The sequence below is a fragment of the Pongo pygmaeus genome, chromosome 5 (genome assembly GCF_028885625.2).
Source record: "Pongo pygmaeus isolate AG05252 chromosome 5, NHGRI_mPonPyg2-v2.0_pri, whole genome shotgun sequence".
NCBI classification, from domain to species: Eukaryota; Metazoa; Chordata; class Mammalia; order Primates; family Hominidae; genus Pongo; species Pongo pygmaeus.
This window is the reverse complement of record NC_072378.2, coordinates 122,968,857-123,040,945: the sequence shown is the minus strand read 5'-3', so window position 1 is coordinate 123,040,945 and position 72,089 is coordinate 122,968,857. Positions and strand designations below refer to the sequence as shown.

At 38.6% G+C, this 72,089-nt stretch overlaps 2 protein-coding genes across 9 annotated transcripts; both read right to left on the bottom strand.

Annotated features, from left to right (window-relative positions):
- Positions 1–24,912: 24,912 nt before the first annotated feature.
- Positions 24,913–63,340, bottom strand: SMPDL3A (sphingomyelin phosphodiesterase acid like 3A). 7 transcript variants are annotated; one of them, XR_010126769.1, is made up of 10 exons: positions 61,092–63,340; positions 54,694–54,907; positions 53,616–53,760; positions 49,132–49,228; positions 46,716–46,885; positions 45,458–45,638; positions 44,185–44,309; positions 41,224–41,377; positions 37,659–37,820; positions 24,913–25,163 (listed from the first exon to the last, which is right to left on the bottom strand). XR_010126769.1 is itself a non-coding variant. In XM_054492395.2 (9 exons), the coding sequence occupies exons 1-9, from the start codon at positions 61,201–61,203 to the stop codon at positions 25,147–25,149; spliced, it is 1,215 nt and encodes a 404-aa protein (XP_054348370.1). In that variant the 5' UTR covers positions 61,204–63,340; the 3' UTR covers positions 24,913–25,146. The 7 variants fall into 7 exon arrangements, 6 of the variants coding, with proteins under 6 accessions (XP_054348370.1, XP_063522617.1, XP_054348369.1 ...); XM_054492395.2 differs by lacking the exon at positions 37,659–37,820; XM_063666547.1 differs by lacking the exons at positions 37,659–37,820; positions 61,092–63,340 and adding an exon at positions 60,540–61,057.
- A 3,085-nt stretch (positions 63,341–66,425) lies between these two features.
- On the bottom strand, positions 66,426–70,900 carry FABP7 (fatty acid binding protein 7). Of its 2 annotated transcripts, XM_054491601.2 has the most exons (4): positions 70,619–70,893; positions 70,024–70,196; positions 69,289–69,390; positions 66,426–66,780 (listed from the first exon to the last, which is right to left on the bottom strand). In XM_054491601.2, the coding sequence occupies exons 1-4, from the start codon at positions 70,689–70,691 to the stop codon at positions 66,730–66,732; spliced, it is 399 nt and encodes a 132-aa protein (XP_054347576.1). In that variant the 5' UTR covers positions 70,692–70,893; the 3' UTR covers positions 66,426–66,729. The 2 variants fall into 2 exon arrangements, with proteins under 2 accessions (XP_054347576.1, XP_054347574.1); XM_054491599.2 differs by lacking the exon at positions 66,426–66,780 and having other exon boundaries at positions 69,135–69,390; positions 70,619–70,900.
- Positions 70,901–72,089: the final 1,189 nt, after the last annotated feature.

Genomic DNA, 72,089 nt, shown 5'->3' with positions numbered 1-72,089 from the left:
TTTTCTTGGTATGTTCTCAGATATTCTCCAGGATGTTTGGTTTCTCAGGGACACCTGGGTTGGGCGCCATGGCCTTGGCTTACTGCCCAGCCTTCAGGGTTCAGGTGGCAGACATACGCCCTTAGGTAGCCTAGTGAGGGACCTGTCACACCACAACCACCTATTATTTGAATAAGGAGATGTTCTATTTTCCAACTACATTGTGCTAGAAAAAAATCCAACATGAATTTGTGTTATTAACTAATTTGGGGCTGGGAATATATGCTTATGAGTTATTCTACAGAAATAACTAGCTAATATCTTTCTCAATAAAAGCAAAATAGTTGATAGTCTATATTGTGTTGTTTGTATATCACTTGCCCCAAATATATCCATTTATTGTTTTATGCCAAAACAGGCAGCATAACACATGGTACAGTTATCTCTATTCTCCTTCCTGCTTCCACAACAGAAGTAAGTAATCAGCCATGGCATTCTTTGCCTGGACATGGCCTCAGATTTCTTCTGTACATAGCACTTCAGAGAGCCACTATTAATGGAAAAGAACTGGCAATTCAGGTAAAATTTATTTATGTTTGGTTGGCAAGAATATTGACTTGAGTAGGCCCTGTTAACAAATAAATATGTACCTGGAAAGAGTGACTCAATGACACTATTACCTTATTTTATTTAGTCTATCTCCTTAGTGACACCTGATAAGACAGAATGTGTAACAGTTTAGTTCTGATAAGAGGGATGGGGCCATTGGAAAGAAATTTTCCAAGGCAATATGTGATTAAATGTATATGACAAATGTGTATCTCTAATCTGGAACTCTTTCCTGATCTCCAAACACATATCTAAATGCCTGCATGACAACAGTACTTGCATGTTCAACAGACATATCCCCAAATTAAAATGCCCTAAGAGTTTCTGCTTTCTACCAATTTGGAATAACAGAAATTGGATTTAACCACCACCAGCAGCATCCTAGGCTTTTACATGTACTGAATCAGACAACATATATGAAACAATAATTTTCAGCCATTGGACATTGGTAGTGTGCACAGTGATTCCCCAAGAGAAGAAAAAAAAATGAGTAAGATGAGCTCTATCCTTACTATCAGCTTACTGCTTGGACAGTTTCCAGGCTGTAGAGGAGACAGAAGAAACCCAGAGCCAAGGTATCTCACAGAGTAGAGAAGAAGAGATCTGAGTTGAGAAAGGCCAAAACAGCTAGAATCTGTGAGGCAGAGAGGAGGGAGCTACACAGAGAGGATTCAAGAACTGCAGAGGAGCACCTCAGTCATTGAGTACTGATGTGAGCACACATGACAGAAAACTATCTGAGACTGGAGAAAACGCCTTTAAAAAACAGCAGGCAGAAAAATTCTAAACATTCACACAGGGTGGAAAATACTCAATGTTTCCACCAGCCAAAGAAGAAAGACCTTGAAATACATAGAGCATTGGGTAAAATCCTCAGAAGAGTGTACACTTAGTATTGGGGATAAGTTAAATTTGAACCAAAAGGTACCCTGGATTCACCCTAACAAAGCTTAAGGCAGGCCTCAGAAGGATCAAACTGAATCTAAGCAACTTAACTAACTGCGTGCCAGAACAATGTTCAGCATTATTTAAAAGAATGCAACAAAATACAGCCCCTGACAACACAAAATGTATAATGTCTGTCTTCAAATAAAAAATAACAGACATCAAGCCAGACACAGTGGCTCGTGCCTGTAATCCCAGCACTTTGGGAGGCCAAGGCGGTCGTATCACTTGAGGTCAGGAGTTCAAGACCAGCCTGGCCAGCATGGTGAAACCCCATTTCTACTAAAAATACAAAAATTAGCCGGGTGTGGTGGTACATGCCTGTAGTCCCAGCTGCTTGGGAGGCTGAGACAGAATAATGGATTGAACCCAGGAGGCAGAGGTTGCAGTGAGCCAAGATCATGCCATTGCACTCCAGCCTGGGTGATAGCCTGGGTGAGACTCTGTCTCAAAAAAAAAATAATAATTTTAAAAACAATAATAATAACAGACATCAAAGAAGAAGGATATATGACCCATAACCAAAAGGAAAGTCACTCAATAGCAACAGAATCAGATTTATAGAGATGATGAAATTAGCAGACCCTTAACCCTACAAAATTGAAGATCAGTGAACTTAAAAATATTAAAGTAAACTTAAAGCAATAGAAAATGTCCAAGATAAAGCACAGAGAAAAAAAGACTTTTTAAAAAATGAACAAAGCATCATGACCTTATCAATGATATTGTTTGACACTATCAAGCAATCTAACAGCATGTAGTTGAAGACTCAGTAAAGGGAATTGACAGAAAAAAATACCCTTAAAAAAAATGATAAAAGATGTTCTTAATTTGATGAAAACATAAACCCGCATATCCCAGAACCTCTAAGAACCCCAAACAGAAGAAACACAAAGAAAACCACACCAGGGGCACATGTTCTCAGGACCTCCTGAAGCTTTGTCACAGACTACATATATATATATATACACACATATATGTATGTGCATAATTTATGTATATGTATGTATATAATTTTAAAAGAAAGAAAATACTGGGTTCCAGTGATAAGCCCTATAAAATGGAAAGGAGAGAAAAAAGATTTCCTTTGCCTATTGGCAATACCCTCCAGCATATCAAGGAAACTACTGTTATGAGAAAAACTTAGGACTATAACATTCTCTCCCCCCAAACAAGGAAGGTGCCAAGAGACCAGAGAATGACTCAGACAAGTCCAGCTTGACAACTAGATGAGTTTATTAGGACTTACATACAGGGCAACACACCAAGGCACACCATAATCAAATTGCTGAAAACACATGACGAAGCGAACAGTTTAAGCTCGACCAGGAAATAAAAGTATATTAAATTCAAAGGACAAAGCTCAGTATGACAACAGAATTCTTGTCAGAAACTATAAAAGTCAGAAGACATTGAAGCAACCGAAGTTATTGATTGGGGTAGGGGTAGGAGGTGGGGGGAGGCAGGAACTGCTGACCCAGAATTCCATATCCAGTGAAAATGTCTTTCAAAATTGAAAGTAAAATGAAGATGTTTTCAGAAAATGCTGAGGGGATTAGTCACCAGCAGATGTGGACTAAAAGAAATGTTAAAGGAAGTTCTTCTGATAGAAGGAAAATTATACCAGATGCTAATTTGGATCTACATGAGGGAAGGAAGAGCACTGTAAGTAATCAATATGTAAATAAATAGAAACATTAACACGTTCTAAACTGAGCTCCTCATCTTCTTCTGAGAATCTGCTTCTCACTCAGCCTTTTCTTAGCACATTTAATGGCCACTCCATTCTTTCATGTTCAGGTAGAACATTTGAGGGTCAACATTGATGTGTCTCTTTCCCACACCTCCTACATCACATCATCAGCAAAGGCTAATGGCTCTAACTTCAGGACATGCACAGGGTCTCGCCTCACAGCCGTCTCCCCACTACTCACTGCCATCGTTTTGTCTCGGTTATTGCAATGGCCTCATGCTAGGCCTCTGTACTTCCACAGTGTATTCGCAATGCAGCAGTCGGAGGACTGACTCTAAAGGCTTCCGAAGGTTCATGCCATACCTCTACTCACGAAAGGCCAGTGGTCCCCATATCCAGAGAAAAACCAAACTCTTGCTCCAGCCCACAGGCCCCACTGGTCCTTCCCTTCTCTGCCTTTTCACGGCTCTGTGCTTGTCTCTATTCTCTGCGTCTCACTCAGCTCAGAGCACAATGGCCTCTTTACCGTTCCTCAGAACCAGCAGATGCCCTCTTGATCCTTGGCATCTTCACATTTCCGCGGCCCGGGCCGTGCTTCCCCTGGCCCCAACACGGCTTATGCCCTCACCTCCTTCAAGTCTTTTCTCAAACGTCTTATTTCCAGAGAGGCCAACCTAGGAACACATGATTTAAAGTTGCAATTCTCCAGCCACATATGCCTGTCCCTTCTCTGATTTATCATCTCCATAGCCTTATGCGTTATTTGATGTGTTTGACAGAGATATTGCGTTGCTTTTTTACTACTGAAACTCCAGTGTCTAGAAGGTGGCTGGCATAATGTCGATCTCAATAAATATTTGTCAACTGAGTGAATACAGAGGGAGGAGCATGCTTGGGCCAAATTCTGTAGCTGTAGTGGATAATCTTTGTCACCAGGGGGCAGCACAACAGCATTAAGGGTTTGATAAAAGCTGGGGAAGCTGTTACAACCCAGGTGCGCACAGAGGAGATGAATTTTCCAAACTCAGACCATGAAGAAGAGCCTACATGGAAGAGGAAATCAGAGGTAGCAGAATCAACCTCTGTTTTGATGTGACCTTGAACATCACTTCACTCTCTGGACCTTGGTTTCAGCATATTAATTCAAGGGCATATTAGTCAAGTTTCTCTAGAGGGACAGAACTAATGGAATAGATAGATAAATATATATAAAGGGGAGTTTATTAAGTATTAACTCACACGATCACAAGGTCCCACAATAGGCTGTCTGCAAACTGAGGAGAAAGGAGAGCCAGTCGGAGTTCCAAAACTGAAGAATTTGGAGTCCAACGTTCGAGGGCAGGAAGCGTCCAGCAGGGGAGAAAGATATACGCTGGGAGGCTAAGCCAGTCTCTCTTTTCACATTTTTCTGCCTGCTTAAATTCTAGCCATGCTGGCAGCTGATTAGATTGTGCCCACCCAGATTAAGGGTGGGTCTGCCTTTCCCAGCCCACTGACTCAAATGTTAATCTCCTTTGGCAACACCCTCACAGACACACCTGGAATCAATATTTTGTATTCTCCAATCCAATCAAGTTGACACTCAGTATTAACTATCACAAAGGGCTAGCACTTGATTTGTTGACTCTCATTTACTTCTGGTTCTAACATTCCATGATTCTAAAACAAACAGAAATCACACTGAAGTACAAAGCCCCCAGACCCCAGAAAGCAAAAACACGGCAGAAACTGCAAACAGCTAACGATATCGTGATAGGATCGAAACCTCATGTATCAATATTAAACTTGAATGTAAATGGTCTAACCCCCCTGCTTAAACAGGACACCCTCTCAACTTCTCCTGCCTATTTTAATTTCACATTCAGACTGGAATAAAGGGGCAACAAATTTCCCATAAATTTGTATTTGAGCTACTGGAATTCAGTTAAATACCCACAGGTTCAATAGAAAGGCCCTTTTGTGTGAGGTAAAGCTATATCAGGGAGTGAGCTTGACTCAATTTAGTTATTCCCACATCTATTTTTTTAATGAGAATGAGTAATATTTCCGGAAAGAGAAGAAAAGTTAGCACCACTCAGGAGATCCCGGGGCTCTAAGATAGCATCAACTAAATGCTACAGTTTCTTATTACTTTTAGGGAGAAGCTAATGTACAGCAATTTGAAACATAGGCAATATTGCATCCTAGAAAAGAAGCCATTTAACTTTATCCATGGGATGAAAAGACTAAATTTTCTTTTCTTAGTACTATCATAGAATAATTTAGTTTTCTCCAATAGAAGCAGTATTTCCACAACAGATCAGGGGAGGGCAGTAAAGAGTTGCTGTCTGGTCAATAAAGTATTTGTATGACAGAGAAAAATTATAGTCTAAACTAATTTATTTTTATATTGTATTGCCCATAATAAAATTCACTCACCATTTTGTTGGCTTGAATTAAAGTGTCATCAAAGGGCTTGTGGAGATGAGTTTGGACATTGACTTAACATGACATCTCAAAATAAATACTCCCCAAATTGCATTTTACCATTGCATATGAAGACTGCAACCATAGAAAATCATAATGATTTTATCAGGATCAGGTATTTAAATGACTTTAAATCCATATCTTGTATGGGGTTATTGATTTCTATTTTAGGGCAATTCTTTTTCTTAATCCAAATATTTGAATTATTTCAGAATATCTAATTCACATCCCTGTTTCACAGAATTTTACTTAAAGTAAAAACCAACCTAGGAGCCTTGTGTCTTTGTCCTAACTCTATAGATATGTGTGGTTGTCTCTCATTGGAAATGTACAGGGCTGCTAGAGAAATGGAGAAAGAAAGCATCCACACCGTGCATCTGAAGGGCACTAAGTGAACTCCTCTGTCTTTCTGTCTAATGTTCTGAGCAATATTAGATAGGGTACCTGGAATGAATCAAACTGTTAGCAGTGGTGAGTATCTGAGTTACAAGCAGCAAATCCATATAGGTCTGCAGCCACCTCAATTATTGTCTTCAAAGAAGAAAAAATTCGACTGAGGGGCATAATGCAGAAGAATAGATTGAGGCAAGTTTTAGAGCATGAGTGAAAGTTGATTTAAAAATTTTAGAGCAGGTGCACGGCTCAGTGGCTTATGCCTGTAATCTCAGCACTTTGGGAGGCTGCGGTGGATGGATCATCTGAGCTCAGCCTGGGCAACATAGTGAAACCTCATCTCTACAAAAAATTTTTTTTAAAAACTACTCAGGAGGCTGAGGTGGGAGGATTGCTTGAGCCTGGAAGGTGGATGGTGCAGTGAGCCAAGATCACGCTATTACACTCCAGCCTGGGTGACAAAGTGAGACCCTGTCTTAAAAAAAAAAAAAGAAAAAGAAAAAGAAAAGAAAAGAAATGAAGAAAGAAAAGGAAAGGGAAAAAAAAGCTTTAGAGCAGGAACAAAAGGAAAAAAAAATACATTTGGAAGAGGCCCAAGCAAGCGACTTGAAGGACAAGTGCAGGGTTTGACCTTTTGACTTGGGTTTTGTTTTTTTGTTTTTGTTTTGTTTGTTTGTTTTTTGTTTTTGTTTTGGTGACAGAGTCTCGCTCTGTTGCCCAGGCTTGAGTGCAGTGGCGCAATCTGGGCTCACTGCAACCTTCGCCTCCCAGGTTCAAGCAATTATCTGCCTCAGCCTCCTGAGTAACTGGAATTACAGATGCCTGCCACCACGCCTGGCTAATTTTTGTATTTTTAGTAGAGACGAAGTTTCATCATGTTGGCCAGGCTGGTCTTGAACTTCTAACCTCGTGATCCATCCGCCTCAGCCTCCCAAAGTGCTGGGATTACAGCGTGAGCCACTGCACCCGGCCTGACTTGGGGTGCAGGCCCCAATATGTTGGCATGATTCTGAGTCTTGCGTTCCTTCTCCCCTGATTCTTCTCTTGGTGTGAGTTGTCCACATACACAATGGCCTGCTAGTGCTTGGGAGGGGAGCATGCACGGTGTGTTTACTGGAGTTGTACGCATGCTCACCTGAGGCATTCTTCCCTTTTGCCGTGGAATGGGCGCGGAAGGTCATATACCAGTTAAATTCCACCGTTTTGCCTCTTAGTGCACATGTGTGATCCCACTTGCCCAGCTCCTAAGATCTCATCAGGAAGCTGCTGATCACCGGTTTCAGTTTTTTTCTATCTATAGGGAAACTGCCTTTCCCTGGCACTGGCTGCAACCAATTATTATTTTAGAGAGGCAGTGTGACAACTGTCTGACCATCACCTGATGTTCACCCGACTTTCCTGATGGGGTGTTGGGGGAGCCCTCTCTTGCCCCATTCATGCCTGACTGGCCACCTACTGTAACAAAATCATCCAAGCTAGATCCCAGCTATATTCTAGTACCTGGGACTTCCTTTGTAGCACTTATCAAAACTGTAATTATTTAATGATTTGTATTTTTCTAATTATCTGCACCACCTAGAGTGCCCCACCTCACCTTACTTCCTTCAAGGTTGTATCCCTGGCAACACTCACAATGCCTGTTCATAGCAGAGGCTCAGGGATAGTCTCATAGTCATCTTAAAATTCCTAGTACTTAGCACATATCATGTAAATGTAAGGTTTCTTGGATAAAACTTTGGCTACTTTAGTCTGTCTATAGGATACTGCAGTAAACAAAAAACATTTCATGTTCTCATGAAAACATTCTAGTGCAAGATGGGGAAACAGAGGTAATAGATACAAATGCCATATGTATGAATAGTTAAGCAATTATGATATCATATCAGACAGTGATAAGTGTGTGTACACAGACACCTCTACAATGTCAGGGGTCTGCTCTGGGTAACTGATAGCCAAGCACAGAGTTGAAAGAACTGTCCCCTGAAGAGCACAGAAGAGACTTCTAGGCACGGGAACAGCTCATGCAAAGGTCCTGCACAAGAGTTTGGCAGGTTCAAAAGGCCAGTGAGGCCAGAAGGAATTGTTGAAGGAAGGCATGGCCACACATCCATGCCATTCCTTTCAATGAAAACCAAAGAAAAGTAGCTTGAAAAGAACAACCCAAGAAGTCCAGTAATAGAACAATCATTTAATAACAAACACAAAGGAACCTGCCCTAACCACCCAAACCCATAGTGTTCAACAGTCTTAGCTTCTGATTTTGCAACATTATGTAAAGCTTAGGGAAAGATTCTTTCTATGATGCTAATTTAAGTATCAAGAGAAAAAATTGCTTAAGACAGGATAGGTTCAACTGCACAAGGACTCTTGAAAGGTAACACATGCTTGTTCATTAATGCACTATTTAACAAATACTGAATGGCTTCTAGTGTCAGACATTGTTCTTAATAGTATTGGGGACATGACAGTGAACAAAACAGAAAACAACACCTGTCCTCATGGAGCTTATATATTTATTGGGGAGAGATAGCCAAAAATAAAAATAAAAATTTCACAAAGGACTAGATCAAGCTTGTCCAACCCATGGCCCATGGGCTGCATGCAGCCCAGGATGGCTTTGAATGTGGCTGAACACAAATTCATAAACTTTGTTAAAACATTATGAGATCTCTTTTGCAATTTTTTAAAGCTTATCAGCTGTTATTAGTGTTACTGTATTTTATGTGTGACCCAAGACAATTCTTCTTTTTCCAAGGTGGCCCAGAGAAGCCAAAAGATTGAACACCCCTGGATTAGATCATTTCAGCTGTAACAAGTACTAAAAAAGAAAAGTGCCAAAACCAACTTGGATAGTTGGATGCTTTCTTTTTAGCAAACAACCTGTCAGCCAATCAATCACTTAATAATAAGAGAGGTTCCCTTTATGTAATAGAATAATGGAATGATTTTTCTCCTTCATGTTTTCTGCATTTTCTAATTTTTTTACAGTGACAATGCTACTTTACTTATCAAATAAAAAATTTATTAAATAATACATAAAGATATTCTTGTTAACATTTCAGACATTAAAGACAAAGCTAAGGCTTCCTTTACCACAGGAAAGGTGACAGGCATAAACTCACATAATCAATCAGCTTTGTTGAAAGTGACAGAAAGATTTGAAGTGTGTGATTCAGTGCCTCTGATTCAAAACTGGAATAAATTTTCTCAGAAAGTTTTCTCTCTTCCCAGAAGAATAAGAAAACATACTTTATTTTTTTAACACAAATTCCTCCTTCCTTTATTTTTAACACAAATTCCTCTTTCCTTTAATTTGTGAAAAAAAGTAGTATCAGGAGGGGTACCATTGTTAGCCCCATGTGATCAAACAAATAATTTGCAATTCTATTGTAGATAAGCAACAAGAAATGCTTTTAGGGTTTGGTTCACGTGTTACGGAGAAGTTAGTGGACCTCAGTAGAATGAGGCTCTTATTTTAAAAACCTTCTTGATCACATGTTCAAACTGAGGGTCAAAACACTGTTGATTGCCATGAAACCTATTGTGAAAATGGGTTATCAACACCAACTAAAATTGCTTCCACAGGCATATGGAATCTCCACGGTACAGTCCTCAGATAACAACACTGGTAAAACCAATGTGCCACATTACTTTCAAATAAGCCCCCCCTGAACAATATGTGATATTGATGAGACATATGGGGACTACCCTACTATATTTTTAAAGCATACAGTCTGTTTTAAGCAATGAAGTCTGAGGGAGAATAACCAGAACATTAAGATCATAGAAGAAACATTCTAATTATGTTGGTTAACCTTCCTCCCAACTGAAAGAAGTATTATTTTCTGCCTCTGCTCTGTTAATGTACATACATATTTCTAGATAAAAATTAATACAACCACTGCAAAAACCTAGGAGCAAGTTGGGGGCAGGGGGAAATCAATAAAGTACCAAAACAGATAAAACTGATATATACCACACCAGAGTTTCAATATACTATAAATTATTTCTTCCTCAAGACTCTATCTTTCTTTACTCCCCTCCTCCCTTACAGAATCTCAATTTAAAAGAAAAATGTATTTTATAATAAATAGCATTTAGAAATTCTCAAGGAAAGGCAGGCGTATCTTGCATCTCTTCTTGCTCTTTTCCAAGGCTTTCTTATCTTTCTTTGAAAGACCAAAAAAAGAAAAAAGAAAAAAGAAAGAAAGAAAGGGCACCAAGAAGAGACTGTTTGGCACTGCCCGGTTCACCATCATGCGATACTGACGTAATGGTCTGGGGCACACTGACTGGCTGCCTCAGAACTGGTCACTCTCTTTGTTTTCACATATGGAGCAGCAATGAGCTTACAACTAAATCACATCTGAGCACAAGCTGTCTCCACAAAGCCAACCAAAGAGGCAACATTCACAGGCTGACAAAGCATCCCTAAAGCAGGAAAGAAAAGAAGCCCCTGAGGCTTCTGTGGGGAGAAGGCTTTCAACATTCATACCAGTCTGTTGGGGCATTGTGCAGACCACAGAGGGAGAGTAACTGATGGAATACTCTCTGAAGTTCACACTTGGGCGAAGCTGCATGTTTAACATCAGGAGTGGGAGGAAAGTGTCAAGATACAAAATAAACAAATAAAAAGACAGAGATATAAAAATAAGAAGGAAATGCAGTGTCAGTGTGGTAACACCAGGGACTGGTGATGTCTGTTGAATTTTAGGCTTCTGGTGAACTCAATTAATTATTTCCAAGCAGAATTTTTGTGAATTTATAGTTTACATATAGTTTGCATGTCATTTATTTTTTAATGTAAGCAGTGGGAAGAGTCATTTCTTGAAAGTACAGATGACTTTTGTTTGGAAACACTTTAAAAACGGTAACAGTGACTAAAGATCATCAAATGATATCTAAAATCTGGATTAACTATAATACATCTGTTCTCCCTGGGCAGATGGTTAGTTAATCCTTTATAAATTAATTACAATGACATCATTGGTGATCTCACAAATGGATTGTACAAGAAGAAATATACCAGCTCTGACTTAATGTGGCCCTGAGATCTGAGCCTTTTCTCTTTACTTATCTATTAACCTTGTCTCTACACTTGCTCCCCATCCCTACGTATGCATCCTTCTACCCATTCAGCACTCACCAAGGAGCTCACTAATTTCTTCACTGTATTTACCTCTTTGTCATCACCTCCCTCTTCTTAAAAGATTTCAACAATACCAAGTCACATCCTTTTGTGATACTTTTTCAAAAGGACAGTTTTGGTAGATCCATATATGGAAGCTGCTGAACTCCAAGTTGATAGCATGCAAATGTCAATTTACTTCTAACTGAGTTAACAAAATAATGAAAACATTGAGCCTACTATAATTTGAATGTGAGATATACAGGGTTTTAGAATGACACTTAGAATTTAAAAGGTAAGAGATTAGTTCACGCTTGCGCAGAGTTCACCTCATTTATTTACAGTTAGGTAGTCCTCACTTTTTGTCAGGTAACAATTTTATGAGTAAGGAAACTGAAGCCCAGAAAACTGCCAAATTCCTATGGCTAACTAGTAGTAAAGATGAGATTTAAACTGTAGCTGTCTAAATCTAGAAGTTGAGTTCTTAATCTCTATGTCAGACAATGTATTATGCCATTTTGTATTCAAGTATATTTAAGATTTTCTATCAGTCCCTTTCAAGATGTTTTAACTCCTGAGTGTTTTTTTTTATTATTATTAAAAGGCTCCTATAACAAAAACAGATTACATATACATTTATTTAATACTTTTCTATGATCTGGGGCCTTCTGAAGTGAAGGCTCAATAAAACAGGTAAAACTTTGTGTTTCTTATGCTAGCTATGATGAAGTGGAGGGTTGAGAAGTATGATCAGACAAAGTAGGTATAATCTGATGGTTAACAACTGGGGAAAACCTAGTGAGACTTGTTTGCTCAGATTCTTCTCCGTGTCCCTGTGCCTTCAGAGATAAGGAAGTTCTTTCTTCTGGGCATGGGCAGGGCCCTTCTGGAACGAAGGTCCTATGACCTGCTTCAGGGTAGAAAGGTGGAAAAAGGTCAGAGATTGACCTTTCTAGGTTTTACGACTTGCTTCAGAGAAGGGCAAGAGGAAGGTAAGTGTGACCTTCTAGCTTCCACCATTTTCTCAAATGCCAAGGTGCCATATTTTGGGGGTAACATGTTGTGAACCCCATCACCATTTTAAAATAAATCTGTGAGAAACTCTTTAAAAGTATTATCACTCTAATGTGTCCATGAGATTAGGCCAAACTATTTTTTCTAGAATTCTCCTTACCGTATGCTTCTGGTAAGGGTGGCCACACAAGAGAACCTTGTGGGAAATTGCAGGATAGAAGTGGTGGCCACTTTGTAGCTCATATATTTTGTTGCTTCTCTGCCTGCTCACCTTGTTGGCATGGATCAGCTGCCTGATCTGCAACTGCTCTACCTGTCCCTGGATCTTCCTTCAAGTTCTCTAATTCCTGGAACGAATGTGTGTATAGCTCTTTGATGAAGAGCACCAGCCTCTCCAGCAGCATCTCCACATCATTATGGTTGGGGGCAGTAAGAACTAATGTGGATCTCAGTCTGTTCTTGATTAAGCTCATGCTTAAGGGATCCAGCTTGTTCTCACTCTCTCTGACTTTACATTCAGTTCCCCTTCCAGACTGTCTGCCTTGTGGAATTGAAGCTTCAGCATTAGATGCAGAAGCTGCCACCTTACAGAGACTTTAACCAGATCCCAAAAGGGCATAAAATCAAATCTTTGTAACAAATCCTTTCTTTTACAAAAATAGATACATTGGTTAACCAATTAATCAATTAGATAGACAGATAGATGGATAGAGAGACCTCCCTAATGGTTTTGCATCTCTGATTGAAACCTAAGCACCATAGCGAATTGATACCCACCATTACTGATCTTAAAAATACACCATCTAGGCCGGGCATGTTGGCCTATGCTTGTAATCCCAGCACTTTGGGAGGCTGAGGCGGGCAGATCTCTTGAGGTCAGGAGTTCAAGACCAGCCTGGCCAACATGGCAAAACCCCGTCTCTATTAAAAATAAAGAAATTAGCTGGGCATGGTGGTGAGCGCCTGTAATCCAAGCTACTCAGGAGGCTGAACCAGGGGAATCACTTAAAAAAACACAGGAGACAGAAATTGCAGTGAGCCGAGATTGCACCATTGCACTCCAGCCTGGGTGACAAAGCAAGACTCTGTCTCAAAAAAAAAAAAAAAAAATCATCTATTTTTTTCATTCTTTTTCATTTCTTGTATTCACATGCTTATTGCATTTTCATTCAAATGAATTACATTTTTGTTTTACCCAAATGTGACCACCCATTAATACTTCTCTTCAACAAAAATAGGTACCTAAAATAATTTTTTAATTGTCTGTGGCCATAATGCTCTAAGACATGTATTAAAATATGTCTTACCGATTTCCTTCTTATTTTTGTTATTAATAGTAAGCAAGTGATCCAAATTACAAGAATAATACATTGTTAACTATTAAATATCTATGTGGGTTAGCAATTGCTGCTACCCAAAACTCAGTAGATTCAGTTTACTAGTTATTCTAATTTATGTGTCTGTGGGGCAGAGGGGAGTCAGCGCTCTTCTGGCTGGCTTCGGCTGGGGCAGATCATCTGGGACAACTCTACTTCACATGTCTCTCATCCTCTCTTTCCACAAGCTGCCTAGCCTGGTCACTTCTTTGCCACAGCTCTGGCAGATGCATGAGAAAGAAAGCAGAAACATGTAAGGTCTATTGAGGACTATACCCAGAACTGGCACACTGTCTCTTCCAGCCAATTCTATTAGCTAAAGCAAGTCTCAAAGTCAAACCCAGAAGTGAGGGATTGGGAAATTGTGATATGTTGATTTATAATAAGAGGCATATACTTAGTCTACATCCCAGTTCCTGGCACAGGCTTCTAAAACCCTTGGAATTTTCCAAGTGATAAAGGTGAAAGGACCATTTTTTGTTATTCATAGCAAGCTCCTTCAACCACACCTGAGTTTATGTTAATGAAGTGACTTTTGGAAAGTCCCTAAGGGTGGGGACTCGTTGCTAGGGAACCATCCAGGTGATTAGAGGGCTAGAAATCTCAGCCTCACCCTCCTACGCCTTCTTCCAGAGAGGGAAAAAGGACTAGAGATTCACTTAATCATCAATGGCTGATGGCTTAATCAATTATACCTATGTAATGAAGCCTCCATAAAAACCTAAAAGATTGTAGTTTAGAGAGCTTTCAGGCTGGTGAGCACATTGAGGTGCAACAGGGTGGCAAGCCTGGAGAGGCTGTGGAAGCTGTGCCCCTTCCCATTGACTTTGCCCTATCCATCTCTTCCATCTGGCTATTCTAGAGTTTCATCCTTTTACAATAAATTCTAATCTACCAAGTAAACTGTTTTCTTGAGTTCTGTGAGATCTTCTAGCAAATGACCTGACCCGAGGAAGGGACAATGGGAATCACTACAGTGTGTCACTCAGAAGTGACAACCTGGACTTAACGATTGACGTCAGACTAGGGGCCTTTCTTGTGGGACCTAACCTGTGGATCTAATGCTGTCTCCAGGTAGACAGTGTCAACATTTAACTAAATTAAAGAACACTCTGCTAGTCTCAAAGAATTGGTCTGTGTAGAAAAAAATCCAGACATCTGGTGTCAGAAATGATGGATTGAGAGTGTTGTGAGAGTATAAAAGGAGATTTTCCTACTCAGAAACATAATCTGCTACTTTTATGAGGAGAACTGCAAAGCTTCAAGGCAAAGAATGGAAAAAGTGAAGAATCGAGGCCAATAACATAGTTTACCATGGCATCTGTTAAGGATATTGATGGTACTGTGGGATTTTTTTTTCTTTCCAGTTAGCTTATATATTATAGATATGTCATATTGCTAGAATAAGACAGATGTGAGAATTTATTTTCTCCCTTAAAAATTTTTTTTCATGGACATATGTACTGAGAAACATTTACATAAATAATAGTTGAGGTGAATGTAACATTAGTATTGAAATATCAATCTATTCTTTGTTTTTCTTGTTTTTTGAAACAGCGTCCTGCTCTGTCACCCTAGCTCAGGTAATCCTCCCACCTCAGCCTCCTGAGTAGCTGGGACTACAGGCGCATGCCGCCACATCTGGCTAATTTTTAAATTATCTGTAGAGATGAGTTCTCCTCATATTGTCCCAGCTGGTCTTAACCTCCTGGGCTTAAGCAATCTGCCTGCCTCAGCCTCTACAAAATGTTAGGATATAGGCATGAGCATGTGGCAAATCCATTATTTGAATTGTTTCCAAGTTAATTGCAAACTCCTATAGTGATCAATCATCAAAATTATTTTAAATAACCTATCTGTATATATTGATAGCAAAGAATTAGAAGTCATCTGGCTTTCAAAAGGATTTGCTTACCAGTCATTAGAGTATTCACTGTCTCAACACTGTAATATTTCTAGTGTCCCTTTATTTTGTATCTGAGAAATTTTTACATGGTGAGATCATCAATCATATAAAGATACTAAATAGATAAGCAGAAATCCTTTCTATTTAAAATGGGAGAAGAAAATGGTTATGAATGGGGCAGTGAAAAAGAATTATCCTCATGCTTTCAATCATAAGTTCTTCCTTAGGCATATAAATTTTAGAAAGCGTGCACCTGAAAAATTCTTGCCATAGTTATCTGGGCATGAAACTCCACTGTTTATAAGCTTTAATTGCTATGTTCACATTATCCTAGAGATAGAATAAATACTGGGAATTTCATCAAGCACTTTCATCTATAATCAGGCAAACAAACACAAATAATGCTACATATGCAAACCAAAAACAAAAACAAAAAAAAGGAACAGTTCTTGGGTTTTCGAGCAAGGTCACAACTTATTAAGGTTTTTAGGTGATTACTCCTACCCAAAAAAATTTCTTCATTTGCAACAAAAGCCAAATGTTTAGACCTTTCCTCTTCCAAATATAATAGTGCAAACCACTATAGCAGCCCCCACTTATCTGCAGTTTGGCTTTCTGTGATTTCAATTACCCAACTGCAGTTCAAAAATATTAAATGCAAAATTCCAAAAATAAATAATTCATAAGTTTTAGATTATGCACCATTCTGAGTAAAGTGAAGAAACCTCATGCCGTCCTGCCTGGGAGGTAGATTATCCGTTTGTCCAACAGATCTACACGATATGCACTATTCATCCATTAGTCACTCAATAGCCATCTTCGTTATCAGATTGATTGTCTTGCTATGGCAGTGCTGTGTTCAACTAATTATTTTAATTAATAAAGTGCAAGAGTAGTGATGCTGACAACTTGGATATACCAAAAGAAACCCAAACGTATGCCAAAGAGAAGTTGTTAATCTCTTACTGTTTCTAATTTATAAATTAAACTTTATCATAGGTATGCTCACATAGGAAAAACATAATATATATGGGGTTCGGTATCTGTGGCTTCAGGTATCCACTCGAGGGTCTTGGAACTTATACCCATGGATAAGGGAGGACTATATTATTTAATTATCAAATCAAAATGCTTCAAAGAGAAATACAGTCAAAGAGAAACATGCTTGTAGTAACTTTTATAGTAAAAGAGACACAGTAGGACAAAGTGTGCCTTACAACAAAATCCCTTGACACTAAAAAGCACTTTTCACTTAATGATGACTTAATAGCAGGAAGAAGCACCAGAAAATGATGACAATCCCAGGTCACTGATATTATGAAAATACAGTTGACCCAAACAACGCAGAGGTCACCGATCCCTGCACAGTTGAAAATCTGTGTATAGTTTTTGACTCCCCCAAAACTTACGTATTAATAGCTTAGTGTTGACTGCAAGCCTTACTGATAACATAAACAGTTGATTAACACAAATTTTGTATGTTATATGTAGTATATGTTCTATTTTTACAATAAAGTAAGTTAGAGAAAATAAAATGCTATTAAGAAAATTATAAGGAAAACATATTTACTATTCATTAAGTGCAAATGGATTGTCATAAGATCTTCATCCTCATCATCTTCATGCTGAGTAGCCTGAGGAGGGATCGTCTTGCTGTTTTAGGAGTGGCAGAGGCAGAAGAAAACTTGTGTATACATGGACCTATATGTCCGGACATGGTAGCTCACATCTGTAATCCCAGCACTTTGGGAAGCCAAGGCTGGTGGATCACCTGAGATCAGGAGTTCAAGACCAGCCTGGCCAACATGGTGAAACCCTATCTATACTAAAAATACAAAAAAAAATTAACCAGGTGTGGTGACAGGAGCAGGTAGTCCCAGCTACTCAGGAGGCTGAGGCAGGAGAATCGCTTGAACCTGGGAGGCAGGAGTTGCAGTGAGCTGAGATCGCGCCACTGCACTCCAGCCTGGGCAACAAGAGCGAAACTCCATCTCAAAATAAATAAACAAATAAAATTAAAAAATAAAGCCATAAAGTTCAAATCCATGTTGTTCACAGATGCCAAGGGGCAGCTGTGCTCTATACAAGTGCTGGGTAAGCTCTTTCATTGTAACCCGCCGTTTTGTAACTTTGAAAATTTTGAAAGTATAAATGAATATATTTAATTGATTCTGCATAAGACAGTAGGTCATCACAAGCACATACACAAAATAAAGCTTTCTATTTTTCTCTTCTAAGCTTCCAAGGTAAGCTAAGAGAACAGTCCCTTTTCTGCAGGAAAATGTGGCTTACCGTTATAGAGACTACTCATTGCAAAATTTATATAAGAAAGAAAGAAAGATTTTCTTCCGGATGATTTCCACAGAGGGACCAGAATCCCTTAAAGAGATGTTCAAAATGGAGGCGGGGTGCGGTGTCTCATGCCTGTAATCCCAGCACTTTGGGAGGCTGAGGCGGGCAGATCACCTGAGGTCGGGAGTTCGAGACCAGCCTGGCCAACATGGAGAAACCCCATCTCTACTAAAAATACAAAATTAGCTGGGTGTGGTGCCGCACACCTGTAATCCCAGCTACTCGGGAGGCTGAGGGAGGAGAATTGCTTGAACCCGGAGGCAGAAGTTGCGGTGAGCTGAGATCATGCCATTGCACTCCAGCCTGGGTAACAAGAGTGAAACTCCGTCTCAAAAAAAAAGAAAAAGAAAAAGAAAATGGAAGGCAGACATGTTAAGCAAGGTTGTCCATTTACAGGCTCAGGAAGAAGCTGAAAATGGCTGTGGGAAAGTAGCAACAGTGATTCATACAAATCTTGAACTTGACTTTTTGGGAAAAGGAATGTATTCTGCTCTGTGTTTACAGCATCTAATCCAAATCACCTCTGCAAGAAAGCCTGTAATGAGAGCCGATTACCTCACAACATGCCACTAGAAAGAATGATCCATCTAATTTCCATTATTTACTGAGTTACAAGGGTTACCATGGTTCAGGAAGCCTCATTACAAGCGATGCTAAATATGCAGAGTGTGAATGTAGATTACATAAAGGCACCAGGGATAGGGCTGTATAAAATCCAATGGTTCCTTGTTTTATAGCAACAAAAGTTTGCTTCAATGGTGAATATAGCAAGAGAGAGAAAAAAGCTTCAAGAAAACATAATTAAGTTGCACTCTATATGAAATTTTATAAGCTACCTAAAACAATTAAGAAGTAGTTTATGACACTCAAAAACAAAAAGGTATTTCAGAGAGCTTGCCATAACAAAAGGATTGTAAACAAAACAAGTCTCACAAATTTTGTTCCTCATCTTTATAACTTGGTTAAATTATTTCATTATTTCCAAGACACAGACAGAAGGAATAACAACCATTGTAGTCTCAATAATTTTTGTTCCCTTTTGCTTTGCTTTGTTTTATTTTTTAGGTACAATGTTTTTCTTGAATTAACTTTTTCATATTTTACATTTCAACTTTTTATTTTAATGCATATATATTTGTATATGTGTATATATACATGTATATGCGAACATGTATTTGTGTATTCATACACTAGTTTTATCAAATTCAGGAGACTTAACATTAATGTAATATTATAGTACACACAGTTGATTTTCAGTTTTCACCAAGTATCCCGATAACATCCTTTATGAAATTTTTTGTGTCAATCCAAGATCATGCTTTGCATTTACTTGTCAGGTTTCTTTAGTCTCTCTTGACCCGAAATGATTCCTCCATCTTTCTTTCTTTTTCTTTCATGACATTGACCCTTATGAAGATTACAGGCCAGTTGTTTTGTAGAATGTCCCTCAATGTGAATTTGTCTGATGTTTCCTTAACTGTATGTTCATTTTACGTATTTTAGGCAGGAATGGTATATCATTCGTGCATCACAACAGGAGGATCAGCTGTTTGTCCCATTATTAGCAATGTTAACTATGAATACTTTGGTTAAGGTGGCATCTGCCAGGTTTCTCTACTGGAAAGTCACTGTTTCAATTTTTGTAATTGGTTTGTGAGCTGTAGAAAGAAACTTTGGGATAATACAATATACTGTTCTTATTCAGATTTTCACTCTATAGTTTTAGCAAACATTGATGATACTTGCTTGAAATAATTATTACTCTGTAGGTTGAAAAATCATTTTAATATCTTTTGAAAAAACTATATTAGTAGAAACTAAGAAAAGAGTTTTGGGTTGTGTCATTTCTCACTTTTATGCCTTTAGATATGTATTAAGAGATACTTGGGCAATTTGATCAAACATAAAATTTAATTGACTTTTTGAGAAATATAGAAATATTTCTTTCCCACTCACGTATCTTTGAGTGAAAAGCCTTTCCTCTTGTAAGAGTACCTTAATGTGTGTGTAAGTATACGTGTGTGTGTGCAGCAGTTATTATTCATATTTCTTCTATTCAGAGAAAGTTCTGGGGCATGATATAAACCATATATCAGTGTGTTTTTCTTAATATAATTATTGTTCTTGACATGCAATTGTAGGATTTTTTTTTCTTTTCTTAACGAAGGGATTGGTGGATGGGTGTCCAAGGCCTCTTTTAATATCAGATGTTCTGGGGACCTTGATAATCCAGTACCAATGCAGAAACTTGAAAACCATTCCATAAACTGGAGCAATCGAGCCTGTAGGAACTAACTGTGCACCTTCCTTAAAATGGATGCTTACTAGACCATGTTAAATGTGTAACTGACTGAGCCTCATTAAATATGTAATGGGCTGTTAGAGGATAAAAGAAAGCTTTCTAGCAACATACTTGAGAGTCATTATGCATTTAATATATGAAAATCAAGACTGAAAAAAATCTAAAACTTGAAAAGATATATTTTACCTTCTCTGAGGTAATGGAAAAAAGATGGGCTCTTTCTTGTATGGTTCCTAAATTATATCTTGGTCAGAAGAAAAAGGAAACCAAAATATAAAATGGGAGCTTTAATGCAATAGAAGCTGACCAAGAAACATCATGTGGCCTTAGTGTCAGTTGTGTTTTCAACTCACTGATAACAACGAAATGAGTATGTCCTCATAAGGAGGCTTGTAGCATCAGAAGAGTGTTTGATAGTGAGCACTCAGAACAAGCAGACTCTAACAGGTCAAAGAAGCAAGAGGCTTACTGAATACACACAGCATTTTGAACTACTGACAGGCAATCTTGGAAAAAATCCATGGCCTAATTCAATTGTGAAAAAAACAACTGGCCGGGCGCGGTGGCTCACGCCTGTAATCCCAGCACTTTTGGAGGCCGAGGCGGGCGGATCATGAGGTCAGGAGATCGAGACCATCCTGGCTAACACGGTGAAACCCCGTCTCTACTAAAAATACAAAAATATTAGCCGGGCGTGGTGGAGGGTGCCTGCAGTCCCAGCTACTCGGGAGGCTGAGGCAGGGGAATGGCATGAACCCAGGAGGCGGAGTTTGCAGCGAGCCGAGTTCGCGCCACTGCACTCCAGCCTGGGCAACAGAGAGAGACTATGTCTCAAAAAAAAAAAGAAAGAAAAAGAAAAAAAAACTGAAATTGTTTTAGTAGAACAGTTTATTATCTATTGCCCTGTGAATTTAATGAATTATTCATCAACATGGAAAGTACTGAAAACTGCATATTTGACTAGTATAATGGAATTATCACTGAACTTGAAGTCAGAAGTCTTGGGTTTGAGTTTCAGCTTCTTTACTTAATTAGGAATATCCCTTAAGCAGTTTATTTAATCTTTCTGCACCAACTCTGCCCATAAATAATGTGGTGGATGGACTGAAATGCTTCTGAAACATTAAAATACTAAATGAATTATATTAAAAGTCCATGTAGAAGATATATAAAATGCTGTGCAGCTTTATTTAACAATTTAAATTTCCTCAATGAGTAATTTATGGATATGAGAAAAGATCAAACTGATTACCCTAATATTTGAAATTCACTAGATATGCCAAAGTGTTTTAGGTTGGGCTTCAGTGTCAAATGATATCTATCTAGCAGCTCTTCTTACTCCTATCCATGAATTCACAGAATGAGATGAAAAGGCAAAACAAGAATTTAAGCTTTATAAAGGCAGGTTTATTTTATCTGTGTTCCCAGTGCCTAAAATAGCACCTAGTATGTAGGAAAAATTCCATAAACATTTGATGAAAGAATAAGTTAACTAACCAGGACTAAGAGTCATATTGCTGCCAGAATCTGAAAAGAATTACAACTGACCGTTGGGTGGGGAGACAATTACTGACCCCTGCACAATATACACTCAAGCAATGAAAATCTGCTGCCTTGAAAGAAAAGGAAAATGCTTTGTCTTTACCCCTTTATCTGCCACTGGCACAGAAATACAAGGCATTTATAATACTAGCCAGAAATCAAGGCATATACCTCTCACCAGACAGAGTGCAGAAACCTATGTGTTGGTCTCCTTGCATCCTCAGTAAGTCTATCTCTTTCTATGTAAAATTAGTGACTACAATTCCTAGAAAAGAACTGGGCAAGAATTATAGAGGAGAAATGTTTGTAGAACTCTGGGAGATGTAGTCTCCTTAAATAAAATTATATGTATGTATGGAGTCAAGATGAGCCCAAATACTACTCCATGTGGGAAATTATGGATTTTCCCGTAATTCTCATGTTTTAGCATCTCAGACAACCAAACAGTAGGGACAAAAGAAGATACCAACTCAAATCTAGGGGCAGTTTCACTGTAATCCAAATTTCACATTTGGGAGTGGTCACGTTAATTTACCATCAAGAATGCAGGGCCCACAGGCAGTCAGTGAGAGCTCTAATCAGGAACTGTTACTCTGCTAATTAGCATATTGGATCTCAGAAATGGGTTTTTATTGGTGGAAATAATGGCCTGTGGATTAGCATGTAGCATGATGAAACTCTCAATGATGAAATTTAAAATACCTGAAGTATGTAGTTTTGGGTTTTTTGGGTTGTTTGTTTGTTTTACAGAGACACTGACTCCTCCTAATATGCATGACCAAGTAGAAGAACCCTGAAAGGTCAAAAGTCTTGCCTTTAGGGATAATGCCTTGGACTCAATCTCTACCCCCTCCTACCTCCAGAGGTGAACTCTTGAGGGATCTAAGCAGTGCCCCATCAAGCCATACTGGAATCTGAGTTCAGCAAAGAAAAGAAGTGTGCCCCTATATATATTTACAAAAATATTCTCCCATATTTTGAACTAAGTGAAAAAAGTTAATAACATCTCTACAATAAAAGAACATGGCTATATATAAAGCTCCACGTTATCCGCTGTGTTGCCCAAGGGGATTGCATGCCATTGTCAACCCCTATAAAGCCATCTGGCAGCCCCAGAACCATCGGTTACTTGGATATAACTTTTCTTGTTGCACAGTAACCCAGAGACATAAAACAAACAACAGCCTCCCGTTATGTAACATTTTGATATTTTCTTTACGATTTTTGTTTTGAATTTTTTTTTTCAATCCTGCCTTAAAGTACACTCCTGGTGGGGTGCGGTGGCTCATGCCTGTAATCCCAGAACTTTGGGAGGCTGAGCCAGGTGGATCACTTGAGGCCAGGAGTTTGAGACTAGTCTTGGCAATATGGTGAAACCCTGTCTCTACCCAAAATACAAAAATTAGCCAGTCTCATAACCTAGTCTCTAAATAATAAATATATTTTTTAAAAGAATTATTTTAAAAAATATTACTACTCCTGATTACTGAGTTTTTGGCACTTCCTTAAATTTTGCACCTGTGATAAGTGCCTCACTACCCTGATTCTGAGCATCTGAGAGTCTACAAAGCTGAAATGTCTTGTCCTAGAATTTCGGCATTTGGTTCTAGCAAATCTTTCATTCAGGGTAGTGCTCAAAGCACTTCATGGCTGGAGAACTGGAGCTATCTAGAAACTATAAAATGAGTTGTACAAAATATTTGTTTCAATTTTTGTTTTATATGTTCTCTTACTAATCAATATTTAGTTAATAAATGTCTGTATATGTGGTATAATTTGGCTGAAGTTTGCTTTCGCTTTTATTTGAAACCCAAGAATTTCGGGATGGCTACCATTTCTACCAAAAAGAAAGAGTTAGTTGACTTCGGTCAACCACAACCACCAAGTAGACAATGACTGGAATGGGGAATCAGGTATATTTTATTTTATTTATTTTATTTAACTACATTTTGTAGCACTTACTATGTGCCAGACATTGTTACGCTTTTAAACGATTAACTCTAATCATCACAACACCACTCTTTGTGAAGTACTGTTACTATTTCTGCTTCACAAATGGAAAACACTCTTTTGTTTCTCTTGGTAAAATACAGAAATAGGTGTACGTCATTTGAAGCTGGCTGACAGAAAACGTCCACCATGAATATTATAGAAAACTAACAACAAAAGGAAAGAAAACACTGCCTTAAGACTCACAGCGATACTATATTTCTAAAATAATTCATCATGAGAACCAAAACTAAATTAAGGAAACTTATTAAAATCCTCAACTGAATGCAGAAAACTGCAAATCAAAACTACAAAACACCACAACTCAAAGCTACAAAGAACTGGGCAAAATGTGCCAGCTCAATCAACATAATTTCTCTACTATATATTCTTTTTATTTGTCTACATATGTATTTATCTTCCCTTTTGTTTCATATTTTATTTTAATTATCTTTGTACTCCATACCTAGCCCAGGCCCTGCACATAACAGGCTCCAAGAAAATGCTTGATGAATAAATGTATGAGCCCACTCCTCCTTTTTACGAAAACAGTTGTTGAACATATGAGTAACTTAAATAAACACATTTGTAGCCTCTAAACAAAGGAACCACCAATTTAATTATCTGTGGCTTACAGACACCCATTGAAGAATATAAACGGAATCTTAAATATGCACTTATTGAAGTAATCTTGTTTTCCTTCCAAAGCACAAAGATTTCAAATGAAAGATTTTGGTTCTTTCTGGTGAAACAAACATATTGATTAAAATATAAATAATTAGTAAATGGTATTTTGAATTTTTAAAGTCATTTTTTATATTCAAAGGATTTAATATTTATATATTCTAAGATAATTACTACCAACCCTTCCCAAACAAAAGATTATAAAAAACTACATAAATTTCAGCTAAAGATTCTAGCTAGATTTGAAGGGAAATTGTGATTAATGAATTTTCAGGTGAATAGAAACTAACTCCTATTGTTGCTATGGTTCTTTGACACCACTTGGCAGCGATTTAAGGGCTTAACAGGAAAGAAGACAAATGAACACTATAGCAAAATGCTCCACATAACACTAGTCATTGTTCCAAGCACAATTCCATTTGCAGTCTGAGGGATCTGAGAATAAATGCTTTGAAGGCACATCCATAAAAAGGGATTTTGTAAGTATCAGACAGGCACCTCCACACTGATCAGCGAAATAATAAAATCTGCCAATGAAAGTAATCAGAAAATAGATTTTTATTCTATATTATGATAATCATTTCCATGTTTATATAACTACATGGTTTTAGACAAAGTAGTTATTTTAGTAAGTTTTCATCATTCTTCCCAAATATTTAAAACTCAAGTGGATATCTTTGTAATATAGTTGACAGTATTTCCAGCATTTTTGTTTTGTGCCTTGACAATCACAGCCTCTATTAATTAGTGCTCTGGGAATGAAGTCCATTACACTGAAGGTGACCCTGTAAGAAGACATTAATTATTAAATCATTTTTATTATGTGTGGTGTGGTTCAAAGACAATCAGTGTTATTTCGAAGCTGTACACAAGCAGACACAGACACACACACAAGCACAGATGTTGCGCTACACCAAGCTCTACCTGAGCAGGAATCTTTGTCTATTATGCTCAGTGCTGTAACACTAACAGCTCCTTTGAGCATCTAATAATATTAAAAAAGTCTTAATACTTCTAACTTCTCATAATGCTAACTATGTCCAGAAACTGGAGTGTGCACTATATGTTTTTATTTAACCACCACTGCAAAGTTGTAAATTAGGTGATATTATAACCCTCATTTATTTGATGAGACAGATTGAATTACAGATAGGTAAATAACTTGGCTGCAATCGAAAAAATTGGAGGAGCTGGGATCAGTCTCATATGCCTTCAACTAGAAGTTCTGGCCATGATAGCTTTATTATATCACCTCCAAATGACCTCCTAGTCACTAAGTCTTCATCACTATCAGAACATGAGATAATATTTTGTCTTTTCTTTTCTAATAACTCACTATCCCCATCTTTCTCGTTCCAGTTCACTTTCCCCAACCCTCCAATGCCAGAATCCATCCTCTCTGTCTGAACTGGAAGGAGGTGCACTCAGTCACGTAGGATGGTGACTAATCAACTCATTACACTTTAGAGTAAATGATTTTCAATAAATTGCCTCACCCAAACATTTCTATCTTAAACCATTCATCTCTGCTGCTCAAAGTTTAATCTGTTTCTAAAGGAATTTAGACATCTGCAAGTAGTTGAGGAAAACATTTCTGAAAATAAGAATAATGTCATTCATTCAACACATTTTATTGTAAAGTTTATTGTTATGGAATGAAATTTGCCCCCTTGAAAATTCATATGCTCAGGCCCTAACCCGCAATGTGACTCCATTTACAGATAGGGTCTTTAAAGAGGTAATTAAGGTTAAATGAGGCTATAAGAGCGGGCCCCTAATTTGATAGGACTAGTTCCTTATAAGAAGAGAAAAAGACGAGAGCTCACTCACTTCTGGGCTTAACGTGCTCTCTCTCTGAGAACACACAGAGGAAAGGCCATGTGGGGACACCAAGAGAAGGCAGCTGTCTGCAATCCAAGAGGAGAGGCCCCACCAGAAACTGACCCTGCTGGCGCCTTGATCTTGGCATGTCCAGAACTATGAGAAATTTGTCTTGTTTAAACCACCCGGTCCATGGCATTTTATTGTGGTGCCAGGCAGACTAATACACTTCCTTACCTATTTGTCAAGCACTGTGTTAGACAGTAGGGATACAGAGTCGAGTAAAGCAGAGCCCTTATTTGCTCAGAATTAATGGCGGTGAGGAAGATAGAGAAAAGGAGGTGTGATCAGTGGCACTACTGATTGTAAGTAAAGTGCTATGATGGCCTCAAGAAGAAAAGATTAATTCTACCTAAAAATGTTAGATAAGTCTTAACAACAGAGGTAAATTTTATGTTGGGTCTTCTAGAAAAAATAATAGTTTGGGAGAGGAAGAAATAGGGTAGTTTAGACTGGGAAAAGGAATAATATGAGAAAGGTAAAGATATGGGTATTGCATTTGTGTTTAGAAACTGACAATCTGTTTTAATTAATTAGAATATGGGTGGTGATGGGAGATGAAGGAGTCTGCATTGAAAAAGAAAAAAAAGCTACAGAAACCAATAGAGCCATATCAGTCCCTGGTCTTGTATGAAAAGGAGTCCTCCAGGCCTACAAGGCAATGGTCAGGGGATATTCACAGCCATCTTCTTAAATCATTAGTTCTTAAAAGTTTGAGGACACCAAACTTTCAAAAGGAAATGCATTATATATAAAGCAGAATGCAAAGGATCTGAAGTTTTACAATAAAAGATAAAAAGTTTATACTGATTTAAAATTTTAAATTAAAGAACTAATACACATTATATAAAGAAATTCATTCTATTAATGAGTAAGGACGCTGAATCATGCTGACGTTTAATAAGGATAATTTTGTATAATAGAAACTTTTGGTATATCTCAGAAAATTGAAGTCATAGAATAGATATGATCCTTATCTTTTCCTTATTTTGTCCAGTGTTCCATGGAGTGATTACCCACATTATGCTAATCCATATAATTGCTCCAAGGAGAACTAATCCAAGCAGGGGATTCTAAAAGAAAAGGGAACCCATTCTCCAACAAAAAAATTAGATAGCTCATCAATAATTTAATTAAAACTATTTCTAGCAAGGTGTGGTGGTATGCACCTGTAGTCCCAGCTACTCAGCAGGCTGAGGTGGGAGGATCACTTGAGTCCAGGAGTTCAAGAGAAAACCATCTCCTTCTCTCTATATATAAAATTTAATAATATACAATTATATATTATTAATGTAACATAAAATAATACATATATAAACTGCCTCTATACATTATATTTTATATATATAAAACTCCCCCATATATAAATATTATATATAATATATATTTTATATATATTTTATATATTTTTTATATATTATATATATTTTGTATACAGAAAAATATATAAATATATAAATATATTTGTATATACAGAGAAAAATCAATATATAATATGTATTATATATCTGTAGAGAGAAAGAAAGAGAGGTTCCATATATATATATATATATACACACACACATATATACATACACACACACATACAGAAAGAGGGGAGTTATATCTATAAAATATATATGTTTATATATACAAAACCTCTCACTATATATAATTTATATATATAAAATTTCCCTGTATATATACACATATATATTATATAGAGAGAGCCTCTGTATAATATATGAATATTTATATATAAATACAATATATAAATATTTATATATAAATACAATATATAAATATATATAAATATAATATATAAATATATATAATATATAAATATTTATATATATAATATATATAATATATAAATATTTATATATAATATATAAATATTTATATATAATATATAAATATATAAATATAATATACAAATATATAAATATTTATATACATAAATATAATATATAAATATATAATATATATAATTTTATAATGTATATTTATAAATGTATATAAACTTATATATAATATATATTTATAAATATATACTATATATAATATATGTAATATATGTATATAATATATGCTATATATATAATTATATATAATATAAATATAATTACATATAAATATATATAATTATATTTATAAATATGTATAAATTTATATATAATATATATTTATAAATATGTATAAATATAATATATAAATATATATAAATATAATATGTAAACTTCTATAGAGGCTCTGTATATAAATATATAATAAATATATCATATAATATATGATATATATTTATAATATATAATATATGATATATTTATATAATATATAATATGATATATTTATATAATATATAATATATGATATCCATTTATATGTAATATATGATATCTATATTACATAGTTATATAATATATAATATTGATATCTATATTATATATTTATATAATAAATAATATATGATATCTATATTATATATTTATATATTATTATATATTATATATTTTATATATAATATATTTATATAATATATATTATATATTATATACTATATATTTATATAGTATATAATATATATTATATATTATATATTTATATAATATATGATATCTATATTATATATTATATAATATATAATATATGATATCTATATTATATTTTATATAATATATAATATATGATATCTATATTATATTTTATATAATATATAATATATGATATCTATATTATATTTTATATAATATATAATATGTGATATCTATATTGTATTTTATATAATATATAATATATGATATATTCATATAACATGCATATTCTATATAAATATATAATATACATTCTATTTAAATTTATAATAAATATGTAATACATATTTCATGTATAATTTCAGGTCCTTTGCATATATATATATATATATATATATATATACACACACACACACAGAGAGAGGTTTTTATTCATATATATAAAACCCTTGTACACTGTTGATGGGAATATAAATTAGTACAGCCACTATGGAAAACAGTATCGAGGTTTCTTAAAGAAAAAAAAACCTACAAATAGAACTACCATATGATCCAGCCATCCCACTGCTAGGTATTTATCCAAAAGAAAGCAAATTGATGCATCAAAGAGATATCTGTACTCCCATGTTTATTACAGCACTATTCACAGTAGCCAAGATATGAAATCAAACTGTTTCTCAATGGATGAATGGAAAAAGAAAACGTGGTACATATAAACAATGGAATATTATTCAACCATAAAAATATGAAATCTTGTGATTCGCAACAACATAGATGAAAGTGGAGGATATTATGTTAAGTGAAATAAGTCAGGCAGAGAAAGATAAATACAGCATGTTCCCACTCATATGTGAGAGCTAAAAAAATTGGAATTCGTGGAGGTGGAGAGTAGAATGATGGTTACCAGAGGCTGGGAAGTGTAGTTGGTGGGGTGGGAAAGAATGAAGAGGGGATAGTTAATGGGTACAAAAATACAGTTGGATAGAAGAAATGAGATCTAGTGTTTGGTAGCAAAATAGGGCAACTATAGTTGATAATAGTTTATTGTGTATTTCCGAATAACTAAAACAGTAGAATTGGAATGTTCCTAACACAAAGAAATAATACCTGCTTAAGGTGATGGGTATCCCAGTTATCCTGACCTGACCATTACACATTGTCTGCTTGCATTACAATATCACATGTACCCTATAACTATTATGTATCCATAATGATTAAAATTAAAACAAATTTTAAAAAAACAAGCATTTTATCTGTCCTTTCCTTTATCTCCTCAACATTTGTCTAGTGTGGTTTAGGCAGTACCAGAAGGGACGGGGCAGATAATACACTCCTATAAGTAAGTCATGTTTATCTCTAACAATTTTTTTTTTTCTGCTTTTTTCAGAGGGAGTGTCTCTCGTCGCCCAGGCTAGAGTGGAGTGGCAAAATCTCGGCTCACTGCAGCCTCCTCCTCCTGGGTTCAAGCAATTCTCCTGCCTCAGCCTCTTGAGTAGCTGTTGTTACAGGTGCCTGCCACCATGCCCGGCTAATTCTTGTATTTTTAGTAGAGACGGGATTTCACCACATAGGCCAGGCTAGTCTCAAACTCCTGACCTCAGGTGATCCACCCACCTCGGCCTCCCAAAGTGCTGGGATTACAGGTGTGAGCCACTGCACTTGGCACAAATTTTAAATATTGTAGAAACAATCATAGTAGATAGACTGAAGCTGGGTTGGTTAGGCTTCTTTTATAAGATAGTGATTTATTTTTTAAAAGAAACTTTTAAAAGAAAGCCTCCCACTTAGAGATAATTAGAATAGCAAAGCATTTAAAGAACTAGAGAGATTCTTGGGTACTCTGGGTTAGCTGTAATACACAATAAGACCCTCAGTCTTTCACTCTGCACTTCACACTCTCCCCAGGAGTCCTTCTAGTAATCTTAACTCCCTCATGATACCACTATCTACCAGTTGCTCCAGCGAAAAATCCAACAGTCAAACCTTATTTCTCTCTGTATTTCATTTTGTACATCTATGTCAGCAACAGATCACACTGCTTCTAATTCCAAAACATATCATAAACTGAGCTATCTCTCTCCACTGCCACCTCCTCAGTCCAACTACAATCTGCTCTCAGCTAGATTTCGTCAAACTCTCCAATATCTCCAAGCTTTCCCAATAAATCATTCTCCCTACAAGAGCGAAAGTAATCATTTTTAAAGGCTGGACCTCTGTCTCCACTTAAAACAAGTGATTATATAATACTGAATACATGTATTTAAGAAAAATAGAGCAGACATCTATACAGCCACTACACATTTAAATCTCCTTATGTATCTCTTCCCAATTAACTATGCTGTTCATTATCTTCCGATTACCCTGTACTTGATATTTATTTTACTAACATACTTCTTTTGGTTGTCTAAATCTATCTCTAAACAATATATATTATTTTTGCATTTTTAAAGTTTGGTATAAATGATATTGTATTTATTCTTTGGCAATTGGTTATCTCATCATTATGCTTATGACATTTATTCTCGTTCATTTTTGCTTCTGTATAATATTCCACGTTCTGAATAAACAATACTTCACTGATCCATTTTCCTGTTGATGTGTATTTAAGTGGTTTATATGTTTTTCTTGTTGTTGTTGTTATTGTTATTACAAACAATGCTAACCCAGGTATTTTATACATGATTATTACTACATATTTTTGAGAGCTTACTCTTAAGTGTATCCCTAGAATGAAATTGCTAAGCAATAGCAAGTTTAATCCTTAACTCAACATTGTAGAACTGACCCAATGTAGTCATTTGCACTTATTTGGTATTTTGAAATTTATAGGTAGCTCCAATAGTAAGAGGAAGGTGAAGGTTATTGCCTTCTTCCCTCATAATTTTGTTATCTGATGAGTTTAACAATGAAAGCAAATCTCATAGATTTTATTCAGCAAGCAGGTCCAGAAATAGTCACATTACCTGTACTATTAGCCTAACGAAGTTCTAGTTTTCTCCTTTTGGCATAAAGCTCATTGCCTAAAAGTGTCACTCAAGGCAGATGTGACAAGGATTCAGCTCATCTTCCAAGAATATAGAGAAACAGAATGCTCTGTTAGAGGTCTGTACACAAGTTCAAGTGGTGTCCTAGGCTAGGCACCACCAGAAGAGCAACTGAGTTTATTAAGCAGATTCCTCTACTGCATATTAAGAAGGGGGGTGCCTGCTCAATTTAGCCAATCCATTCATAATATGGGAGAGTATTGCCATCAGGAATGGAAAAAATTTATTCAAATAGATATTTCTCTGTGTGTGTGTGTGTGTGTGTGTATGAGTAAGGTATAGTTTGCCCTTAAATCTTTCTATTCTCCTAAAACAGTGGTTTTCATTTAAGGACTCTTTCCTATTCTCTTCACTTTTACTTCCCCCGCTCCTTTTTTTTTTTTTTTTTTTTTTTGAGAGGATGTCTCCCTCTGTCGCCACCCTGGAGTGCAGTGGCACGATCTTGGCTCACTGCAAGCTCCACCTCCGGGGTTCACACCATTCTCCTGCCTCAGCCTCCCAAGTAGCTGGGACTACAGGCACCCACCACCATGCCCGGCTAATCTTTTGTGTTTTTAGCAGAGACAGGGTTTCACCATGTTAGCCAGGATGGTCTCAATCTCCTGACCTAGTGATCTGCCCGCCTCGGCCTCCCAAAGTGCTGGGCTTACAGGCGTGAGCCACCACGCCCAGTCCCCTTTTTTCCTACCAATATATGGTTAATGTTCATTCAAAACCATTTTCAAAGTAGCAGTGTCTATATCTAAACAGGATACAGTTTATGAATTTGCCAAAGCACCACCAATAAACAGACGCAAATATTAAGGTAAGTTTTACTGTGGACATAATAAAATTCATAATTTATTTGAACATAATCTGAAATAAACCACAATAAATAATTGTAACATGCTCTGGTTTTACAATGGAAATAGCAATTTAACGTTGATAATGTCCCTAAATGTCACTCAGATTTTAAAATCATTTCTATTTCAAGAGGAAAGTAAACTGAATACAAAAATGTGTAATTAAAAATGTAAAAACTGTAGAATAAAGTAGGATAGACCCTAAATATTCACTGCCCCAAACCCCCAACAGATGCAGAAATTTTCTCCACAATAACCCTGCAAGCATTTCCAGTGCTGGGACCCATTTTCCAAGTCAGCTAAAACCATATTTGCTTTTCACTGTTTCTAAATTTTCCTACATGTTGCAAATTTGCTTTCTTAGAACCTCTGTCCGTAAGTATAAGAATATATGAATATCGTATATTTTTAAATAACTAAAATAGTATAATTGGATTGTTTGTAACACAAAGGATAAATGCTTGAGGGTATAGATACCCCATTTTTCATGTGATTATTACGCATTGCATGCCTGTATCAAAATATCTCATGTACCCCATAAATATATACACCTACTATGTACTCACAAAAATTAAAAATTAAAAAAAGTATGAATACACAATCTAGTCATTTGAAAATACCAACTTTAAATATAATTGCAGGCATGAAGTTTTCTAAATGATGTGACTATTTTATAACACAATTTTGCTGTTTCAGCATTCTCACTTTTAAAGCATACTAATTTATTTGTTGAAACCTAAAAAGTAAAAATTTTAAAAGAAACTTTACCTAATGAATCATGATTGCTTCTTAGATATGATATCTTTGTTTTGTAATACTTATTTTATTAGCTCTCTGGAAATCAGGATAATTTGGTTTCATTATTATGCAATGTTGCATCTAAAAGTCATTTTAATACATGAAGTCAAGCCAGTCACAAGGATGATGAGTTCCATTCTCCTCAATCTAAGGTTGCTCATTTTATGTCTTGACAAAGACTCTCTCTTTTGACCAAAACTTTAGTCAGGCTCCTCCGATTCCTCCGCTTGACTAGGCCAACATTGGGCTTCCTTCTTTGTTGTTGCAGGATCCAGTTTGAGCAAGAATCCTGTTAAGTTGGCTTAGGGAGAATGCCCCACCCTTGGTATCTGACTGCCTTTGATATCCTATCACACTGGCCTGCCTTCAGCAATAATCCTATCAAGTTGGTATAGCCAGAAACCTCTTACCTTTGATGTTTTTCCCCCTGGTGATTTTCCATTCATTGATCTCCACTCTGCTCCTTGGTTATAATTCCCTACTCAGCCTTGTTGAAGTCAGAACTGAGTCCACTCTCTCTCCCTCACTGCAGGATTCCATTGCAGTGGTCCCTATACCTATCACTAGGGCCTACCTTGGATAACGTCTGCCTTAACATCTTTAACAAGTGTCATGATGAGTTTTTTTTCTTTAACAGTCTTCTCCACTATGCCAAAGTGTTGGGATATACAATCTTCTCTTCCTTTAAATCCCCCAGTCCCTCCCACTCTCCCTTCCATTTCTACTTTAATTCTCCTACTTAAACTGAAAGCAGAAAACAGCTTGAGCCATTGGAGAGTCCTAAAAACAATCCCATTAAATAAAAGGCTCATTTTTATCGTATCTTGGAGGGGGGAGGAGCCAAGATGGCGGAATAGGAACAGCTCCGGTCTACAGCTCCCAGCGCGAGCGACGCAGAAGACGGGTGATTTCTGCATTTCCATCTGAGGTACCGTGTTCATCTCACTAGGGAGTGCCAGACAGTGGGCGCAGGTCAGTCGGTGAGCGCACCGTGCGCCAGCTGAAGCAGGGGCGAGGCATTGCCTCACTCGGGAAGCGCAAGGGGTCAGGGAGTTCCCCTTCCAGGGGTGACAGACGGCACCTGGAAAATCGGGCCACTCCCACCCGAATACTGTGCTTTTCCGACGGGCTTCGGAAACGGTGCCCCAGGAAAATATAGCCCGCACCTGGCTCAGAGGGTCCTACGCCCACGGAGTCTCGCTGATTGCTAGCACAGCAGTCTGAGATCAAACAGCAAGTCGGCAGCGAGGCTGGGGGAGGGGCGCCCGCCATTGCCCAGGCTCGCTTAGGTAAACAAAGCAGCCTGGAAGCTTGAACTGGGTGGAGCCCACCACAGCTCAGGGAGGCCTGCCTGCCTCTGTAGGCTCCACCTCTGGGGGCAGGACACAGACAAACAAAAAGACAGCAGTAACCTCTGCAGACTTAAATGTCCCTGTCTGACAGCTGTGAGGAGAGCAGTGGTTCTCCCAGCACGCAGCTGGAGATCTGAGAACGGGCTGACTGCCTCCTCAAGTGGGTCCCTGACCCCTGACCCCCGAGCAGCCTAACTGGGAGGCACCCCCAGCAGGGGCAGACTGACACCTCACACGGCCAGCCAGGTACTCCAACAGACCTGCAGCTGAGGGTTCTGTCTGTTAGAAGGAAAACTAACAGAAAGGACATCCACACCAAAAACCCATCTGTACATCACCATCATCAAAGACCAAAAGTAGATAAAACCACAAAGATGGGGAAAAAACAGAGCAGAAAAACTGGAAACTCTAAAAACCAGAGTACCTCTCCTCCTCCTAAGGAACGCAGTTCCTCACCAGCAACGGAACAAAGCTGGACGGAGAATGACTTTGACGAGCTGAGAGAAGAAGGCTTCACACGATCAAATTACTCCGAGCTACGGGAGGATATTCAAACCAAAGGCAAAGAAGTTGAAAACTTTGAAAAAAATTTAGAAGAATGTATAACTAGAATAACCAATACAGAGAAGTGCTTAAAGGAGCTGATGGAGCTGAAAACCAAGGCTCGAGAACTACGTGAAGAATGCAGAAGCCTCAGGAGCCGATGCGATCAAATGGAAGAAAGGGTATCAGCCCTGGAAGATGAAATGAATGAAATGAAGCGAGAAGGGAAGTTTAGAGAAAAAAGAATAAAAAGAAACGAGCAAAGCCTCCAAGAAATGTGGGACTATGTGAAAAGACCAAATCTACGTCTGATTGGTGTACCTGAAAGTGACGGGGAGAATGGAAACAAGTTGGAAAACACTCTGCAGGATATTATCCAGGAGAACTTCCCCAATCTAGCAAGGCAGGCCAACATTCAGATTCAGGAAATACAGAGAACGCCACAAAGATACTCCTCGAGAAGAGCAACTCCAAGACACATAATTGTCAGATTCACCAAAGTTGAAATGAAGGAAAAAATGTTAAGGGCAGCCAGAGAGAAAGGTCGGGTTACCATCAAAGGGAAGCCCATCAGACTAACAGCAGATCTCTCGGCAGAAACCCTACAAGCCAGAAGAGAGTGGGGGCCAATATTCAACATTCTTAAAGAAAAGAATTTTCAACCCAGAATTTCATATCCTGCCAAACTAAGCTTCATAAGTGAAGGAGAAATAAAATACTTTACAGACAAGCAAATGCTGAGAGATTTTGTCACCACCAGGCCTGCCCTAAAAGAGCTCCTGAAGGAAGCGCTAAACATGGAAAGGCACAACCGGTACCAGCCACTGCAAAATCATACCGAAATGTAAAGAACATCGAGACTAGGAAGAGACTGCATCAACTAACGAGCAAAATATCCAGCTAACATCATAATGACAGGATCAAATTCACACATAACAATATTAACTTTAAATGTAAATGGACTAAATGCTCCAATTAAAAGACACAGACTGGCAAACTGGATAAAGACTCAAGACCCATCAGTGTGCTGTATTCAGGAAACCCATCTCACGTGCAGAGACACACATAGGCTCAAAATAAAAGGATGGAGGAAGATCTACCAAGCAAATGGAAAACAAAAAAAGGCAGGGGTTGCAATCCTAGTCTCTGATAAAACAGACTTTAAACCAACAAAGATCAAAAGAGACAAAGAAGGCCATTACATAATGGTAAAGGGATTAATTCAACAAGAAGAGCTAACTATCCTAAATATATATGCACCCAGTACAGGAGCACCCAGATTCATAAAGCAAGTCCTGAGTGACCTACAAAGAGACTTAGACTCCCACACATTAATAATGGGAGACTTTAACACCCCACTATCAACATTAGACAGATCAACGAGACAGAAAGTCAACAAGGATACCCAGGAATTGAACTCAGCTCTGCACCAAGCGGACCTAATAGACATCTACAGAACTCTCCACCCCAAATCAACAGAATATACATTTTTTTCAGCACCACACCACACCTATTCCAAAATTGACCATATACTTGGAAGTAAAGCTCTCCTCAATAAATGTAAAAGAACAGAAATTGTAACAAACTGTCTCTCAGATCACAGTGCAATCAAGCTAGAACTCAGGATTAAGAATCTCACTCAAAACCGCTCAACTACGTGGAAACTGAACAACCTGCTCCTGAATGACTACTGGGTACATAACGAAATGAAGGCAGAAATAAAGATGTTCTTTGAAACCAACGAGAACCAAGACACAACATACCAGAATCTCTGGGATGCATTCAAAGCAGTGTGTAGAGGGAAATTTATAGCACTAAATGCCCACAAGAGAAAGCAGGAAAGATCCAAAATTGACACCCTAACATCACAATTAAAAGAACTAGAAAAGCAAGAGCAAACACATTCAACAGCTAGCAGAAGGCAAGAAATAACTAAAATCAGAGCAGAACTGAAGGAAATAGAGACACAAAAAACCCTTCAAAAAATAAATGAATCCAGGAGCTGGTTTTTTGAAAGGATCAACAAAATTGATAGACCGCTAGCAAGATTAATAAAGAAAAAAAGAGAGAAGAATCAAATAGATGCAATAAAAAATGATAAAGGGGATATCACCACCGATCCCACAGAAATACAAACTACCATCAGAGAATATTACAAACATCTCTATGCAAATAAACTAGAAAATCTAGAAGAAATGGATAAATTCCTCGACACATACACCCTCCCAAGACTAAACCAGGAAGAAGTTGAATCTCTGAATAGACCAATAACAGGAGCTGAAATTGTGGCAATAATCAATAGCTTACCAACCAAAAAAAGTCCAGGTCCAGATGGATTCACAGCCGAATTCTACCAGAGGTACAAGGAGGAGCTGGTACCATTCCTTCTGAAACTATTCCAATCAATAGAAAAAGAGGGAATCCTCCCTAACTCATTTTATGAGGCCAGCATCATCCTGATACCAAAGCCTGGCAGAGACACACAAAAAAAAGAGAATTTTAGACCAATATCCTTGATGAACATTGATGCAAAAATCCTCAATAAAATACTGGCAAACAGAATCCAGCAGCACATCAAAAAGCTTATCCACCATGATCAAGTGGGCTTCATCCCTGGGATGCAAGGCTGGTTCAATATACGCAAATCAATAAATGTAATCCATCATATAAACAGAACGAAAGACAAAAACCACATGATTATCTCAATAGATGCAGAAAAGGCCTTTGACAAAATTCAACAACCCTTCATGCTAAAAACTCTCAATAAATTAGGAATTGATGGGACGTATCTCAAAATAATAAGAGCTATTTATGACAAACCCACAGCCAATATCATACTGAATGGGCAAAAACTGGAAGCATTCCCTTTGAAAACTGGCACAAGACAGGGATGCCCTTTCTCACCACTTCTATTCAACATAGTGTTGGAAGTTCTGGCCAGGGCAATTAGGCAGGAGAAGGAAATCAAGGGTATTCAATTAGGAAAAGAGGAAGTCAAATTGTCCCTGTTTGCAGATGACATGATAGTATATCTAGAAAACCCCATTGTCTCAGCCCAAAATCTCCTTAAGCTGATAAGCAACTTCAGCAAAGTCTCAGGATACAAAATCAATGTGCAAAAATCACAAGCATTCTTATACATCAATAACAGACAAACAGAGAGCCAAATCATGAGTGAACTCCCATTCACAATTGCTTCAAAGAGAATAAAATACCTAGGAATCCAACTTACAAGGGATGTGAAAGACCTCTTCAAGGAGAACTACAAACCACTGCTCAAGGAAATAAAAGAGGATACAAACAAATGGAAGAACATTCCATGCTCATGGGTAGGAAGAATCAATATCATGAAAATGGCCATCCTTCCCAAGGTAATTTACAGATTCAATGCCATCCCCATCAAGCTACCAATGACTTTCTTCACAGAATTGGAAAAAACTACTTTAAAGTTCATATGGAACCAAAAAAGAGCCCGCATCGCCAAGTCAATCCTAAGCCAAAAGAACAAAGCTGGAGGCATCACACTACCTGACTTCAAACTATACTACAAGGCTACAGTAACCAAAACAGCATGGTACTGGTACCAAAACAGAGATATAGATCAATGGAACAGAACAGAGCCCTCAGAAATAATGCCACATATCTACAAGTATCTGATCTTTGACAAACCTGACAAAAACAAGAAATGGGGAAAGGATTCCCGATTTAATAAATGGTGCTGGGAAAACTGGCTAGCCATATGTAGAAAGCTGAAACTGGATCCCTTCCTTACACCTTATACAAAAATCAATTCAAGATGGATTAAAGACTTAAATGTTAGACCTAAAACCATAAAAACCCTAGAAGAAAACCTAGGCATTACTATTCAGGACATAGGCATGGGCAAGGACTTCATGTCTAAAACACCAAAAGCAATGGCAACAAAAGCCAAAATTGACAAATGGGATCTAATTAAACTCAAGAGCTTCTGCACAGCAAAAGAAACTACCATCAGAGTGAACAGGCAACCTACAAAATGGGAGAAAATTTTCGCAACCTACTCATCTGACAAAGGGCTAATATCCAGAATCTACAATGAACTCCAACAAATTTACAAGAAAAAAACAAACAACCCCATCAAAAAGTGGGCGAAGGACATGAACAGACACTTCTCAAAAGAAGACATTTATGCAGCCAAAAAACACATGAAAAAATGCTCACCGTCACTGGCCATCAGAGAAATGCAAATCAAAACCACAATGAGATACCATCTCACACCAGTTAGAATGGCAATCATTAAAAAGTCAGGAAACAACAGGTGCTGGAGAGGATGTGGAGAAATAGGAACACTTTTACACTGTTGGTGGGATTGTAAACTAGTTCAACCCTTGTGGAAGTCAGTGTGGCGATTCCTCAGGGATCTAGAAGTAGAAATTCCATTCGACCCAGCCATTCCATTACTGGGTATATACCCAAAGGACTATAAATCATGCTGCTATAAAGACACATGCACACGTATGTTTATTGCCGCATTATTCACAATAGCAAAGACTTGGAACCAACCCAAATGTCCAACAATGATAGACTGGATTAAGAAAATGTGGCACATATACACCATGGAATACTATGCAGCCATAAAAAATGATGAGTTCACGTCCTTTGTAGGGACATGGATGAAATTGGAAATCATCATTCTCAGTAAACTATCGCAAGAACAAAAAACCAAACACCGCATATTCTCACTCATAGGTGGGAATTGAACAATGAGAACACATGGACACAGGAAGGGGAACATCACACTCTGGGGACTGTTGTGGGGTGGGGGGAGGGGGGAGGGATAGCATTGGGAGATATACCTAATGCTAGATGACGAGTTGGTGGGTGCAGCGCACCAGCATGGCACATGTATACATATGTAACTTACCTGCACATTGCGCACATGTACCATAAAACCTAAAGTATAATAATAATAATAATAACAAAAGAAAAAAAAAAAAAAAAAATATCGTATCTTGGAATATTGTGACAAAGAAAATGCCACCACTGCAATCTAGGACGTTTCTTTGAAAAATATTCACAGCTTTCAATTCATTTCAACAATTATTTACTAGGTGCCAGGCACTGGACTAGGACCCAGGCCTTGTGCTAGTACTGCAGTTGCAATAAGTATGTGTGACATTCTCATCCTTAAAAGTTAGCAATGCCAAAGACTCACAGAATGAAGAAAGCTAGGCAATAGATGCCCTGTGATGTTTCAGCATGGTCCTAATGACCATGGTATTTTCCCAAGAACAGATAGTGCATGTAAACAGTGGTAACCTCTGTTTACATATGAGAGGTAAACAATTTGGACCTCAGTTAACACATAGATTTTAACTAAAAATTATCATGTTAAGAAAACTTCATCATATTTAGAGATAAAGAATTTGCTTTATTGTATAAATGACAATTTCAACAAGGGTACAAATTAGATATAATTATATAAACTGAATATTTACATCCAATTTATATCCATCATTCTATTAATGAGCAGTTTAAATATATAATACAACTCAGAATGATAAAGATATCTACATTTAGGCATCAAAAAGAAAAAAAAAACAGAAAGCAAAGACAGGAAGTCTACTTGCCCACTCAGGAATTAACAAAGATTTATGTAAAATTCCCACAAATTGATCTCAGAATCAGAATCAGAATCAGCATTTTCTATTAACAAAAACTGTGAAATACTAGTAATTGTGCTTTATATAAAGCTGTTTGAGGCAATCTACATAGGAAATATTATCAAGATTCATAATTGCACAAATCTGAAAGGCCTTACATGTCTTATCACATATTACACTGCTGTCATAACTCACAAAGAAATAATTGTAGTATTTTATAAACTGCTTACTGTCTAGGATTGCAAATTGTTTAGCTAATCCGTATAAACTTTCCGGCTGCAAATCTTCAATGTCATAGGTCTGGGTCAGGATATACTCCAGCTTCCAGATGGACTCTCCCTTTAGATTCGCCTCTGTCAGATTCAAGTAATACTGCAACATATCCTGCAGTTAAGAACAGTAACAAAACCTGGTTCACTTTTTGGCACATGAGGCATTGTACAACAAGAAGCGTTCATGTTTAAATTTCTGTGACATTTTAGGCTGGGCACTGTGGCTCACGCCTGTAACCCTAACACTTTGAGAGGCTGAGGCGGGTGGGTTACCTGAGGTCAGGAGTTTGACACCAGCCTGACCAACATGGTGAAACCCCATCCCTACCAAAAATACAAAAAAGAAAAAAAAAAATTAGCTGGGCATGGTGGCGGGCACCTGTAATCCCAGCTACTCAGGAGGCTGGGGCAGAAGAATTGCTTGAACCTGGGAGGTGGAGGTTGCAGTGAGCTGAGATTGCGAGATTGCGCCACTGCACTCCAGCCTGGGTGACAGAGCAAGACTTCATGTCAATAAATAAATAAGAAAGAAAGAGAGGGATGGAAGGAGGGAGGGAGGGAGGGAGGAAGGAAGGGAGGGAGGGAGGGAGGGAAGGAAGGAAAAGAGGTTCAATAAAAAACCTGTATCACTTTTTCAATTTTAAAAAGGATGAAAGAACATAACAGCACATAATCCAAACTATAAAGAGAGATGTACAAAACAAAAAACCTTCAATTCACACAACCTCAGAGGTAACCATCACTAATGGTTGTGTGTATCAGTGGTGTGCTGGAGGCAGCTTGTACCAGCTCACAAAAGCCGACTGTCAAATTTTTAGGAATGTTGCTAGTCAATCTGTGGCACTTTGGTAGCTTGAAATTGTCCATGATGTGAGTATTTCTGTCATGGAAATTGGCAAACACTACAAATTAAGGCACTTTTCCCCTCAGTGAACCAGCTGTTAAACATTTTTCAGTACTACAGTGTATGTGTGGTGATCTAGGCTTTATATCAAAACAAAGATAAATATTTGGAATGTGCATACTTATTTACATTTTTGGCTTTTTCAAAAAAATGGAGTCTTACTATATACATTGTTGTATTTTAGAAAATTATTTAGAAATTATATGAGAAATTATTTTTATATTTTTAGAAATTATTTAGTGCTATATCAGGAGAATCTTCCCACATCGGTACATATGTACACACGTAAATATACATCGGGGTCTGAACCTCAGATGCTGTGTATTAGATACATAAACACATATATAGATGGATATATATGTGTGTGTGTGGACCTACATATCTGAGGTTCAGATCCAAAATTAGGCAACTGAAAGTTGTAGAAAAAATTCTTTTGGACTAATTTATCACACAATTGTTTCATTTTCCCATTTAATCAAATATTTATGAATAAAACCAGATTTCTGCCACCATACCTCCTCCCTGTTATTCTGGGGAATAACAGAACCATCTCCTATTTAAATTCATCTAGAAAAAAAAAGCAGTTATACCAATAATGGCTTTAATTGAAGTGAATTATTTTCAAATTATGTTTGTAGAAAGGGGAAGTTACCCAAACTGAAGTACCCATAAGCTAAATGGCCAGTCTTTTGTGCTAAATTGTTCTAAAGCAAGGAGCCATGAAGCTGCTCCAAAGAACTTTTGTCCCAAATATCCAATTCAATTTTTTTTTCCTTTATTTTATTTTATTTTATTTTGAGACGGAGTCTCACTCTGTCGCCCAGGCTGGAGTGCAGTGGCACAATCTCGGCTCACTGCAAGCTCTGCCTCCCAGGTTCACGCCATTCTCCTGCCTCAGCCTCCCAAGTAGCTGGGACTACAGGCACCCGCCACCACGCCCAGATAACTTTTTTGTATTTTTAGTGGAGACGGGGTTTCACCGTGTCAGCCAGGATGGTCTCGATCTCCTGACCTCATGATCCACCCAACTTGGCCTCCCAAAGTGCTGGGATTACAGGCTTCAGCTACCATTTTTTTCCTTTAAAAAATTTTTTTGGGTGGGCCCAGTGGCTCACATCTGTAATACCAGCAATTTGGAAGGCCAATGTGGGAGGATCACTTGAGCCCAAGAGTTCAAGACCAGCCTGGGCAACATAGGGAGACCCCCCATCTCTACAATAGGATTATAAAAATTAGCTGGGCTTGGTGGTGCATGCCTGTAGTCCCGCCTACATGGGAAGCTGAAGTGGGAGGATCACTTGAGCCCAGGAGTTTGAGGCTGCTGTAAGCTATGATCGCACCACTACACTCCAGCCTGAGTAACAGAACAAGAACTTGAAAATAAAATCCTGTTTGTCAACATTTATTAAGCATTTAGTATGAGCCAAACCTGGGTAACAGAACAAGAACTTGAAAATAAAATCTTGTTTGTTAACATTTATTAAGCATTTAGTATGAGCCAAGCATTTTTCTAAGTGCTTCACATAGATTTGTTCATGCAATCCTCATAGCAACTCAGTGAATTAAATAATATTTTAATTCCCATTTCATGGAGAAATAGACTGGGACACAGAAAAGTTTAGAAATAATGGCTCATGAGAGGGAATGGGGGAATGGTAACAGAGCCTACCCTCTTCTTGATACTTATATTCTGGAGAAGAAGAATGAACATGACTTAGTGAAACATTTCAGTATGTATACAAGTCCACAAACATGGCACTAACCAATGAAAGCATCTAAATAAATGTGAAGTCCTTAGAAGAACAGAACAGAAACAGCCTTCCAAAGACTAACTTCATCAGCTCACACTTAGTAAGTCCTGATAACATTGCAAGTATAAAAAAGAAGAAGGATGCCAGGAGATTTCAACATAAAATACATCTCACATGACTGTCCTGAGAAAAATTCAACTAAACTAATGAAAACTGCAAAGATATGCATAAATATGGGGTCAGCTCTGAAATCTGCCAACTTACCAATAATTTATAATCACGAGGATCGTACTGAAACAGTCTGATACCAGGATTGTTGGTCTGTTTTTCTAAAACATTCTTCACTGGTGTAACAGCAGGAGCCACAAACAAAGAATTTACTGGACGCCCTGAACAAAACACATGCACATAAACATACATTTTTAAATAATAGAGTTTAACTATATTAAAAATATAAACAGGCTCCAGATTAAGAGATTAACAGAGATAACCAAGTGATATGTGATCATTGATGGATACTGACTTGAAACAACTGCAAAGAGACAATTTTGAGAAAATAGGGGCATTTTTGTTATTGATACAGGATAATTATTGTTGATTTTGTTAACTAAGTTTGTGGTTATGTAAATTATCCATATATTTTAGCAAAGAATATAGAATATGTAGTGCTGAAAGGGATCCAGTGTTTGAGATTCACTTTCAAATACTCCAGCAAAAAATTAAAAGAATATAAGGCCAGGTGTGGTGGCTCATGCCTGTAATCCCAGCACTTTGGGAGGCCGAGGCGGGCAGATCACTAGGTCAAGAGATCGAGACCTTCTTGGCCAACATGGTGAAATTAGCTGGGCATGGTGACACACATGTAGTCCCAGCTACTTGGGAGGCTAAGGCAGGATAATCGCTTGAACCAGGGAGGCAGAGGTTGCAGTGAGCCGAGATCGCAGGGTGCACTCCAGCCTGGCAACAGAGCGAGGCTCCGTCTCAACAACAACAAAAAAAAAGTGAAAAATCTTGATAGATGTTGAATGTGAGTGATGGAGTACATAGGAGGTTTGTTTGTATCATTCTCTCCGCTTATATATGTATCAATAAGAACTTACAAGTAAGAGCTTAATATATTTTATTTTAAGCCGCTGTGTAAATTGTGCTTTGCTTTCTAAATTCTGAGAAATAAAACAAGTAGCATCAAAAGAAACTTCAGTGTAGCAGTTAAAATAGAGTGATATTTCTTTAAACTCTAAGATTTAAAAGAAAATTTGAGTGAGCTGAGGGTTTCTGAGGCTTTGGTGTTGACAGCAAATAAATAACGCTGGCCCTGTGGAGCTAATAGGAGCTTATGTTGAAGAAATCTAGCTGCAGGCCTAATGTTGTGATTTGGACACTCATCATACAACCATTGAGGATAATTCAGAAAAGGCTAGTGCTGGCAGAGTTTTAAATAAAATGTTTAATTTACTAAATCAGCAAATTTACTGGATATTCACCACTTTGCTCTAGACTCTTAGACTGGGGAGATGCAAACACAGCATTACATTACCTTTTTTATCTGAAAGAACCATAATGCTGTCTCTGTGAGTGTGTCCATAAAATTGTCCTGCAATGACATCACTGTATTTTCGAAAAATATCTATCAATTTCTCATTATAGTATTCTCTCATTGCTGTGATGTTCTGTGAAGATGGCAGATACCCCACTGGAACATGTGCTATGATATACACCTGGAAAAAGAAACACAAAAAGGCCTCATGAGAATCTTTCTGCACATTCATCATAACTAAATGACATTTGGATACCCAAGATTGAAAGTATATTAATTAAAATTTAGAAAGCAAATATATCATCTCTTCTATTTATAACAAAAAGAGATGAAATTATAAAACTATTAGGGTCACTATATTTGCACACTGTTGATGATGTAAGGCAACTGTGACTTCAGTCACAATTTTTTGAATTGGCCTCTTTTTATACCAATAGATGTCCACTAATCCTAAAAGCAGTAAAAGCAAAACAAAATAAAACTTGCTATGCGAGGTGGCTCAGGCCTGTAATCCCAGCACTTTGGGATGCCAAAGCAGAGTTTGAGCCCCGCCCAGAGTTCCAGACCAACCTGGGCATCATGGTGAAATCTTGTCTCTACAAAAAATAACAGAAAAAAAAATTAGTCAGGTGTGGTGGCGCACACCTGTAGTCCCACCTACTCAGGAGTCTGAGATGGGAGAATCACTTGAGCCCAGGAGGCTGAAGCTGCAGAGAGCCATGATCACACCACTGCACTCTAGCCTGTGCAACAGAGTGAGACCCCTGTCTCTGAAAAAAAAAAAAAAAATTAAAACTAAAATGAGTTGGCCAGGCATAGTGGCTCATGCCTGTAATCCCAGCACTTTAGAAGGCCGAGGCGGGTGGATCACCTAGGTCAGTAGTTTGAGACCAACCTGGCCAACATGGTAAAACCCTGTCTCTGCTAAAAATACAAAAATTAGCCAGGCGTGGTGGTGGATGCCTGTAATACCAGCGACTGGGGAGGCTGAGGCAGGAGAATCGCTTGAACCTGGGAGGTAGAGGTTGCAGTGAGCCGAGACTATGCCATTGCACTCCAGCCTGGGCAACAGAGTGAGATTCCGTCTCGAAATTAAAAAAAAAAAAAAAAAAGAAAATCCGTGAATTGTAAAGTGTTTATGCAAAAAAATCTTCAAATTCTAATACTTTTATTGATACTGGAGTCCACCCCAAGTTTAATAAACATACAGATTTTGCCTTCCGTCTATTCCCAGATGGTTTTGGTCTATGGGATCTACCTTCTCCTTATTCTGTTGAGAGCTGTTCAGTGTACTTTCTAGCCATTCAAACTGGTTGGCTGGGTCAGTCTTGTTCAGTGTCATTATATTTGGGCCGTAGTACAAGTTTGTGTTTAGACTGATGATCCTAAGGTTTGGATTAGTTGTAACTTTCTGTGAATAAAAACCACCTATAAAAACAATTTTAAAACACATTTAGGAAAACATACACATACACACAAACATTGTGAAAGCAAATTCCTGAGGTTTACAATCCAGTCGGGAGGTTGGTGCTTATTTCTCATTGTTTAGTTTGCACATAGATAGGCTGTCATTAGATAAGAATCAGATTTAGCAAGCATTTACTGCAAACCTGCTATGGTGCCAGGCCCCGTGCTATCACTTCCAACATATTGAGATAACAACAGCTGTATCCAATATTCACATGAAAAGATAAATAAGTGTTTTGGCAGTAAGCAATGAGATTTTATGAAAGAAAGACTTACACAACAACTTCTACTTTTATGATTAGGGGCTTAAGAAGAGAGACATTGTGAAATATAAAATCCAAAAAATGGTAACACATATGGATCTTGCTAGAGACTACTCGGAAAAAAAGGTCAGACAAACCACAGCTGCTACAATCTCAGGGGAGAGGAGGTTTAAAGGCATCATTCCACCCACGCCTCTGAACCACTGGTGATGGGACACCCGAGGATCTGTTGCAATGACACTTTCAGAGCTGGGCACTAAGATCTGGCCCAGCTTTCTTTGCCCTGAGCCTACTCACTATGCACGGCTTTCCCTAGCTTTCAATCATGATGGATCACTGCCCCTTTAATTTTCTCTATTCTTTCTTGTAGTTATAACACCTTATTATTTTTATTATGGTACTAGCAGGGCAGTTGGGTTTGACTTTGTCAGAAGTTATTTTTGAGAAGCTGCCTTTCATGTCCTAGTAGTAGAAAATGACAACAGGTCTCACTAGGGCCTCTGGGATGACAAAGTTTGAGGCCCCTCATGCAAGACATCTCTGCCCCAAATCACTTTTGCCTTTAAGACTTTCTCAGGATTGCTTCTATGACTTTTAACTTAATATTATACTCCAGTGTTTAACTGGAGCTTTGAGGGCTATCATTGGAATGGATATCATTATGAAACTCATATGGCTTTTTCTTAGGGCCTGCATTCCACTTCTCAGCTTTTTTCTGCCTCCCCTGCTTTATGCTGAGTCTCCTTAGAAGGCAGAGCATTTCTTTAGGAATCTTGATCATTCTTTATGGCTCTCCCTTCAACCTGCATAAGCTCTCCGCGTGTCTTGTAGGATGTGAAGTATAAGACTAGACATAGGCCGGGCATGGTGGCTCATGCCTGTAATCCCAGCATTTTGGGAGGCCGAGGCAGGTGGATCTCCTGAGGTCAGAAGCTCAAGACCAGCCTGACCAACATAGTGAAACCCTATCTCTACTAAAAATACAAAAATTAGCCAGGTGTGGTGGCGGGTGCCTGTAATCCCAGCTACTCAGGAGGCTGCGGCAGGAGAATCGCTTGAAACCAGGAGGCAGAAGTTGCTGTGAGCCAAGACCATGCCATTGCACTCCAGCCTGGGCAACAAGAGTGGAACTCCATCTCAAAAAAAAAAAAAAAAGACTAGATATAGTTCCCTAGATTAATCAGAACCATAGTCTAATTCTAAGCTATCATGTCTCAAATTCATATATACTATGATTTGCTGCATGCTAGCAAAAACAATAACAAAATAGTGGCAAAAGCCAAAGGGTTAACAAAAATACCGAAAGAAGTGTTTTAACTGAGAGAAGTCTAGCCATTAACTTAATATTTGTCTCAACATTCTGAAAACGCCAAAGTCTTAGTTTAACAGCTGGACACCTCAGTTAAGCTCACAAAATGTCAGGGATTTACATAATGATGTGTCAAGAGCCACCGGAGCAGAGGGCCTTTAGACATGACCCAGGGAAGGCCTTATTATGCACTAATTATGCATTACTTTCCCAAGCACCTCAAAGTCCATGTTAAAAGCTTAGTTATCCTCACTTTACCAGCTGTTTGTTTTATAAAATTGTGCTGCTTGGTTAGAAGTTAGTGTCCATTCTCTCTTCTCAATCAATTTTCCAATTAGAAACATATACTTTTATTTACATTCAAATCCAAAGTTCAGCTTTTGCTCCATGGGGAACATACCTACCTAATTAAGAGTAGAAGAAGAAAAAAGAGTAGAAGAAGAACAGGAAGAGCTCCCTGCAAGATAAACAGGTTCATGACCTGTGTCACAGGCAGCATTACTACTCACTGTCCTCCACAAAAACTGAGGGCTGTGCTCCAGAAGTGGCACACTCAAGCAAACATTAAAAATTTAAGTCTAAATAACATGAATAAAAATTGAGGCAAAATAGGAATAACTAAGTCTTTCACTTACCTTTCCTTAAAGTACTAATAGCTTCTTCATCTAGCCATGGTTTCCAGAGGTTTGCTACTGCATTGTACACTTTACTGGTGACTACAGGCAGTTGATCCTGGCCACAAACAATATAATCCACCATTGAAATTTAAAGATACACAGCTGAATTAATGTAAACACTACTTGAGCACTGACAACTACGTTAGGCATCTAGAGATGCAAGGATGATTATTAGATAGACTTCATCTTCAAAGAATTATAACTTAGTTGGAGACTGGGGGATAAAATGTAACCAATTAACTATAAGACAATGTGCTGGGCACTACCCAGAGGTCCGGGGAGCCTAGAACCTCTAGAACAAGAACAATCAAGTGTAGAACAATCAAGTGTAGAACAATCAAGCAAGAACAATCAAGTGTAGAAGCAAGAATAATCAAGTGTAGCCAAGGGCCAGGTGCAGTGGCTCATGCCTATAATCCCAGCACTTTGGGAGGCCAAGGCAGGCGGATCACTTGAGGTCAGAAGTTCAAGAAGTGCCTGGCCAATATGGTGAAACCCCATCTCTACTACAAATACAAAAATTAGCCAGGCATGGTGGTGAGCACCCATAATCATAGCTACTTGGGAGGCTGAGGCAGGAAAATCACTGGAATCCGTGAGGCGAAGGTTGCAGTGAGCCAAGATCGCATCACTGCACTTCAGCTTGGGCAACTGAGTGAGGCTCTGGCTCAAAAAAAAAAAAAGGTGTAGCCCAGGGAATTAAAGAGTGAAGAGACTGTTTAAGCCAGGCCTTAAATAAGGACTTTATCAACTTAACAAAAGGGCATCAAAGCAAATGCAATGGCCCAGATACAAACACAGGCATAGGCACAGGCACAAGCACAGAGTTCCATAGGTGTGTACCATGTACAGAGAAAAGCTCATGTTTTAGCATGGCTAGGATATGGGAAGGATGTGGGAGTGTGCTCATTAAAGAGATGCCAAAGGCAGGTTTGAGCCTGCACATGCGCTGCCTGATGCAGCATGCCGAGGGAACAGGAAAACATCATGTTTTAGAATTTAACAAAGTCTTCTGAACTGTTCAAACTATTATAAGCTTCTTAACTCTTTGAATAAAAATTTACAACCACATGCTTTTGATTTGGAGAAGTCTCTTTAGGGTAGCATAAATTATATCAAAATATTTTGATTTTTTAAATAACACATTTTAAGTACAAAACATTTTTATTATCATAAAGTATCTTCAGGATGACATAAGCTCTAGTGTAGAAGTAAATGGGGACCCTCACCTGGAGGAAAACAAACAAACAAAACTTTAAGAAAGTAAATACTGAAGCAGGGCATGGTGATTCATGCCTGTAATCTCAGCACTTTGAAAGGCTAAGCCAGGAGGATAGCTTGAGCCCCAGAGGTCGAGGCTGCATTTATCTATGATTGTGCCACTGCACTGCACTCCAGCCTGGGCGACAGAAAAAGACCCTGTTTCAAAAAAAAAAAAAAAAAAAAAAAGTAAATACTGAGTAAAAACCCATAAATCATTTGTGAATTGGATAATTGTTTTTAATTTTGTTTTAAAAAATTATGTTAAATGACTGAAATCCCTTCTTCACTCTCTTCATTTACTTCTCTACATTGGTAAAATAGACCTATTTCTGAGAGAAGTTTATCAAAAGTTATTTTTCAAGAAGATGCCCAAGTCCTAGTAGTTCTTGATACATGTGTCTAATACATGATGAACATATAGATACACATAGGGCAAGTAATAACCAAATGACTTGTTTCAATTGGACTAAACATGTATTTTCAGTTTGTGTCCAAGATCAGGGTCGCCTATCTGAGAATTACGCAACAGCTTAGGCCAATCTAGATTCTGATTGAAAATCGGTATGCATCATTATCATCATATAATAAAAAGCCATAAAGTCTTGGCCATTTGTTTACTTTGGGATGGATGCCAAGTATGGTGTGGTGACGGAGAAGCTTAGAGTTATGTAAAAATCACTTTAGACTTTCTTCTCTCTTTTAAACATGAGAAATACAAGCACCAGAGAAGTTAGATGGCTTATCCAGGGATAGGTGTCAGTCTCAGGGCTGGTCTAAATCCCATGATTACTCTCACAGTCAATTGTCTATTGCACCATGTTTCCTTCCCAATCCTTTTTGGCTCTGACATAACCACTGCTGAGAAATGAAGCCTAATGGAAAGTGATCCACCCACAAATTCAGTGGCACCAGTCTTGCCAGTGTAGGAGTAAATGGGGACCCTTCCTTGGGTGGCAACAGGAAGAATCCTCCAGGATGTCCACACTGATACCTACTTCTGATGTCATAGGTGGGGACATGCATCTGTATATGTATATTTATGTAGCTATGCTGCATGAACATAGAATTTCAGTGGAAAAAATAGCACTTATGAAATTTATTTGTTTCTAACATTCTCCAGAGTTAGATCTCAGACATCAGCCTCTAGGAAATTTTGTTGCGGAGCTTTCATGTTACATTTGACATTTCCGAAACTGTGAGGTGGAAAGATGGTAGTAGAATAACAGAAAGAACATTTTTAGATATCAGATCATAAGCTAGAAAGAGAAAAAAAATTAACTGTTAAAGGTATGTAGGCTGCCCAATTTACCCTAGCTGTATATATTAATATAACAGGATATGTTATAGAAGTTAGGTAGCATTTCTGTCTTTGAATTGTAAGATCTGACTTGACAAAAAGAGGACAGAGATAAAAATAAAATGAAACAAATCCTCAAAGGAGTTACAAACATGTATCCCCTTGTCACCACTTAATGTGACAATCACCACCAGCCCACTTACTGAGGGCTGATGCTGTGCCAGATAGTAAGCTATGCCTTTTTCATATCACCAATGCTCACAAAAGCTTTGAAAGGTAGGCACTTCTAGCTTCTATTTACAAATGAGTGATCTCTGCATCAGCAAAGTTAAGTGAATCACCCGAGTTGGCCAAGCTATTAAAAGCAGGGCTGGGAGGGAGGTGTGGTGGCGGGGAGGGAGGGAGCGGAAAGCAGGGCTGGTTAAAGATGTACATTCTAGTGACTATGAACTCCTGTGTTTTCCAATATTCCAGTCTTCCTGCCACCTAAGGCATATAAACACAATGTGTGTGACCTTGGGCTGCTGGAGCTCATTTGTTCCCAAGCCTCTTCACTATGTGGTCTAACACATCCACAGGAACAAATGCTCGTTGACAGGCTGACTCAAAAAGACTCACATATTACTCATCTCAAGATAGTAGGCCAGGGTCAAGAAGTCACTTGAAACTTAAGCTTATTCTAGAATACAACTCATCAAAATTACTGTATTCAGGTTCGATTAACTAAAAATAATCAAAACCCTCATTCAGCATTCATTTGACATGAGACGGAAGATATTCTAAGCAAAGAGAAAAATGTGGACACAGGCGTGAAAGTAGATATGTTTGGGAAATACTGAGTATGTTAATCAGGCAAGGCAAGGGATGTGCAAAAGGATGTTGGTTTAAGTGAACACAGATCTGAGGTAAAAAGATCTAGAGCATGGGCTCTGCTCCCAAGGGATTCTGAGCACTTGGACAAGTAATTCACATTTCTGAGCCTTCATTTTCTCACCTACAAAATGAAGGGTAGGTCTAGACCAGGAGTCAGCAAACTTTTTCTATCCATTTCAACTGCTCTATTCTGAAACATGAAACAATCAAAAGCAACGTAGAATGAATGGAAACATAGCTGTGTTCCAATAAAACTTTATTTACAAAAACAAGCAATAGGCTGAATTTGTACCACAGGAGACAATTGCCAAGCCCTGGACTAAACAAAAATCTCTGGGTACAAATCTAAGATTTTACACTACTACGATACGATGCTGTGAATAGGATGGCTATCTTGCTGTTATGCACCGGTTGGTTCTCAAATAAAAACCTGTTGGAGCCAGGGGTATCTCAGGCACTAAATGCTCCGAACATGGTTTCTGCCTTGAATCATGTCTTAATTAGATAAACTATGACTTGAACATGGACCTCCTTCCTCTTTGCTTCTTATGGTAATTTGTAATGTTTTTGTTTTTATTTACAATCTAGCTTAGATCAGGGTATGCACATCTTTGTAGGCCTAATAAGAATTCTGGAAAAAGTAAATATTTATCAATATTAACCTTACTTGCTAACCTTGTCATGGACATGCAAATGAACCAGAACATTACTCAAAAGAAAAGAGAAATTGAAGAAGATTATGAAGGAAAACATAAATTAATAATCCACAAACTGGATAATTTTATTCTGAAAACTCACTATTGATATAACTTCTCATGAAGTATTAAAAGAATACTTTTACAGTCCCCAAAGTACTTGTCTTTGCCTTTCTTGATGGTTAGGATTAAGACCATATTCTCCCTCTATAAGACCCATTCCCATGCCCTATCACTAGCTAGTTATTGTCACAATTTTGACACTACTAATAGGAAAAATTCTTTAAGCATTTCTGAAAGTCTATCAAATTTACCTGTGGCCAATAGTCATGATTACCCAGTGCAGGGAAAACCTGGAGATTTGGAAAGAGGCTCTGGATGGTGGTTGTCATATTAGTGATCACATTTATAACAGTGTCTGTTGAGAGTTCAGGTACAGGAACATGAGGCGGGCTATCCCTGAAAAAGAGACAGATTGTAAAGAACAAAATCAGTTTCATAAAGAGTTACTAGACTTATGCATGATGCCTTGCTATATCTATCATTGCAGACTTCCATTTTAAAACAGCAGATTACAGCTAAAGAGTTGATAGACTACTCTTCACCTACCTCTACCCTACAGATAATCCTATAAAAGAAAATTAACAAAATATAATACAAAAAATAAGCTGGAAATCCCAGCCTATTTCACTACCTGACTGAAGATTTGTAAGAGGCTAAAAACTGCAATAATTAAAAGCAGATGCCAATTGAACGAGAGCCCAAATGCCTATTTCAAATCCCAGTTTTGCCAATTACTAGCTGTGTATACTCATAAGTTACTTAGATGTTCAGTGCCTTCATTTCCTCATCTGTAAAATGGGAATAATAATACCCATTGTAAAAATTAAATAAGTTACAATGTATAAGTTAATTAAAACAGTGCCAAGCCCCAAGTAAATACTCTACAAGTATTAGCCATGGTCATTATTCCAGGTAAAGAAATATGGGCCTCTTCACCCTATAATGATGAAGGGAACCAGTTAGTTATACTGCCAGAAGATGATGCTTTACAAAATTGTCATGACAGGTAAACTTCCATTTATTGCCTTTCGTCTTTGATAATTTCATGAAGACCTAGTATCGACACTTCAAGATATTGAAGCAAGTGTGCTGTTTATGGATTCATCTCTTAGTTAACACTGACATCTTTCTGAAATCTGTATTCCAAAATAAAAAAACACTTCTAAAATTGTTCTTACCTCTAATAATGTTGATTAGTTTGACCTAGTGTTTTTTTAACTCAAATAACTCTTAAAATGTAACTAATCTTACGGAATTCAGCACTTTTATGAAGTTTAGGACACTGTAAATAAATATTGAGTAATTAATGGTACTTATATAATCACTTACCCTGTCCATATCATGAAAGATGCTTCTTGTCCAGAATTTTTAATAAAATCAAATGCTGACAAAATAAGTTGATATGGAGAATCACACAGAACATCTCCAAAAGGGCCAGGGTTGGAGGCATTTGCACCTTTAGATGAAGCGCACACTTTTGTGTGGTCATCTGTGATGTGGTAAGTAGGGTCTAAGTGTAAGTCAGTCACATGCCAAAACTGTCCTGTTGATTACACAAAAAATGCAGATAAATCTACTTGTTCTCTTTTGGAATTCTCATACAAATATTTATATTAAGACTAGAGACGGTTGTTCCTCCCTCTGATGGAGGAAAGCCTTGATAATTTAAATGTTCATACGCCTTGAAGTTAAATACAATCCTTCTCTGTGAGAAGATGAGCTTCAAGGAACTGTAGGAACAATTTACTAAAGTGTGTCAGAACTGAAGAGCTCAGGCCGGGCGCGGCGGCTCATGCCTGTAATCCCAGCAATTTGGGAGGCTGAAGCAGGTGGATCACTTGAGGTCAGGAGTTCGAGACCAGCCTGGCCAACATGGTGAAACCCCATCTCTACCAAAAATATAAAAAATTAGCCGAGTCTGGTGGCACACGCCTATAATCCCAGCTACTTGGGAGGCTGACGCAGGAGAATCACTTCAACCCAGGAGGTAGAGGTTGTGGTAAGCTGAGATTGTGCCACTGCACTCCAGCCTGGGCGACAGAGCAAGACTCCGTTTCAAAAAAAAAGAACCGATGAGCTCAGTATTAGTATCAGCATGATAACCTAACAAAGAGTACTTAGCAGAGCTATGTTTCCATAATAAAATGTATGAAAATATTCTTCGGAGAGGCCAATGATGATATCACCTTGTGTCTTAATAGCATGTCTCCTTTAAGAATTTAAGATTTTACAAATTATTTACATTCTTCTTGTAGAAAAATTGACGTATAAATACGATGTTGTTTGTTAGGGTTACACAGTGAGTAAGCAGACTGCAGAACCAGGAACTATATATCACTCTTACTTTCTCATAAACCTTGCCTCTCAACATTAATTCAAAGAACATAAATCTCTAATACAAGCTTTAAGCCAAAAACAGGAATTCCCAAAGGTTCTTAAAAGTTATTCAATAGAGGTACATCTTCTATCATATACTCATATAAAATGTTAATAATATTAAGGGAAGCAGTTGTTAAAAAGGATGCTTCCATTGGGTTTTTAGGAAGCAGCCAAGCCCATTTGATAGCATCCTTACTTGGAAATCATCTTAAGAAAGTTTTGTGTGTGTGTGTGTGTTTTTTGAGACAGAGTCTCGCACTGTCTCCTGGGCTGGAGTGCCATGGCGTGATCTTGGCTCACTGCCACCTCCACCTCCCGGGTTCCAGCGATCCTTCTGCCTCAGCCTTCTGAGTAGCTGGGATTACAGGTGCATGCCACCAAACCCAGCTAATTTTTTGTATTTTTAGTAGAGACGGGGTTTCACCATGTTAGCCAGGACGGTCTCGATTTCCTGACCTCATGATTTGCCCGCCCCAGCCTCCCAAAGTGCTGGGATTACAGGCGTGAGCCATCGCGCCCGGCCAAGAAAGTTTCCTTTATTGAAGGTAATACTAGAACAAATAATCACAGCGGTATCTCTCTTTATTAAGTATTTGCTATGTGCCAGGCACTGTGATAAGCAATTTAAATATACTATGTCATTTGATTCTCAAAACTACTCTCTGAACTAGGAATTATGGTTCTCATTTTAGAATTGAAAAACCAGTGCTGGGTCAAATAGAAATTTGTTAAAGTATACACAGCTAATAAATTTGAACTCCCATACTGAAGGGCTTCCAAGTTTGTTTATACATCATTTATATATGTATTCAATGATCCTTATAGACCATGTTCAAATTGTTTTAATAGAGATTTTTTTCCACACTTTTGAGTTTTTGTGTTTACTCTGATTATGACTAGAAACACATCAGAAGTGACAAAGTAGCATGTACTACACCAGAAGCACAGAGCAAACAGGTAGGATGCAAACTTTAAACTCTACCAATATGTTACAACTGAATAAAACCCAAAGCTGGGATAAGGTGAAACAGTTGATAAGTTAAGGTGAAAGGGGCGAGTTATCTTTTGGTTGTTGTTTCCTCCCAACATAGTAGTCATTATAATTTCATAACACATTTATGTTCACAACTAAGAAATGGTAGACAAAAGATCCAGAAGAAAGTAGTAGTACGGTCAATTACTTGGCACTTAGTCACTATTTGAAAACATCTGCCAAAAGCAATTTTATTTTATTCCATAATGCAGAAAATACCCCAATCTTTATTTCCATCTTAGATATACTTTACCCAGCACAAAAAGTATAAAGATGGCAAATAGCTCAGAGTCATCCCAGAGAATCGTTTTAATGTGAACATGTATTTGTATTATTTCGAGAATTTAAGGGTATAGTAAATGAACATGAAACAATACAGTGTCGTGGTTAAGAGTGGAGGCCAGAGTCAGACTGTTTGACTTTCCAACCCAAGCTCCACCACCTACTAATCTTGCTGTGTGATCTTGGCCTATTTCATTGATGAAATGGGAATAATAATAGTGCCTACTGTGAGGGTTAAGTGACTTAGTAGAAGTAAAGCCCTTAGAAGGTGTATGGAACCAAGTAAGCTCAATGTTAGTTTTACTGTTATTTTTTTAACTTCAAACCCCATTTCCAAGTAATACTTAAAATTCAAGTACTTATTACATGTTTAGTACTATTTTTTATGCTTCACATGTATGAGCTCATTATTATGTATACTCCATTTTACAGATAAGAAACTGAAGCACACAGAGATTAAATTCAAGTTACATGCATCATCTGCAACAGAGCTAAACTATCATCTGCAACAGGGCTAAACTGAATTCAGGAAATCTGACTCCAGAGTCCACATTGCCCTTATCCACATACAAATCCTCTCTGTGTTTTCACATTCAAATATCTCCAGTCTCACTTGCCTCACATGAAAACAGATAATGATACCGGGCACTCATGCCTGTAATCTCAGCACTTTGGGAGGCTGAGGCAGGAGGATCACTTGAGCTCGGGATTTTGAGACCAGCCTAGGCAACATGGTGAAACCCCATGCCTACGAAAAATACAAAACTTAGGAAGGATCTCTTGAGCCAGGGAGATTGAGGCTGCAGTGAGCCAAGATTGGGCCAAGGCACTCCAGCCTGGGTGACAGAGACCCTGTCTCTTAAAAAAAAAAAAGGAAGAAGAAGAAGAAAGAAAACAGATAACAACAATATCTACAAACGAGATACTGTGAAGATTAGGGGAAAAGAGACTATAAACATATTCAGCATCTGTTTCAGTAAACCCAAACCTGAAACGCATTAAGAGTACACCCCTCTGATATAATTTAGTACCTAGATTTATATCACCAGCATCTAGAATATGCATGACTTATAGTAGCCCTTCAACAAACATTCTTTAATTTATATATGATGACATTTAGGCAAATTTCATGATATCCTCAAGATCACAGACGACTCAGTAATGAAAGCTTAACTGGAACCAGTCTCTTCAGACTTCCGGTCTAGTGATCTTTCTACTGCATGGCATTGCCAGACAGATAAATTAGGGGATAATCATTTAAATTCACTGAAAGATGTCTTTAAATAGAAGCCAAGAACAGAGCTCTGACAGGTTCTTAACCTGGGACTCACAAATAATGAACATCTGGAAGCCTCATGTCCCTCCCCTAACTAAACTGTGCGCATATGTGTTTCTAAGGCCTGGCCTGTGGCAGAGCCCACTCTAATCCATGTTTCCTAGTTCAAAGTCCAAACTTCTTTTTACTACACCACGTTTTCCTGTTCTGCAGACTATCTCTAAAAAGATTTCCAGGTCGGGTGCGGTGGCTCACGCCTGTAATCCCAGCACTTTGGGAGGCTGAGGTGGGCAGATCACGAGGTCAGGAGATTGAAACCATCCTGGCTAACACGCTGAAACCCCGTCTCTACTAAAAATACAAAAAATTAGCCGGGCGTGGTGGCGGGCGCCTGTAGTCCCAGCTACTCAGGAGGCTGAGACAGGAGAATGGCGTGAACCCGGGAGGCGGAGTTTGCAGTGAGCCGAGATAGCCCCACTGCACTCCAGCCTGGGTGACAGAGCGAGATTCCGTCTCAAAATAAAAAAAAAATTTAAAAAAAAATTTCCAAAAATATGTGTGTGTTCAACATATCTAGAAAAACGCTCAAAATTATACCAGAAAATCTTTTAATCCAAAAGACTTTATAACTTCTCCTCAAGAATCCAATGAACCATAGTTCAGACATAATTCAGCTCGCCTTATGCTTTATTTGAACGCAGTTTGAACACTCAGCAGTATATGAACGGTTGAAGTATGGCTGCTGAGATTGGCCAAACTTAGCTATTGTTACCGGTGCATACTCTTAAGTTTTCAGTTTCATCTGACTATTAAGCTAGGTTACAGTTCATTCACAAGGATTCAAATATACAAGTAAGGAGTCCTTCTCAGGCCATATTTAGTTTGCTTTAACAGTACCAATACACAAGCCAGTCCCAGCCTACTAAATCCAAAGAACTGTAGCCAAAAACACACAGGTGAAGCTTCTTAGGACTTTTGTCGTCCGAGCACCAGGACTTGACAAGGCAGAAAACTAAGACTGGGAATGTAAACGCAAAAACACAAAACAAGAAAGCAGTAGCCAGGCAGGGTGGATGCTGAAAGGAAGTCCAAGCATTTGGGGCTGAGAGGAGGAGGCAGGGGAGTTGTCACATCAAGTGGAAAATATGCAAAATATTACAAACAAGGAGAATTGTGAAACTGCTGAGTGAACACTTCAGACCTTTGAACTCCAGTAACACTTCAGACCTTTGAACTCCAGTGACTCCAGTAACGCTTCAGACCATTGAACTCCAGTAACCCCTCTTCCTTCCCCTTTAGTAGGAGGGGATTCAACCTTGCAGTTTCCCAACCAAATAGGAGGTGTGAAGACTCAGAGTCCGCAGAAAGCGCTCATTGAGGCCTCTTTAAAACACAGGTGAATTTGCCACTGTGTGGCCTCAAGCAACCTGAGACATTTTATTTCAAAACCCTAACCGGTCACATAATTAAAGGAACACAAGCTAAGCTGTAATAAAAGCAGAAACCAGTATACATAAACATTTTGGGGAAATTTCTTGTAATGACTGACATTTGCCACAGTTCGGAAACCAGATTTACAGTTTTTGCTTCAGACCTGACAGCTGAGTCGTGAGGACTTGGCCTTCAAAGAGAAGATATTTGCCCTAGAGCGTTCCCAAGTCCTGAGAAAGCACAGAGGGAGCGAAAGAGGTTTCAGCACTAGGTGCTGCTACCGAGTCTCAGGGACAACTCTCCCCCAAAAGAAAACAGAACCCCACTTCTCTAATTTTGTTTTTCCTCTTAAGAGTGCAATTATTTTTAAAGGGAGTTGAGGAGGTGGGGGCACCTTGATTTTTGAAACTGGAGGCTCAGATGGCATTGTACAATCTCCCACCAAAATGTATCTATTCTGGATCAGTGAGTCTCAAACTTAGCCGAACGGAATCATGCGGAGGGTGGGTTAAACTGCATACTGTGGAACCCCAAAGCCGGCGTTTCAGATTCAGTAGGTCTGGGATGGGCTGGAAATCTGCAATGCTAACAATTTCAGGTGCGGCGGCTGCTGCCACCCCGGTCCAGGGCACACTTAGAGAATCACTACTGTAACGGGCACTGTGTTAAGTGTTGGGAATGAATAAAATGGGTCCCGCCCGCAAGAAGCCTAGTGGACATCCAGGTGAAATGAAGTCCCCGTGAGTTCCACGGTAGACTAAGGGGTGAGTCTACCTGAGGGTGCTTTCGCGCTCTGGCTGGGTGAGTGGCAGAGAAAGCCACCGACCTCGGTCGAGCAAGACAGAAGATAGTCTGAGTCACGCTGAAATTTACATCTCTGAGCTGAGGGCGAAACTGCAGTCCCCCTCCATTCAGGACCGATTAGGGGCCTCTTGCTGTGCTGGACATCGGACTCCCAGCTTCCTCTTCCCTTGAGTCCCGCAGCTTTTCCTTCCTTCCCCAAGGAGCAAAACAACTGAGATGCAGGATGTAAACAAAAGCCAGGCTGGCGAAATCCGGCTGACGCGCCCTTGGAGCGCCCCCACCGGCAAGGGCATTTCCCCCGCCCAGCCCCGGCCTCCCGGCTGGACGCCCTGACGCTGTAGTCCCTTGGTCGCCCTCCCCGCGCCCAGCAGCCGTAGTCAACGCCGGACGCGTCAGGTGCCCCGCTAGCCCGAGCCTCTGCCGGGGGCAGCTGCCCCCACGCACTTTCTCCTGCTATGCGCAGGCGCCGCCGCTCCGCGCTCTCTGCCCCGGCTGGGAAGAGAAGGGTCGCGGACAACTCACCTATCGCCGGAGGAGGATTCCTGCCGCCTGCGGGCGCCACGGGCAGCCCGAGGCCGGAGCGGCAGTGCCAGGCAGTCAGCAGGCAGCAGACGAGGGCGCGCAGCAGCGCCATGGAGGGCCGCGGGGCTGACCCGGAGCCTCGGGCTGTCCCGCAGCTCCACACGGACCGTCAGGCCTGAGGGTGAGGCGGAGGCAGAAGACTGCTGCGGGTGTAGACGCCCGGCTGATCACGTGCAAAGGCAGATTGCGCGCGAGTCAGTTCGCCTGACCTTCAGCTGCTGTTTAGCGATGATCTGTTCTCGTATTTCTTAGCGTCAGTGTTTGGCCTAGGAAGGAATGTACTTGTAGAAGCTCAGATTCCGGCTCGTGTATTAGTGGTGCAGTTGATGTCAAACACTGACATACTGGTGCTTGGGGATAGAGAAAGACATTCAATTTGGTAAAAGCCAGAAGGAGGGAGAACAAGATCTCTCAAATCCGTGTGTAAAAAGGAAAAAGCAGAGAGTTTTTATTCTGCTAGAGAATAAGAGAGGGGGAGTTTCAAAGAATCCAGGGGAAAATTCTGTTTCTTCAGTCTCAGATAACACCTTTGAGCAATTAGACGTCCAGGCATCCGCAGCTGGTTGCAAAGCCCTTGGATGTATTCATCCCTTCTGCAAACATTTTTGTGACCCTGAAGTTACCTCTTTGTTCTAGACGAGGAAGCAGTACATCAGCAGTTCATAATTATATTGTGGAAACAAGGAGAATATTGGGCAAAAAGCCAGTGGTTAAAATGTGCAAGCAAGCAGGAGCCTGATCAGAATTTTCATTATTTCAGTCACTAAAAAATGCTGGGGTGCTGAAATCTCAACGATCCCGGTTCCATTCTTGGGCCAACCTACCCAGCTTTAATGGGTAGGGCTCCTCAGTTGAGGTGATGCAGAGAGAGCCCTGAAGTATCATGATTTGAAGGAAATCAGCAAAAGCTCTGGATACCGCAGTGGATCTCGAATTGTCGTCTCTGGACTGGGAACATTAGCACCACCTGGGAACTCTAGTTAGAAATGCAAATTCCCAGGCACCACCCTAGACCTGTTGAGTCAGAAACCTGCTGGAGCCCAGCATTTTGTGTTTTCACAAGCATTTCAGGTCATGTTAAAGTGATTGTGATGTTTGAAAACCAATGCTCAAAGGTATCACGTTTTGTTTTTTGTTTTTTTTAAACTGCCGGGAAGAGAAGGGTCTTAGAATTATAACATGTTCTGAAATCATGCTTTATGCATTCCAGAGATGCATGGAAATCATAAGTAGAGGTGGTTGATTTGATGCTTCCACGGAACTTTTTTGAATATACTTCTGGCAAAGAATTAAGTCTGTACAAAGAAGTAAGCAAAGATAAGTCTGGCAAAGAAGCCAGAATCCCGAAACTGTGCTGGATCCTGTATTCTGTGTTCCTTCTCTCACCATTTATGAGGATGCTGATCTCTTGGAGATGACAAGCTAATAATTTAAATTTATAGGGCGTGGAATTCCTTTGCAGAAGAAAATGCTTTCCATAATTACTAACCTCAAAAAAGATGTTGTAGAGTGTATTTCTTTCCCAGCATAGAAAGCTTTGTTTTGTATCCCATGTAATTTAATGGGAGTGTGTGTCATGAAAGGGGCTTTGAAGTGGGAAGCAAGGTGCTTCCATTTTCTGTTTTGTAAACCAAAAATAAAATTTGAAGGCCCCCCACAACCATCTGAATGGGCGACCATCTGAATGGACTCTTTCCCCAGTCAGGGCACTCTAAAATTTAACCTAAAAGACTGGTTCAGGCCATGAAAAGGGGATGGGGGGGTTGGACATGTGTAATTAACATCAACACAGACCTTGAGTCTGATAAGAAACATTTAAGGTCTGTTTTCTCTAAAGCCTGCTACGTGGAGGTTTCATCTGTGTGATAAAATCTAGGTCTAACAACCCCTTCTCATAACCCAGACATCCTTTCTATTGATAATAACTTTTTCAATCAACCAATTGCCAATCAGGACATGTTTAAATCTACCTATGATCTGGAAACACCCACCCGCCGCCCAGCTTAAGGTTGTCCTGCCTGTCTAGATCAAACCAATGTAAAATCTTACATGTATTGATTGCTGTATTATGTCTCCCTAAAATATATAAAAGCAAGCTGTACCCTGACCACCTTGGGCACATGTCAGGACCTCCTGAGGCTGTGTCACTGGCCCATCCTTAACCTTGGCAAAATAAACTTTCTAAATTGATTGAGACCTGTCTCAGGTATTTTTGTTTTACAGTTTCAAGTCCTGCCAGGGCAGCCCAAGTCCTGCTTCAGCTTTTGGATGATTCAAAAGCTTGCAAGAACCAAAGTGCATTCCAGTGGTGTACAAGATGGTCCCTGGAGTTTCTCAGTTCACAACCTCTAGAGTATGGGAGAAAATGGAGCCAGAAAAAAATGGTGAGCTGGTGAGAGGAAACAACTGTAAGGATTAACAAAACAACTTAGAAGTTTTTAGTCCAAACATTTAAAGCTAGGAAAAGGATAAATTATAAAAATAGCTCTTTTCACTCCTTTTTTTTTTTTTTCCAATTTCAATATACTTTACTGGAAGTAGCTGGTTGCAAAATAGTTTTTCAGTAAGCGTGAAACAAGGCATACACATTTAGAAACTTAAGAAATGTTTGAAATCCTAAAAAGTACAGTATATTAAAATTAGTGGGTAGAAACACCATCCTTCTTTCTACTCACTCCACTTTCTTTTTTTTTCCTTAATACTCACTAAGAAGCAAAAAACTACAGTGCCCCAACATCTCTACAGGTATATCTCAACCATGGGCATATATTTGTAGGTCTCCATGTTCCAGGTGTACAAATATGTCATCGTGAGTGTGTGTATCTGGGTGAGGGAAATCACATGAAAGAAGAGCAGAAGCTTCACAAGACAGCCTTAGCTTAGTTTGTATCATTGAGACCTTTGTATCATTTCAGAAATGTTCTTCCAGGGCCTGTTGGTCAAATTGCCTTTGGTCTTGGTCATTTTTCCTTTCCTTTAATTATGTTTCTTAACTATGTTAAGAAACAAAACAAAGGTGGCAAACCAGAAAAGTTAGTGCATTGACAGATTGACAGTGTGAAATAGAATTTGGTTTGAAGAAAGATGATTTGCGACTACCTAGAAAAATTTAGGAAGCAAACATGTTAATTATCTTCCCTCTTAAAATCATTTGTTCTACCACTGCAACCCTTGATCTTTCAGACCATTGCATCTTTGTTTCCCATTTAGGCCACCCAAAAACCTTTTCATTCTTCACTCTGGGAGACAGTTGTTATGGAAACTGGTGCCGGTGTTATTTGGCTTCATTTTAATGAGCTAAAGATAAATCTATCTTTGGCTTTGTATCTTTAATAAGAGAGAGGCCAGAATCTGGGCTTCTGGTAGAGTGTAGGCTGAAATCCAGTTGTTAAGCAGCCCTCCACTAGAAGCAGAGATGGTGGCTGTCAGAACAGTTGGAGCCAACAACCTGTTCATGTTCTGTTTCATGCTTTTAAAGACAGGTAAACTGAGTGCAGTGGTATGTGCCAGTAGTCCCAGCTATTCAGGAGGCTGAAGTAGGAGGATTGCTTGAGCACAGGAGTTAGAGACTAGATTGGGCAAATAAGCAAGACCCCATCTCTTAGGAAAAAAAAAAAAAAGGAAAATTTTCTCATACTTATAGCTGTAAGTTAATTGAACATTTTTTTTTTCTTTTGAGACAGAGTCTCTCTCTGTCACCCAGGCTGTAGTGCAATGACACAGTCTTGCCTCACTTTAACCTCCACCTCCCGGCTCAAGTAATTCTTGTAACTCAGCCTCCTGAGTAGCTGGGATTACAGAAATGCACCATCACACCTGGCTAATTTTTGTATTTTTAGTAGAGACAGGGTTTCGCCATGTTGGCCAGGCTGGTCTTGAACTCTTGGCCTCACGTGATCCACCTGCCTCGGCCTCCCAAAGTGCTGGTGCTGGGATTACAGGTGTGAGCCACCATGCCCGGCCAGTTAACTGAACTTTGAATTAATTTATAAAAACTTACTGAAAACACTGGGCTGATTAAAAATGAATACAGTATTACATATAAGTGCTGAAATATATTTACCTCCCTAGCCTCCCAAGAGGCTAACAAACAAAAGGAATGATCGGGAGAATAAAATCTTGTGTTTTTGTTTCAGAAGAAAAGTTAGCTGAAATATTAATTTTGGAGAGGAAATAAAGAGAAATATTGCAAGATTTCCAGCTCTCAATATTATTTACTACTCATGAGAACTTGGACATGCAAATCTAACCTTCAATTTCCTTGTTGGTAAAGTAAAAATAATACCTGCCTTCTTGCTAAACATTGTATGGTTGAGAAAATGTATAAAAAGCATTTTGTAAATGATGAAATATGTAATAATATTGTTTGTTTGTATTTCACAAATTCAGACCCCAGCCAGACACAAACAGGTATTTAATTTGGTTTGGTCAACTCAATCACCTTCCCTTTCTTCTCCCCACCCCGCCCCACCACCCTGAAATTTTGAGTGTCTTTATGCGCAGCACTCCATTTGCACTCTCATTGACTTTATCCAACTCAGTTTAGTTGTCTGGAGAAACATTTTTTATAATCCAGGATAAAATTCACTCCTTTTCTCTGTTGCCTTTCAATAAGAAATTTTGATTACATGGTATTTTGATTATATTTACCGTTTAACAAGATATTTTGATATACACCATTTTGTTTCTTCAAACTGTTTCTTCTAAAGACACTACTTCCACCGAGTGCGGTGGCTTATGCCTGTAATCGCAGCACTTTGGGAGGCCGAGGCGGGTGGATCACCTGAGGTCAGAAGTTCAAGACCAGCCTGGTCAACACGGTGAAACCCCGTCTCTACTAAAAATACAAAAATTAGCCAGGCGTGGTGGCGGGCACCTGTAATCCCAGCTACTCAGGAGGCTGAGGCAGGAGAATCGCTTGAACCCGGGAGGCGGAGTTCGTACCACTGCACTCCATCCTGGGCAACAAGAGTGAAACTTTGTCTCAAAAAAAGAAAAAAAACGACACCACTTCCGTAGCCCAACCCGCTATACAAGGCTTCTCTGGGTCCTGGCCAAATGAGTTTTGCCATCACAGATTCTTCATGGAAGGCTCAACCAAAACTGTGGCATTTCTGTATTTTCTAAGGCATTTGCTTATTTTTTAAATTAGTATTTTAAACAAAATGCTAGCTTTTTCAGCCTTACTTTATGCTATAAGAGTGACTATTTTACTTAAAATTGTCTAATATAGAATTCTTAGCCAGATTAATGATATTAGAAACAACAACAAAATTTCACCTGTAAGATTTTTATTCAAATTTGATTTACATTCCAAAAGAAATTATAAAATGTATTCACTTGTTTATTAAAAAAAGGGGGGGGACAAAACTTTAATTCAAATTATAAAACATGATAAATTTTCAGATTAAAATTGGGCTAGTTGCTTGGAGTAACAAGCTTTTAAATCACCATTTTCCACCTCCACACCAAGGGTAACCTTCTAATTAATGATCAGCCATGCTGTAATAGGATAGCACTGAGACTTGAGGAAACAGAAAAACTGAAGAGCTCTTCCAAGCCCAGACCTGGAACATTTTTATGCCTTCTCATAGTGGCGAACAGCAACCACATCACCAAAAGTAAGGGTCTGCAAGGTTCAAAAAATAATCAAATCTTTTTATACAGGAACGTCAGTCACTGAATTTTAAAGACCATCATATATGTGATCTAAGTATTATGCAAAAGAATGACATTTACAAACATTAAATGCTGCATAAGCATTTCACATCTTGAAAAGAGAACCTATATTGATATACAGTTTATGTCTCTGAAATGAGAATGAAGCAAAAACTAGGATTAGCAATTTAGATTCAAGTCAAAAGAATTTCTTTAGCCTTAAATTATCAGGGTAATTGAGCAGATCAGGTGTGAGAAATGGAGTGTCTATGTTGTTTTCTCAGCTGTCTGCTTTAAAAGTGAATGAGTTGTATAATAGGTTTACATAACAGTTTTCAATTCTTAACCTAGATAAATTTTGAATAGTCATTAGAAAATTCAATCATTTGAGCTGATGGTATTTGGAATGACTTGTTCCAAAATCACGAGGAACATGTAAAGGTACAAATGTTCTCCTTGCTTTGGTTGTCATGGTTTAGCCTATGTGAACCCAGGTAGGTAGGTGGATAGGATGTAGAACATCAGCTCTATTACTCTAATGTCAAATCTAACTTGAAGAGTTATTATAAAACCACTTTACAGAACTTAGGGGGTTTTGGTGGTCATCGTTTTCATGTATTGATGTGATGTTCAGGAGTATAGTATATCCTTGTAGTCTATTGCTTTAATCTTCCTTTTTGAACTCAGTCTTGCCTGATCATGGTCATGCATGCCACGGTTGAGCTATCTACTTTTCTGTGTTCAGGAAAAAAATGGAGGTAAAAGCATAAAGGAGAACTTCAGAGCGAATCTTTTAGAAATGAGTCCTTTCTTTTATTGATTGTTGCCAAAAAAAATGTGAGCAAATATCCTTTAACATGAAAGGAAAACTGTCCCTCTGCTCCCCACTTCCATCTCCACAGAAACATGCATATCTCAGTGTAGAACAGTGCTGATTGCAGTAGTCAAGGGGAGAAGGAAACATGAGTCCCCATTCTTAAACAACAAAACTTTCTCTGCTGTCATCTTACAAGGACTATGTAAAGCATTCTCACACCCTCCTCCAAAATTGAATGAGCCTGCCCACTTATGTCAGTATCATCAATATACCATTGCAGGTCACGTAAAAAGTGTCTGAGGAAGGCTTGATCAAGGCATAATATTTCTCCTAGTTTGTGATACTACTCCATCATTAGAGAAATTATTTGTTAATTATTTTATATTTGATCAATTTAGGACAAAAACAGACAGGGGGAAAAGTCTTGTAAAGGTGGAGTCAGAAATGGATCAGAGTGATACAAATGTAAGCCCAACAACCTCAATGATTGCCAGGAGCCATCCGGGAAGTAGGAAGAAGCAAGGGAGGGGGCCCGGAGAAGGACAGCGGCACTAGGGTTGCCTTGATTTTAGGCATCTAGCCTTCAGAACTGAGAAAATTCATTTCTGTTGTTTTAAGCCACCAAGTTTGTGGTACTTTGTTGTGGCAGCCTTAGGACACTAATAAATCAGATAATTCCTAGTAAGTAAGAAGAGGCTGATTGAAAAAAATATTTTTCATGGCTACCTAGTATTGAATATATATGTTTAAAAGGCATATTATGCATTCGAGAAAAAAACTGGAAAGAAGTAACATCAAAATGGTTCTCTTTGGGGGCTGGGAGCCTTGGCTCAGGCCTGTAATCCCTGCACTCTGGGAGGCCAAGGCAGGAGGCAGGAGCATCACTTTGAGCTCAAGAGCTGTAGACCAGCCTGGGCAACATGGCGAAACCCCGTCTCTACAAAAATACAAAAAAATTAGCCCGGTGTTGGTGGCTTGCACCTGTAGTCCCAGCTACTCAGGAGGCTGAGGTTGTAGAATCACTTGAGCCCATGAAGCAGAGGTTGCAGTGAGCCAAGACTGCACCCCTGCACTCCAGTCTGGGTGACACAGCAAGACTTCATCTCAAAAAAAAAAAGGTTATCTCTGATAAGAAATCAGAGGGGATTTTAATTTTTTGGTTATACTTTTCTGTTATATTGTAAATTATCTGCCCTGAACTTGTGTAACTTTATAAATTAAAATATAAACTGTTTAAAGATCTCTTATTACAGGAGCTATAAAGTCATCTGTCTGAGATTCTCTTATAATAGCAATTATTTTTATATATTTCAGTGATTATGGGCTTTATATTAAATTTTATTTGTGAGACATCCATAGTTATCCTACGAAAAATCTTTTGACACAGTTTTAGGCAAATCAGTGGCAACTTTTATTTTTTTAACTACACATGAATTTTTCTCTTTTTCTGCAATCAAAGAAGTTGAGCTGAAGAAGACAATTAACTAGGATCTTTTTGTTTCCCCTGTTTTACATATAGTTAAAGAACCTTGCCAGTGATGTATTATTAAAGAAGGAAGGAAGGAGGAAGAATGGAAGAGGGAGGGAAGAAGAAGGAAGGAGGTGAGAGGTGTGGGGAGAGGAGCAAAAAACAAGGAAGAAAAGAGAATTGTCATTACTTACCATAACCATTTTGCCATCCTTAATTTCTCTTACAAAATTTGTTTCTTTGCCATCCCATTTCTGTATGTGAACAAGTTTGTCTCCATCCAGGCTAACAACAGACTGAGACCAACAACAAAATGCAGAACATAGCAATAAATACAATTCAGATTTCTGATACCAAAAACAAATGATGTGATTTTTGAAAGAGTTGTATAATTGAATAAATCATGATCAATTAATTATCTTATTGTTATTTCTATTACTTCTAGATTTTCTATTATGTAAATTTGAATAATTCATAATTTGATTAAAAAGTATACATCTAAATACAAAAATTTAATATATTAAAAACAAAAATCCTAAACTAGTGCTTTGCAGCTAGTCGTCCCTCTAAACAAAGCCTTAGAATGAGGCAAACTGTCTATTTAGTCAATCTGAGGCAACCTGGGGAATTAAAATGCAATCTCTCTTTCAAACAAATCTTATTAAATATTTTCTGAAATACAAGTTTGATATAAAATGTGAACAGTATATGGTAAGAGACAAATACAATTGAGATTTATGCTATAGCAAGTACCCGTTGTTCAAAATATAACATATGCACACTAAACTAATTTTGGTGTATTGCTCCTTGGATTGAAATGCTGAAAATATTCTACACTTTCCAACATCTTAAAAAAAAACATGCATTGGAAATCTTTATCTTTGTTCTCCCCTCCCCATCCCCACTCTAGAGAAGAAGCAGTTTCTCACCTTACAGTTTCTATCGTCTGCAGTGGTTTCATCAAACTCTTCTCCCAGGTGGAAACTAATCTCCGTGTTCTTGAATGTGCTGAGAGTCCTGATGACCACTTTGTCTCCTTCTTGACTGATAATTACTGTTGGTTTGGTCACATTTCCCACCTGCCTAGTGGCAAAGCCCACGCCTATAATAGCAAAGGAAACAGTACAGTCTGCAGCAACTTCTAAAATAACTCACAAAGCAAGAGTCTGCTTTCTGATTCTGGAATCCAGGTTCTAAAGTGTAAGTTTCATTAGAACATGATTAGCCCATTAATCATGTAAAACACTACTGTGATAATAAGTGGATGCAGAAGAAAACCAAAAAAGTCAGAGAAGCTTCATATTCTCCACGGAATAGCAAATGTTCTGTTTTTATTAGCCCTGAGTAAGAAGGCAAGCAAGTGCCACATTAAAAATCCATTCAGTGGAAAATGCATAGCCTAGCATCTGATCAGGACAATGTGATCTGTCTTTGCCTCTTGCTGACCTGATGAGTGAAAAATGGAATCTGCAAATATCTAAAGCTGCACGTTAAGAAGAGACAGCCGGTCTTATTGTAACCTACCTAGAGCCTTCATGTACTCATCAAAGTTCTGACTGTCGGTCAGCTTCCAGGTAGCACAGAAAGCCTCCACCATCCTTACCCTTTCCCCTCTTTAGAGACAGGAGCGAGGATCTTCTGGTCTAATTGCCACTGCAGCTCAGAAGACCCTTTACACATCAGCAAGCAGCTCCTGCCTTCTTATTTGGAAAGAGGGTGGGCAAAAATCCAATGATTTAAATTGCAAACACACCCCTCCAATGTCCCTCTTTCCAAGAGGCTGTCACAGAGAGAGGAGAAGGGAAGGAGCACTCGAGTGAGGCTCCAATCCTCTTTGTGATTGGCTCAGGCCACTGGGTTAGCGGAGTAGGTCGAGTTCCTCCCGATCCTCACACTACAGCCCTTATGCCTGAGAAAGCTCGGCAGGGATTCAATGGGGCTGGAGGCAGGGAACGGGAAAATGAGAGAAGGGCTTTCAGGTTCAGTGAGAAAAAACTTGGCAAAGGCAATCTCAGACTGCAAGGAAAGAAAAAAGATGCACAATGGGGCATTCAGATTGATTTCCGTTAATGACAAAGCCGGTCACAAATGAGGACCCCCCTTACAGAAAACCACTGAAATGCCAGACTTTGCAGACAAAGGAGAGTGAATAGTGTGTGTTATTTTCTCTCATAGTTACAGGCAGAAAGAAATGCAGGCTAGAGTATGCCAAACTGAAAAAGAGGGCGGGGAGGAGGTGTAAATGCCTTCCCTAGATATACTGCTTGAAGGCTACTCTGTCAGTGAAGAAGCACACTAATTTGGGTCCTTTCCCAACACAAACCGAGAGAACTTAAAGATCTCGTTGTCCTTTCTAAAAATGTGAGAACAAGACTGAGTTGGAAAAGGGACTTAAGGAAGAGTATGGTTAGGACTTACTAATGAGGTACAAAAATAAAGAAAAGAATGCTTTTCCCACCGACCTCCTTGAATAGATTATAGAATCCATGTGGAAAAACTGGACAGAAGATTATTTAGTAAGACTTGAAGTTACCTGCATTCTAGGACCTTTTGATTTCCTGAGGCCACATCTACACAAATTCAATCTGTGTACATTTGTTGGGAGTTAATGATGGGGAAGGGCAGGAACTGGAGGAGCGGTAGGAATCAGAAGGGCTTTGGTTTCAGTTTGCCCTGGCTCGCGGTCCCCCAAGAATGGCAAATACCTTGAGGGTTCTAAGTAGAGTATTTAAAGGAAGTCTCTGAAATTCCCCTTCACCCAAAGAGATTCCTTCCTGACTTACTAGTGCTGACCAGCAATGAAAGCAGCTTACCTGCCTCTCCTGGGGACAGAGCAGGAGAATCCAACTTGATATTCCCTGCCCTTCTGTCTCCCCTCCCAATTAAACTGCAGCCCAGCACATTTCTACCCAATCCACACCAGATCCAACAGAGGCTCAGAAGGCCTCCTACCCTAGCTGGCGGCTACATGATTCTTCTTTGGTTTCTCAAGGGC

What these genes read in the sequence shown, in the direction of transcription:
- SMPDL3A (XM_054492394.2), bottom strand. Translation starts at nt 61,203, where the DNA reads ATGGCGCTGCTGCGCGCCCTCGTCTGCTGCCTGCTGACTGCCTGGCAC. An exon ending in GAATCCTCCTCCGGCGATAG is followed by an intron (nt 54,908 to 61,091) that starts GTGAGTTGTCCG and finishes TGTAATCAACAG; the next exon opens with GACAGTTTTGGCATGTGACT. An exon ending in CTCAACAGAATAAGGAGAAG is followed by an intron (nt 45,639 to 46,715) that starts GTAGATCCCATA and finishes TTCTTTTTCCAG; the next exon opens with GTGTATATCATAGCACATGT.
- FABP7 (XM_054491599.2), bottom strand. Translation starts at nt 70,691, where the DNA reads ATGGTGGAGGCTTTCTGTGCTACCTGGAAGCTGACCGACAGTCAGAAC. An exon ending in TGAGTACATGAAGGCTCTAG is followed by an intron (nt 70,197 to 70,618) that starts GTAGGTTACAAT and finishes TTGCTATTATAG; the next exon opens with GCGTGGGCTTTGCCACTAGG. An exon ending in CAGACGATAGAAACTGTAAG is followed by an intron (nt 69,391 to 70,023) that starts GTGAGAAACTGC and finishes TGTTGGTCTCAG; the next exon opens with TCTGTTGTTAGCCTGGATGG.